The 72,089-nt window shown below is 35.1% G+C and overlaps 1 protein-coding gene, 1 long non-coding RNA gene and 2 pseudogenes across 2 annotated transcripts; 1 reads left to right on the forward strand and 3 right to left on the reverse strand.

Annotated features, from left to right (window-relative positions):
- Positions 1 to 20,689: 20,689 nt before the first annotated feature.
- Positions 20,690 to 28,985, reverse strand: LOC128193877 (cytochrome P450 76T24-like; annotated as a pseudogene).
- Positions 28,986 to 31,979: 2,994 nt separating this feature from the next.
- On the forward strand, positions 31,980 to 36,668 carry LOC128193992 (uncharacterized). The gene is made up of 5 exons (XR_008245202.1): positions 31,980 to 32,740; positions 32,843 to 32,934; positions 35,312 to 35,392; positions 35,625 to 35,736; positions 36,321 to 36,668. It is a non-coding gene; the product is annotated as an uncharacterized LOC128193992 (long non-coding RNA).
- Positions 36,669 to 39,897: 3,229 nt separating this feature from the next.
- Positions 39,898 to 42,236, reverse strand: LOC108318810 (cytochrome P450 76T24). The gene is made up of 2 exons (XM_052868288.1): positions 41,267 to 42,236; positions 39,898 to 40,654 (listed from the first exon to the last, which is right to left on the reverse strand). The coding sequence occupies exons 1-2, from the start codon at positions 42,158 to 42,160 to the stop codon at positions 40,052 to 40,054; spliced, it is 1,497 nt and encodes a 498-aa protein (XP_052724248.1). The 5' UTR covers positions 42,161 to 42,236; the 3' UTR covers positions 39,898 to 40,051.
- A 29,347-nt stretch (positions 42,237 to 71,583) lies between these two features.
- LOC108336789 (cytochrome P450 76T24-like) overlaps positions 71,584 to 72,089 on the reverse strand; it is a 1,337-nt pseudogene continuing 831 nt past the window's right edge.

Below are 72,089 nucleotides of genomic sequence, written 5' to 3' on the forward strand. Positions count from 1 at the left end.
TTTTTTAAAGGTTTCAATGGATTTTGAACTTCATTGAATTATTTTTTCAATGTATTTCAAAATCTGTTGAACGATTTTTTGAATACTTCAATAAATTTTGAAATTGGTTGAAAACTTAAATACATTTTAAAATTCATCTAAGTCTTAAACATATTTCGAAAGTGACTCTCTACCCTGACTTTAAAGGAGAATTGTATCGCTCTTAACAGAAATTAAATTCTCATTCTCAAAAGTGAAAAATAAAATGGTGGAGATGAGTATTTATAGTAACCATGTTCCAAGAAAGCTAAAATGCGTGTATAATAAAATGTAAAATATACGAAAAGAGGACATAGAGAAAAGTACTTTAGGCAGTATTCTATCAATTATCCTTTGTAATTTTTTTAAACTTAAAATAACTTTTTTAATTTTTTTTTCTATACAATTCAAAAAATTCTACGCCCTTATCTTTTGTGCTTCAACGAATTTAAAAATCAGTTAAATGATTTTTAGAAGACTTCAATAGATTTCAAAATTCATTGAAAGATTTTTTAAAGGTTTCAATGGATTTTGAACTTCATTGAATTATTTTTTCAATGTATTTCAAAATCTGTTGAACGATTTTTTGAATACTTCAATAAATTTTGAAATTGGTTGAAAACTTAAATACATTTTAAAATTCATCTAAGTCTTAAACATATTTCGAAATCCATCGAAGTTTTCAATAGATTTTGAAATTTATAGAAGCCTGTGTTATAGGTTTCATGCACATTTTTTCATAAAGATAAATGTAACCTCACTTATAGTTATTTTCGGAAATTAGAGGCGCAGAAAAATTTAGAGCCCAAGTAAATCTGATAGGTATAGAAAACAAATTTACAGTCCAACCCAACAACAAAGCAAACTAACAAGGGTACGGGGAATGAATATGATAGTGCAGAATTTAAAATAAAAGTACGCCAGATAATAGGAAAAAGAGAACCAGGTGAGTGCAGGAATGAAAATAGAAGGGTGTCGAGAGTAAGGGTAGCTAGCCCATAATGGCCCGTGTTCTTCTTCTTCTCCAAAAATATGAAACCACGAAGGCTTCTTCATCACTTCCTTTCTCCCACACGAGGCACTTTAGGACTAGCCCGTGGTCACACATATTCACGTCGGCGCCACCGCTTCCAAAAGTCGCCTATTCCATCTTCTTTCTTAAGGACACAGCGGGAAGGTCTCCATTATTCATCTATGCTCCAAATCGCGACAACCATGGGATTCTGGAGAAGCTCCATCGTCACCACCGTGTCGCCGCAACTAGGTACCCCCAGCGTCGGCTGCCATCAGTTTCCATTCTGCTTGACTGTGTGGAGGCTTCCTCCAGCGTCTTCAACGCATGTCCCTCCATGGTCAACATCGTCAGCCACTGCCTTGTCATGCCACTACCACCGCGATAAGGATATCGCCAACGCTGCTTCTCTCAATTACCACTGCCCGCCTCCGTTCATGCGAGAAAAACCACTTTGTTCAACACTTCCCCAACATCTTCAACCCCAAATCAGCCTCCCACTACCACCATCACAAAGCAGGCTTTCGTATTAAGAAAAGAATGGCCAGATATAAGGGGCATACACTTAAAATATAAATATGAAAACAATGTTAACCTGCAAACATGGCCAACACCTTCAACATTTACACTGAAATCAGGAATGAAAAACAAGATATCATCAACTCGCTGCAAAAGGAAAACAACAAATACTTAATCCAATTGGTATACCCACGCATATTTATATCAACATTTAATTCATTCACATTCCACATTAACAATGATCAATTACCCCATCCACAAAATATTAAAGAAATTCAACTAAAATAAAATAAAATGTGTTAGTGACTCACATTAGTCAAGTGTCGTGTCCACAAAGTGCAAACATATGATGGAATCACCACAATCACCATTCCAGGGTTCTGGGCTACAAACAACTGTGAACAGAGAGACCCTCTCTTTATTACGTAGTGTACCTCCATCACCTCCACTGATTTGGGTGTCGTCGTGGTTGGATTCAGATCCCATGTTGCTCAACCACCACACAACTTGTGATGCTCACTGCGGTTGTCCAATTTGTAGTAGAAATAATGTTCTTTATTCATGAAATTTCCACTTCTACCATTCCTATTTTGAAATTAGGGTTTTTCTTTCACCTCTTCAACAAAATTTTAAGAACTACAGAGCAATTCGCACCATTGGTTTATCGAGTTCTAGTCAACTCCCGATATTAAATCATTCAAGGAATGGAAAATCAAAGTTGTAAGCCTTTCTCACCAAGTTTAACACAATGCCTTAACGACTATGACAACCGCTAGGGTTGCGAGGAGCGACGATTGTGGAACATAGGACATTGCATTAAGCTGTGTACTCGAAACCACCGCGAATGGCGACTAGGGCAAAGGAGAGAGAAGGAAGGAGGAAGAAGGAAGGAGGGAGAACAAAGGAGCGAGAACAAAGGAGCGAGAACAAAAAAGAAACTGCGCAGTAGAAGAAGAGAAAGTACTGGAAGAAGGAAAAAAAATTGAATATGTAAAGAAATCCATGCCTATTATAATATTTAACTGGAGATCAATAATTTAGACTTGTTCTAAGGTTAACAGGTATAAAAAAAATTATTTTCTATACCTATTCTCATTGCAACCGGTATAAAACTATTTGAATTTTATTAAAATATTGCCACCGCATTACTCTTTATACCTAATTATTATGTCATTTATGAAGAATTTTGTGACCTAGGAAACATATTTAGTCAAGCTCATGGTGAAGAAACAAGAGTCGTAGCAAATAAAAAATAAGTTGGTACTTCAGGCCAAGATTTTGCAGAGGAAGGTAAACTACGAACATGACATTCATTTCGGAGTGTCTAATTTATTTCTCATTTTTTCAACTTAAAAGTCACGTGCAACTAATTATTATGCCATTTACGAAGAATTTCGTGACCTAGGCACCATATTTAGTAAAACTCATGGTGTAGAAATTAAAGTGGTAGCAAAGGCAACATAATGGGTACTTCAAGCCAAGGTTTTGTACAGGAATGTCAACTACGAACATGAAACTCATTTTGGAGTGCCTAATATATTTCTCATCCTTTTTTCAACTTAAAAGCCACGTGGAACCAATTACTATTCAATTTACAAAGAATTTCGTGACCTAGGAAGCATATTTAGTCAAACTCATGGTGCAGAAACAAGAGTGATAGAAAAGGCAAAATAAGTGGGTACTTCAGGCAAAATAAGTGATAGTAAAGGCAAAAAGAATTTTGTGACCCAGGAAGCATATTTAGTCAAACTCATGGTGCAGAAACAAGAGTGATAGCAAAAGCAAAATAAGTGGGTACTTTAGGCAAATGTTTTGCATAGGAAGGTCAACTACGAACATGACACTCATTTTGGAGCGCCTAATTTATTTCTTATCCTTTTAACACTTAAAACTCACGTGGAACCAAATATTAAGCGATTTACGAAGAATTTCGTGACCTAGGAACCATATTTGGTCAAACTTATGGTGCAGAAACAAGAGTGGTAGCAAAGGCCAAATAAGTGGGTACTTCATGCAAGACTTTCCACAACAAGGTCAACTACGAACATGACACTCATTCTGGATTGCTAATTTATTTCTCATCCTTTTTGAACTTAAAAGTCACGTGGAACCAATTACTATGCCATTTAAGAACAATTTCGTGACCCAGGAACCATATTTAGTCAAACTCATGGTGCAGAAACATGGTAGATAGCAAAGACGAAATGAGTGGGTACTTTAGGCCAAGGTTTTGCATAGGAAGGTCAACTACGAACATGACACTCATTTTGGAGTGCCTAATTTATTTCTCATCCTTTTTTAAACTTAAAAGTCACGTGGAACCAAATATTAAGCCATTTACGAAGAATTTCGTGACCTAGGAACCATATTTAGTCAAACTCAATTTGTAGAAACAAGAGTGGTAGCAAAAGCAAAATAAGTCGGTACTTCAGGCCAAGATTTTGCACAGGAAGTTTAACTACGAACATGACACTCATATTGGAGTGCGTAATTTATTTCTCATCCTTTTTCCAACTTAAAAGTCACGTGAAACCAATTATTATGCCTTTTATGAAGAATTTCTTGACCCAAGATTCATATTTATTCAATCTCATGGTGCAGAAACAAGAGTGGTAGAAAAAAAAGAAGTGGGTAGTTTAGGCCAAGGTTTTGCACAAGAAGGTCCACTACAAACATGACACTCATTTTGGAGTGCCTAATTTATTTCTAATCCTTTTTCCAGCTTAAAAGTCATGTGGAACCAATTATTATGTCATTTATGAAGAGTCTTGTGACCTAAGATCCATATTTAGTCAAAGGCATGGTGCAGAAAAAAGAGTGGTAGCAAAGACAAAGTAAGTGGGTACTTCAAGCCAAGGTTTTGTAGAGGAAGGTCAACTACGAACATGAAACTCATTTCGGAGTGCCTAACTTATTTCGCATCTTTTTATCAACTTAAAAGTCACGTGGAACCAATTATTATGCCATTTACGAAGAATTTCGCAACCCAGAAACCATATTTAGTCAAACTCATGGTGTAGAGAACAGAAGTGGTAGCAAAGGCAACATAATGGGTACTTCAAGCCAAGGTTTTGTAGAGGAAAGTCAAATACAAACATGACAATCATTTTGGAGTGCCCAATATATTTCTCATTTTTTTTCAACTTAAAAGTCACGTGGAACCAATTACTATACCATTTAAAAGGAATTTCGTGACCCAGGAACCATATTTTTTCAAACTCATGGTGCAGAAACATGAGTGATTACAAAGGGATAATAAGTGGGTAGTTTAGGCCAAAATTTTACATAGGAAGGTCAACTACGAACATGACACTCATTTTGTAGTGTCTAATTTATTTCTGTTCCTTTTTCAACTTAAAAGTCATGTGAAACCAATTACTATGCAATTTACAAAGAATTTCGTGACCCATGAACCATATTTTTTCAAACTCATGGTGCAGAAACAAAAGTTATAGCAAAGGCAAAATAAGTGAGTACTTTAGACAAGGTTTCGCATAGGAATGTCAACTACGAACATGACACTCATTTTGGAGTGCCTAATTTATTTCCCGTCCTTTTTTCAACTTAAAAGTCACGTGGAACCAAATTTTAAACCATTTACGAAGGATTTCGTGACCTAGGAACCATATTTAGTCCAACTCATGGTACAGAAACAGGAGTGGTAGCAAAGGCAAAATAAGTGGGTACTTCATGTCAAGATTTTGCACAGGAAGGTCATCTAAGAACATGACACTCATTTTGGAGTGCCTAATTTATTTCTCATCCTTTTTCTAACTTAAAAGTCACGTGAAACCAATTATTATGCCTTTTATGAAGACTTTCATGACCCATGAACCATATTTAGTCAAACTCATGGTGCATAAATAGGAATGGTAGAAAAAACAAAATAAGTGGGTACTTCAGGCCAAGGTTTTGCACAAGAAGGTCAACTACGAACATGACACTCATTTTGGAGTGTCTAATTTATTTCTCATCCTTTTCCCAACTTAAAAGTCACGTGGAACCAATGATTAAGCCATTTACAGAGAATTTCGTGACCTAGGAACTATATTTAGTCAAACTCATGGTGCAGAAACAAGAGTTTTAGCAAAAGCAAAATAAGTGGGTACTTCAGGCCAAAACATTGCAAAGGTAGGTCAACTACGAACATGACACTCATTTTGGAGTGCCTAATTTATTTATCATCCTTTTTCCAACTTAAAAGTCACGTGAAACCAATTATTATGCCTTTTATGAAAACTTTCTTGACCCAAGAACCATATTTAGTCAAACTCATGGTGCAGAAATAAGAATGGTAGAAAAAACAAAATAAGTGGGTACTTCAGGCTAAGTTTTTGCACAAGAAGCTCAACTACGAACATGACACTCATTTTGGAGTGCCTAATTTATTTCTCATCCTGTTTTCAACTTAAAAGTCAAGTGGAACAAATTATTAAGCCATTTACGAAGAATTTCGTGCCCTAGGAACAATAGTTAGTCAAACTCATGTTGTTAAAACAAAAGTGGTAGCAAAGGAATAATAAGTGGGTATTTCAGCCCAAGATTCTGCACAGGAAGGTCAACTACGAACTTGAAACTCATTTTGAAGTGCCGAATTTATTTCTCTTCCTTTTTCCGACTTAAAAGTGATATGAAACCAATTTTTATGCCTTTTATGTATAATTTCTTGACCCAAGAACAATATTTAGTCAAACACATGGTGAAGAAAAATGAGTTGTTGAAAAAACAAAATAAGTGGGTACTTTAGGCCAATGTTTTGCATAAGAAGGTCAACTACGAACATGACACTCATTTTGGAGCGCCTAAGTAATTTCTCATCCTTTTTTCAACTTGAAAGTCACGTAGAACCAAATTTTAAGCCATTTACAAAGAATTTAGTGACCTAGGAACCATATTTAGTCAAACTCATGGTGCGGAAACAAGAATAGTAGCAAAGGAAAATAAGTGGGTACTTCATGCAAAGATTTTGTACAGGAAGGTCAACTACGAACATGACACTCATTTTGGAGTAGCTAATGTATTTCTCATCCTTTTTGCAACTTAAAAGTCACGTGAAACAAATTATTATGCGTTTTATGAAGAATTTCTTGACCCGAGGACTATATTTAGTCAAACTCATGGTGCAGAAACAGGACTGATAACAAAGACAAAATAAGTGGGCACTTCAAGCCAAGGTTTTGCATTGGACGGTCAACTACGAACATGACACTCATTTTGGAGTACCTAATTTATTTCTCATTCTTTTTCAACTTAAAAGTCACGTGGAACCATATACTATGTTATTTACAAAGAATATTTTGACCCAGGAACCATATTTAATCAAACTCATAGTGCAGAAACAAGAGTGATAGCAAAGGCAAAATAAGTGGATACTTCAAGCCAAAGTTTTGCACAGGAAGGTCAACTACGAACATGACACTCATTTTGAAGTGCCTAATTTATTTCTCATCCTTTTCCCACTTAAAAGTCACATGAAACTAATTGTTACGCCTTTTATGAAGAATATCTTGACCCAAGAACTATATTTAGTCGAATTCATGGTGGAGAAACTGGAGTGGTAGAAAAACAAAATAAGTGGGTACTTCAGGCCAAGGTTTTGCACAGGATGGTCAACTACGAACATGACACTAATTTTGTAGTGCCTAATTTATTTCTCATCCTTTTCAACTTAAAAGTCACGTGGAACCAGTTACTATGCCTTTTACGAAGAATCTTGTGACCTAGGAACCACATTTACTCAAACTCATGGTGCAGAAACAAGAGTGATAGCAAAGGCAAAATAAGTGGATACTTTAGGTGATGTAATCCTGCCCGACGTAGTCCTTATTTTGTATTTTTACCTTTCATATGTTAGCTTGTAAGGAGCATGGGTTATTATAAATACCCAGCTTCTATAATGTAATGGGACTTCTGAGCTTAATGAGAATTTGATTTTCTGACCTTCAGAAATAATTCTCTCTTGAAAGTCACATGCTAGAGTGTCCAAAGAATCCCTCTAGCCACCTTCCAAGCACCTTCCTCATTCTCTCATTTCTCCACGTTAACCATTGTGCTTCTCACTCGTTTCCACGCTGACGCATCACCGGCCATTGTGCGCGCACATCAGTGCCACATCCTCCTTCAACACGCGTCAGCAGCCACATCTTCATTTCTCCTTCACATCACAACCGCGCCTCTCATTTCTTCCCTCGTGCATCCATTACGTATCCCTCCACATTTCAGAGCGTCTCCTTCTCGTTCTCGAGAGCTCATTGTCGCCAACCATAGATCCGCACTCCATACGCGTTTTCGAAGGTATTTTATCTTCGTTCATCACACTACCACATCTTCTTCTAGGGTTTCCACTTCCTTCCACCATTTTCAACCGTTCAAACACCTTAATCCCTTCGATCTTCACTTTTCACCGATCATTCGAGCCTTTGAAACGATTAATCGGTTCATATTGAGTTTCCTCTCATTTCTAGGGATCCTTCTAACAGTTTAGGGTTTTTGGTTCGATTAGAGCTTGAGTTTAGTTTTTCCTTCGATTCAGTCTTCGATCTCGTGTTCTCGCCATCATTTTCAACATTCCGCTGCGTATTACTCGTCAGAGGAAGCCTCGAGAAGTCCGAATCGTGCTCGCACAGCTTCTATCGTCATCTCCTCGGGTGCTCGTCCATCAGTTGGCACCAGAGCTCAGGTTTCGTTCACGTGTCTAAGGTAAGTATCTCGGTTCGTCTCTATTCTGAGTTTTCTTCAATTTCTGAGTTGTTCGGTTTTGTTCTGTTCTTGCGTTGTTTCGCGTCTCTGTTCATTCATCTTGTTTTGTCTCAGTTTGATTTTGATTCTGAGTCGCGTTTCTATTTTGCGTTTATTGTTGTTCATTTGATTCTGAGTTGTTCATCATTTTCCTGTACTATCTTGTTTTTAAATTTTGTTCGTCATTGAATTAATTCCATATGTTTGTTCTGGTTTGATGTTGAACTATTGTGCATCTTATTCAATGATATTTGTTTTCATGTGTTTAGGTTTCCAATTTCTGATTCTGTGCTTAAGTCTGTGCCTTGAGTCAATGTTTTTATCATTTTATTCGGTGAATGCAATTTGTTTGAGTCTTTCATTTTCTGAATCTTATCCTGTCATGTTTAGTCTTGTTATTTGCTTATTTTGTCATTTTAAATCTTTGTTTAACTGGTTTAGTATTCAATTTCGTGAGTACTTGAAGTTAACCTTGGTGTAATTTCTGTCAAGCCTCAAAAGCTATGACTCATTCGAATGAATAAGCTGGCTGACAGATTTCCATTGGCAATTTTGAATGATTTCATTGTCATATCTGATTTGAGTCTGGTTGTTACTCACAAATGCACACCATATGAGCTATGAAAAGTTTAACTAAGGGCTCGGGTGTTTGTACTTGGCAGTAGTTAAAATTGACTTTTGATTTGCAAGTTTCCTTTGAATTCAGTGTTATCTGTGAACTAAGTTTGGTTCTATAAGTTGAACTACTAGCCAGTAACAAGTACACATCTCATAAGCAATGAAATACATGGCATAGCTTGGTGGTACTTTGTGAAAACACAACATTTTCTTGTTTCAATTACACCGAGATTGAATCTGTCTTAGTGTCTTGTGTGTGTGGTTGTATTCTATACTTAGTATTAGATCATTACTAAGTTCTAACATCAGTACATCCTAGAGTCATTGTGTCTGAGTGCTTTAATTTCTTTTCTGCAGAATTAAATTTGATTTGACTTGTGTTACTGCACCTTTGTGTCAAAGTTGTTCTGGCTTAAGATTTGTAAGTGGTTGATGATTAAGTCCACAAAAAAAAAAAATTTGCATCACATCAGCAGTACTTGTAATCTTGTACAAAACAACCACTAAATCTGTGATTTGAATTTGAACCAAGCAGTAACACTTGTAATTAGAGTTCATTATAAAACAGTGCATAAGGCTGAAATTAACAATGTTAGATGCTACACTACAATTCTGAAATAAAGTAAATCAGTTTGAACATTTGTTTACAAAAATTCTACAATTTGTTCTTGATCTTTTTACTGCTTTTGAAATCTACTCTAGAACTGATCTTAGGATCTTGTTTGAGTGCTCACTTTGATCAAAAGCTTTGTTTCTTGCTTGTCGTTGTTGAATGTTCTGGTTTTTGTCTCAGTGCACGTGTAAACTCTGATATGCTGTTCTTTAATTGAGCTTTTGTTTGCTTTTGTAATCTGGTCTAGAGTTGATCTTGAGTCAGTTGCTCTTCTGTGTTGTCTTTCCATTGCTTGTGGCTGTCCTGTTCTGCTCTGGTTTCTGAATTTGACCTTAGCCTAGCCATTCTTGATTGAGAAGCTTTTACACTTTGGTTTCTGGAATTTGAAAGAAGGTTTGTGTGCTTGGTAGCATCTTAGGTGGTGGTGGTCTGAAAGATTCTCCAGCTTTGAACAGCCAAGGGAGAATCTCCCTTCCAAACCTTTTCATTTATGTGCTTTAAATTTCAAAAGAGAAGCTTGAGTGTAGTGAGTTTAGTGAGGCTAATTTGGCCTAATTCCTTGGCACTTTGAAATAGAGAATTCATTGTTAATCTAACTGTTTGTGATTGTTCATTGTGCAGGAAAAAGGAGTTTGAGTGATCAACCTAAAGCAATTGTGATTGTTTTCATTTTAATCTACTCTTGCATTCATTTTAGATTATAAGTTGTTTACTAGAATCATTGGTATATTAATTGTTTGAATGTGAATGCTGATTTTGATTTGATAAGACCTATGGGAACTTGGTAGATGCATCAGGAATTGGAAATGCTGCTCTGAATTAGTTTTGAGCTTCTTCATTTCTGCATCAACACTGTTTTAACTGCCAATTTCTGCATTGCATCATGTTAATCTTTCTCCATTGATTTGATTAGCTTGGGGTGAATGTTTAATCAGTTGGACTAAGGATTGAACTCCATATATTTGAATCTGGTTAATGTACATTCCTATTTGTATTTGCTGGATTTGGGTTTGATTTTGTGTGCAGAAATGAACCAGTGCAAGGTGTACAATAGAAGTTGAGATTAGTTTAGAAAGAGCATGAGTATAGCTTGAGAAAACAGTAGCAGCCATCTGAACTGAAGGGAGCTTCTTTTATCTCAAGTTGATTCTGATATGCTTAAATTGTTTTGTATGAGAGGATTAGAATTGTTTGATCTGCTAATTCAGTTGGAATTGTTTGTGCAGTATAAGTTGAGACCATTAATTGAGAGCAACAAGGATCTTTTGCTGCATCAACTGCACCAATCCGAGAGAAAGGGAGGAATCTTTTATCCTGTGTAATTTCCTGTTGCTATCTATGTAGATAAGGTGCATTGATTCCAATTGTGATTTGTGATTGTAGGATTATACTGGCCAGGAGATTCAAAAGCATTGATTCCAAAAGCTGTCAAGAAGCAACAAAGTTGAGCAAAAGTTTAGTTGGAGCAGGCTAGAAGCTGTCTTCTGATCTGAAGGGAAGACTTTAAATTGTTGTGTATCTCTTCTTGCAATTTGTTTGCATAAGGTTCCTTAATCCACATGTTGTTATATACTGTTTTGCAGGAGTGGTGAATCAGATCCAAAGAGAATGGAATCCAGAAGCTAGAAAAGGGTCAAAGCTGCCAGAAACAACATCAATGTATGTGTTTTTAGCACAAGGACTTGGCATTAAAAGTGGACTGTAGCTGAACCAGGACCAGACCGTGGAAACGTGCATGTTTTGTATTTTTTTTGTTTGTTCCATTTGATATGTAATAGGCTGATAGGCTAGCTTTCTTTTAGTTTCATTTTTGTTTGTAAAAGGCCTTTTATAAAGTCCAAGTTCTTTGCAAGAGTCCTTGGTGCTCTTTCAAACTCTTGGCAACTTTACTTGCTTTAATTTTTGCATAGCTAGATAGGTGAATGTGTCTTGATAGCCAAAGCTACAAGCCTCACCATAGGAGTAGACTTTAATATTGATTTGCTTTGTGTTTCACGTTTAGGGGTGATTTAGGCTAAAAGGGATTAAACTCTAAGCCTTATCACATTAGAGTCTGAGAGTCTAGTCTTTTAATTGTGCTTAAAATTTTGTGATTGTTTGGGAGTTGTGTTCTTTGATTTTAAAGGTGATTTTTGTTTAAAGGGTAACTAGTAGTAACCTAAGACATTTCTGGCAAGGTAAGACTTGGTACTTAATCAGTCTTCATGACTCACCTCTCTTACCTGGGACTCGTCTAAGTGTGAATCTTGTATACCTTTCACACAAAGAAAACTTTTAAAAACAAAGATGTGTGGTTATAGTTCATATAGGTCTTCTAGGTTAGATAATGTTGATGAAATGTTTAAACAAGCTAGGAATCTTCCATCCTTTGGTAAAGACATAGGTGCATTAACATACCTAGCTTGGGAAAAAGAAATTGATAAAATAAATCCTTGGTTTTATGGAGAGAGTGAATATTATGTCCTTAGCATATATCTCTCTAAGTTAGAAGAGCATGCAAGTGAGTGGTGGGATGAAAGACAATATCATGTTAGGAAAGATAGAAAGTCCTTCATACGTGATTGGCATGATTTAAAAGCTTGCATGTGAATAAAGTTTGTGCCTTCAAGCATTAAAAGAAACTTAGAACTAATTAGGGATTGCATTGATGATGGAAAATTATTTCTTGAGAGTTTAAATGATCATGGGTTTCTTCGTAGAGAATTAGAATTTGGGGCAAGACTTAAAGAGATCAAGGATAAGAAAAGAGAAAGAGAGATTTGTTAGCAAAATGATGAAGATGAAGTTTTGATGATGTCAAAATCAAGTCAAGAGAAATCAAGATTCAAGATGTTATGAAGACTTGTATTGCTATGGAAAGCTTTTGTAATAATTGTAGTTTAGTGTCTAGGACTTAGACTTTTAGTGGTTTTGATTCCATGTAATTCTATACTATATAATTAATGACCAGAGTCAAAATCGCACTGTTTTAATCGATTAAAATGGGTATTAATCGATTAAAACGAGGCTGACACTGAAAACCAAATTGCCTCTGTAATAATCAATTAAAGCTTGTAATAATCGATTAGGTAATCGATTATTCCTGAGAATAATCGATTAACAATAGCCGTTGGGGGTTCCAGAGTTGAAGACTAGCCGCTGCACTGTAATAATCGATTAAAGCCTATAATAATCGATTAGTTAATCGATTATGCCTGAGAATAATCGATTAACACTAGCCGTTGGGGGTTTCAGATTTGAAGAACTAGCCGTTGTACCCATTTTAATCGATTAATCTTTGTATTAATCGATTAAATACGTTAGATGGCCCATTTTCGAAGAATGGAAGACCCTTTGGATGAGTCTATAAATAGACTCTCATTTCCTCTCAAGAGTATAACTACAACTCTTCCCTCGTGCTCAAATACTCAGAAACTCTTGAGAATTTTTTGCTCTTGCTCAGCTAAGGAAACTCTGTCTATAGAGTTGGTGAAATACTGCTACGGTGATAGAGGAATAGCTGGTTCATCCTTGGTGTGTCTAAGGAAGTGTTCGGAAGAGGAAGTCATCCTTCGTGAAGTATTCGGAGGAAGTGTTTCATCCTTTGTGAAGATTCAAAGGAGGTGTTGTTTCATCTCTTGTGGCATCAAGAGAGGTGTTTTCTAAACTTTTACAAATTGTATCTTTGTGATTGTAGTTTGTAATTGTTTTGTGATTAGTGAATTGTTTATCTTGTTTTGAGATAAGCGACTGGACGTAGGATTGGTAAGATCCGAACCAGGATAAAATCATTTGTGCAAATTTCTCTCAACCTTACTCTATTTTACTGTTATTATTATTTGCTAAGTAAGTTTAATTGAGTAGAAATTTTTAAGGCACACGTTTTTAGTAAGAACCAATTCACCCCCCCTCTTGGTTTGTTATTCCACGCTAACCATTCCGCTGCAGCTGCTCTGACAAGATTGAGAGAAAAGAAGAGGAAGAAAGGAAAGAAGAAGAGAAGAGAGAGAGAAGAAAACGAGAAAAGAGAAGAGAGACGAAGAGAGGAATTAAGAAGAGAAGAAGAGAAAAGAAAAGGAGAAGAAAGAAAAGAAGAAGAGAGAAAAGAAGAAAAGAGAAAAAGGCAAGAAAGAGAGAAGAAAGAAAAGGAGAAATTGTTTCTGATGACAAATTCTATTCTTTCCAAGACTATGGAACCTAAAAGGGAAGGTTTCCAAATCTTTACTTCTTTTCCAATCATGGTTTATTCTTCAAATATGGACTTTTCTTTCAAACCAATTGTCATTATATATTCTATGGAAACATTCTTAAAATATGACAATTCAAATCTTGAGTTATTGTTATCTTTAAGAAAACAATTAACTCAAGACAAAATTGAATTTAGGCTTCTAAAATTTTCAAAGATTACAAACCAAAGTATTAGAAGTTCTTATTCTCTTATTTTTAAAGAAAAAATCTTTCTTGGATTGATATTAACTGAAGATATATTTGATGTGTATTACAGATTTGTGTTTGATCCAGGAGGAAGAAAAGTATATCTAAAGGAATAAGGCCACTTCATGGCTCTACTCCCAAGATTGTGTGGAGTTTCTTCATAAGGCGATGCCAGATTTGAGGACAAATCTTTTTTTAAGAGGGAGGGTATGATGTAATCCTGCCCGACGTAGTCCTTATTTTGTATTTTTACCTTTCATAGGTTAGCTTGTAAGGAGCATGGGTTACTATAAATACCCAGCTTCGATAATGTAATGGGACTTTTGAGCTTAATGAGAATTTGATTTTCTGACCTTCAGAAATAATTCTCTCTTGAAAGTCACATGCTAGAGAGTCCAAAGACTCCCTCTAACCACCTTCCAAGCACCTTCCTCATTCTCTCATTTCTCCACGTTAACCATTGTGCTTCTCACTCGTTTCCACGCTGACGTAGGAACCACATTTACTCAAACCCATGGTGCAGAAACAAGAGTGATAGCAAAGGCAAAATAAGTGGATACTTTAGGCCAAGGTTTTGTATAGGAAAGTCAACTACGAAGATGACACTCATTTTGGAGTGCCTATATTATTTCTCATCAGTTTTTCAACTTAAAAGTCAGGTGGAACCAATTATTAAGCCATTTATGATGAACTTCGTGACCTAGGAACCATAATTAGTTAAACTCATGGTGCAGAAAAAAGAGTGGTAGCAAAGGCAAAATAAGTAGGAACTTCAGGCCAAGAGTTTGCACAGGAAGGTCAACTACGAACATGACCCTCGTTTTGGAGTGCCTAATTTATTTCTCATCCTTTTTCCAACTTAAAAGTCACGTAAAACCAATTATTATCCCTTTTATGAAGAATTTCTTGACCCAAGAACTATATTTAGTCAAACTCATGGTGCAGAAACATGAGTGGTAGAAAAAACAAAATAAGTGGGTACTTCAGGCCAAGATTTTGCACAAGAAGGTGAACTACGAACATGTCACTCATTATGGAGTGCTTAATTTATTTCTAATCCTTTTTCTAACTTAAAAGTCATGTGGAACCAATTATTATGTCATTTATGAAGAGTTTTGTGACGCATGAACCATAGTTAGTCAAACTCATGGTGCAGAAACAGGAGTGGTAGGAAAGGCAAAGTAAGTGGGTACTTCAGGACAAGGTTTTGCAGAGGAAGGTCAACTACGAACATGACACTCATTTCAGAGTGCCTAATTTATTTCACATATTTTTTTATCTTAAAAGTCACGTGGAACAAATTATTATGTTATTTACGAAGAATTTCGTGACCCAAATTCATGATGTAGAAACAAAAGTGGTAGCAAAGGCAATATAAGTAGGTACTTTAGGCTAAGGTTTTGCACAACAAAGGTCAACTACAAACATGACAATCATTTTAGAGTGCCTAATTTATTTCTCATCTTTTTTTCAACATAAAAGACACGTGGAACCAATTACTATGCCATTTATGAAGAATTGCGTGACCTAGGAATAATATTTTGTCAAACTCATGGTGTAGAAATAGGAGTGGTGCAAAGGAAAAATAAGTTGGTACTTAAGACCAAGATTTTGCATAGGAAGGCAACTATGAACATGACACTCATTTTGGAGTGCCTAATTTATTTCACATCCTTTTTCCAACTTAAAAGTCATGTGAAACAAATTATTATGCCATTTATGAAGAATTTCGTGACCCAGGACTATATTTAGTCAAACTCATGGTGCAAAAACAGAAGTGGTAGACAAAACAAAATAAGTGGGTTCTTCAGGCCAAGGTTTTGCATAAGAAGGTCAACTATGAACATGACACTCATTTTGGAGTGCCTAATTTATTTCTCATCCTTTTCCCAACTGAAAGGTCATGTGAAGCCAATTATTATGTCATTTATGAAGAATTTTGTGACCTAGAACCACATTTAGTCAAACTCATGGTGCAGAAATAGAAGTGGTAGGAAAAACAAAATAAGTGGGTCCGTTAGGCCAAGGTTTTGCTGAAGAAGGTCAACTACGAACATGACACTAAATTTGGAGTGCCTAATTTAGTTCTCATTCTTTTTTCAGCTTAAAAGTCACGTGGAACCAATTACTATGCCATTTATGAAGAATTTTGTGACCCATGTACCATCTTTAGTCAAATTCATGGTGTAGAAACAATAGTGATAGCAAAGGCAAAATAAGTGGGTACCTTAGGCCAAGGTTTTGCAGGGGAAGGTCAACTACGAACATGACACTCATTTTGGAGTGCGTAATTTATTTCTCATCATTTTTTCAACTTAAAAAGCACGTGGAAACAATTATTATGTCATTTACGAAGAATTTTGTGACCTAGGAACCATATTTAGCCAAACTCATGGTACATAAAGAGGAGTGGTAGCAAAGGTAAAATAAGTGGGTACTTCAGGCTAAGATTTTGGATAGGAAGGTCAACTACGAACATGACACTCTATTTGGAGCGCTTAATTTATTTCTCATCCTTTTTCCAACTTAAAAGTCACGTGGAACCAATTATTATACCATTTATGAATAATTTCGTGACCCAGAAACCATATGTAGTCAAACTCATGGTGTAAAAACAATAGTGGTAGAAAAAAAAATAAGTGAGTACTTCAGGCCAAGGTTTTGCACAAGAAAGTCAACTACGAACACGACTAGGGATGGCAACGGGTCGGATTGGGCACGGATAGTGCCTACCCGCAACCCGACCCGACAAAAAAAAATCCACCCGCTACCCGACCCGCTACCCGCACGGATATCTGCTTAAAAAATATCCGCGGGTATTTTAAAACCCACGGATACCCGTGGATATCCGCGAATACCCGCAAATATTAAAAAAAAATATATTTTAATAAATTATTAAAATAAAATTTAAATAGAATTAACAAAAATATATAAAATATAATATAAATTTAAATTCAATTTTAATTAAATTTAATCTTGTAAAATATAAATTAATGTTAATTTTAATTAAATTTAACTTAATAAAATATAAATTAAATTTTTATTTTTATTTTTTGCGGGTAGAGGGTATCCGCGGGTACGGATAGTATAATACCCGCACCCGACCCGTTTATAAGCGGGTATTAAAATATCCGCTACCCGCGGGTTGCGGGTAGTAAATATCCGCGGGTATCAACTATCTGTCATGGATTTTATCCGCGGATATCTGCGGGTGTGGATTTTTTTGCCATCCCTAAACACGACACTCATTTTGGAGTGCCTGATTTACTTATGATTCTTTTTCCAACTTAAAAGTCACCTGGAACCAATTATTATGCCATTTATGAAGAATTTCGTGACATAGGAGCCATATTTAGTCAAACTCGTGGTGCAAAAACAGGAGTGGTAGCAAAGGGAATATAAGTGAGTACTTCAGGCCAAAGTTTTGCACAGGAAGGTCAACTACGAACATGACACTCATTTTAGAGTGCCTAATTTATTTCTCATCCTTTTTTTAACTTAAAAGTCATGTTCACGCATTCGTTGCCACCTAACCCAATTTATTTTCATCATTTTTTCTACATTGAACCCTGTATTTACAAGGTTTTCGAAATAATCACTTCCAAATTTAGTAGGGACTGCAATGCAAACATTTAAAACATTGTTCATTCTAATCTTCAAAGTTCATTAACAATAAATGTAACCATCACTTTTCTTATAACATTTTTAACAACAAATATGTACATTCAGTCATAATCAATACATATTGAAAAAGTTCTAAACAAACCATCAATAACATTACGAATATCCTTTTCACCAACATCTACACAGTGCCTAAATCTTGAAACACTTCATCCCTCCACATATTGTCCACATCCAAAATCCAATCACAAACATACTTCTCCCTAACCTCTTGCAGTTCATTCTGGAAAGACAAAAATGCACAACATATGAATAAAATGCACCATTTCTATCAAAGCTCCACAACATGAATTTTTTTACAACTTACAGTTGTGTAACTAGGCAATGTTTTGCCTTCGTATTTCTCAATGTCATTCCACAACTCCATAATTTTCAAAACAATTACTCCACAATCAAATCTACCACAAACCAAATAAATTCATACTTTCCTCCCAAAAACCACATCAACCACTATATGTTCTACACAACTTCATGCTCACTAAACCATACCACGAAAAACACCCAAATAACACAACAACCCATAAATGCCCAAACAAATTTAAATAAACTAAACCAATTCAACACAAAAAATGCATTACCAAAAACAAAGGAGGAAACCTTCAAAAAACACTTCCAATGGCGGTATCCAAGTACGTTGGTTCCAAAATGCCTAAAGTCTGCCGCCTACAACGTTGCAACGGCGATAGTCCGCCAACACCAACGCTTCTCGGTGGCTGGGAGGGAGGAATATTGGTGGGTGGGTATACGTCCACGGTGGCACACCGTCAGACAACAGACCGCGATGCTCCAAGGAAGACACCCAAAAACTGGTTAGTGGGTGGGTAGACGTAAATGGAGGCACTTCAACGGTGGTACTCCGGTGACAATGGGTGGGGTGGGAGGAAAGTCCTTCTCTTAGCTTAGGTGGCAGGTGGGAGGAAGCGTCCCTCTCTCTAGGGTTCGGGTTCTTTCTCTAAGCTTGCCGCATATTCAAATCCTGAAAAGTGATAAATGAAACCCACGACTTTGAAACCCTGCCCCAATTCTCTTTCCACGTCATTTTTCATTTTGAAATTTCATTTCCATGTGGACCAGTCATATTTTGACACATGGCCCGTGTCAAAATGTTGTCAAACAATGTTGTCAAAGTATCATTATCCTATAATTTAAGGTTATTGAAAGTGTGAAAAGGATTGGATGATGGGACTGAAGCATATATACGACAAGAGATAGAGACACGGGTAAGCTATAATAATATATTATATAAGACAATAAGAGAATAAACATGATATTTATATTAAAATTTTCAGATGATCTTTCTACATTAATCTCAATTTGATCTTTTTATTTTTTATGTTATTTTTATTTTTTTATGTTATTTTTATTTTTTAAGTTATTTTTATTGAATTTTCAATTAGACAATAAGACAATAAACACAATATGTATATTAAAATTTTCAGATGATCTTTCTACATTAATCTCAATTTGATCTTTTTATTTTTTATGTTATTTTTATTTTTTAAGTTATTTTTATTGAATTTTCAATTTTGAAAATGTGTGACAAACAAATTATTTTCATTAAATGGAAATAAATAATGTAAAAAAGTGTTGATGTGGTATACAATAGACATGTTAATGTAAGTGATTTTATTATATGGAATTGAGATTTAAATTATGACATGGAATTGATGTTTAATTTATGACATGACATTGTTTAATTATAGATTGTGGTTAGGAAAAAAAGTTAAGGATTTGGTGCAGTGCAAATTAGGGATTTTAAAACTACATATTTTGGATTTCGAAAGAGAGATATTAAAGAGGGATTTAGGGATTTCAAAAGAGGAATTTTCAATAAAAGATGCACATACTACGAAAAGGATTTGAAGATCAACATAAAAAAAGACCAACATATTTGTATAGAAATTGAATCTACAAATTTGGAATTTTGAAAGGGATATCAAAAAGGGATTTAGGGATTTTGAAAGAGGGATTTGGAACAAAAGACCAATACACTGTGGAAGGGGTTTAAACATCAATAGGACAAAGACTAATGCAAAAAAAAAAACTCGCATTCCCCATTTTCTGCTCCTTAGTTGTATGAAACCACCTTCTTCTCCGTCTCACAAAGCTTCTAGCTTTTGCAATTTAGTAACCCAGTTTTCTGAAGCATATTTCATTTTTCTCTTACTCATTTCACGAGAAATGAATACAAAAACACGCATCACTTTTCACCCATTGAAACCTCCTTTAAATGATTCTAAAGTAACTTCTTCTTCCTCTTCTTCTTCTACATTCTTCTTTTTTTTTCGATTTTGAAAAAAAAAACTTCATTTTAAATGTTAGGACAAACACTGTAAGAGAATGAAAAACACATTAGCCATTAAAATTAATCAACAATGACACGTCATTAACTAAATATTACATATTAGTACGTCTTGACGTCGTTTCTTTTCACTTAACAGAAAAGATTTATTTGTTACACGTTTTTAAAATTCAAGACACAATTGAGATAGCTTAACACGAAATGATCGAATTGAGATTTATGTACAAATATGAGTACCATCCAAGAGTTTTAACTTTTTAAACTGTATAAATTAATACATTTAAAATAACATAAAAATAAAATGAATGTAGTCTATATATTTAATATTTAAAAGGTGAAAAATAATGATCATATAATATAATTATAATAAAAATTCGTGTAATAAGTAAATTATTAGATTTATATTTATTATTATTATTTTAGAGCAATGTCAAAGATAAAACATGTTTTTCAAATTAGGCACTTTTTACTATTCATAAGTGTTTCGTATCGTATGAGTGTCGCTGTTTGATACATATCGGACTCAGAACATGCAATTTATGAGGTGTGTCCAAGCTTCATAAAGTGTGACAGTTGTCAAATTTTCTTAGCCGTGGAGAGGAAAATAAATGGTGGAGCTCATGATAACAACTTAAATTACCATATATAAAAGAGAGTATAAACGAAAGAAATAAAAGATAATGAAGTAAAACTAAAGGATAACCGACTGGAATAGATTGGAACATATTCGATTTATATTGCAACTTATTAAATATATAATATTCTTTAATTGATCTTATGCTTGGATAGGAATGATCGAGAGGTTGAGCCTTGTGCGAGGTCAACCCATATTTCTCTAACATATCCATTTCCTCATGCTTTTCACCATCCGTGAGCTTCCAATCATAATTGCATAAAAGAGAGGCCAACACAATGTGAACAGTTCTAGAAGCCAATGGTAACCCAGGACAAATCCTTCTTCCAACTCCAAAGGGTATATCAACTCAAAATCTTTCCCTTTAAAGTCAATGTCACTTTCAAAGAATCTTTCGGGTCTAAATTCATTCGGATTTGTCCAAATACTTGAATCCCTTCTCATTGCCGCACATTGATAAGAATTTGTGCATTTCTAGACACCATGAAGCTGTTAAGAAATCTTACCACTACAAGAAATGTGGGTTTTTCCGGCGGCATTTTCCCGACGGCCTACGACCCCTCGGTAATGCTGTGGTGAAATAAAATACCGAAGGCTTGTGGCCCTCGGTAATGTCTTCGAAGTATTTTGGTTAAAATCAAGCTATTCCCTCTCTGCAATTCATTTTCCAATAGCTCAAGTTTCGTCGTCCAAAACCCTTCCTCTGAAACCCTTCCGCTTTGCTCCTCCAAAACGTCATCTTCCTCTCCTCTCCAACGAGAACACCAAACCCCAAGACCCAAGCATTTTCGATTTTCTAATTTTTTTCTTAATCAATGTCTGGATTATACATTTTCAGGTAGCATTTGCCACGGTATTTTCTCTCCAAAATCATTGTAGTTACACAGTTTGGCAGGGGACGCTTTCCGGCAACGGCGCCGGCATTCTCGGTTCTGGCGGTTTTGCCCTGCAGCCCGGTTCGTCGGTCCACCTCACAGCTCCGTCTGGTTGGTCAGGCCGCTTCTGGGCTCGGACTGGATGCACCTTTGACGACTCCGGCGCCGGAAAATGCGCCACCGAAGACTGTGTAGGGGGACTTAAATGCATCGGCGGAGGAGTCCTGCCGGGGACGCTGGTGGAGTTCAAGATCGGAAGCTCCGGCAACGGTAACAAGGACTTCTACGATGTGAGTCTCGTGGACGGTTACAACGTGGGAATGGGAGTAAGGGCTCTCTCCCCAAATTACCAAAATCTGGAATCCCTCTCTCCTCTGCGCAAATTTGGAATCCCTCTCTCTGCCCAAATTTGAAATCCCGCTCTCTGCCAAAATTTGAAATCCCGCTCTCTGCCCAAATCTGAAATTCCGCTCTCTGCCCAAATCTGAAATCCCGCTCTCCGCCCTTCGTAAATTACCGAAGGCTTTTGGCCCTCGGTAATTACCTTACCGAGGGCTCTTTGGCCGTCGATAAGCCTTCGGTAATTACCTTTTACCGACGGTTTTGGGTTGTTTCCGAGGGCTTCTGGCCTTCGGTAATACCCTTCTTTTTTGTAGTGTACGATAAACACAGTTAGATATTTTTCGAAAATTTAGTCTTGCTGTTCATTGATAATTGAAGATTTTAAATAGTCGTGATACTTACAATATTACAAAAATAAAAATAAAATCTGAAAATAAAATATCAATTATCTTAAAAATAAAATCTCCTTAATCTCATAAAATATGCTTATCCATATTTTATCTCTATCAAATCAAACTAAATATTACTAGACCCAAAAGTAACAAATTAAGATTTAAACAAAATTATTAATAACACCCTAAAATTTAAGTTTATCCCAACAAACTCCCCCATAAACTTAAATTCTTCCTTCCTTCATTCGGCTTTTCATGTGCATCATCCCATACCAGGTTTGCTGCTTTCAATCAGATTTGACTTCTTCTTTTTCCTTATGACCCTCCTATCTTTTACCTTGGTTGTGTTGGGTCTATTGAGGAGGAGGTTCCATGTGGGTTACACAAACACCAATAACATCTGCGCCAACTATATAAGGGATCGACACCACTCTTTACCCAAAAACTTAAGGCAATGGGTTAATGGGTCTTTCACCTTTCTATACTGTTCTACTTTCTCATTTCTATCCAATGTGGGACTTGGACCACACTTGGATTCCCAACAGGTTGACCTCTTTAATGCTTTAACTAACTCTATTATGCCTGACTTCTCAATAACCTTGACCAACTCGTTTTTGACCTTAGGCGATTTCTCAACAATCTTGGTCGACATCTTCATCGAGTTCTTCTCAACATCTTCATCTTCCTCTTCGTCTGGTTCAAGAACACTAGATGTTTTCTCTTCTTTTTCAAGAGCTACCTTCTTCAGCTCCTCAAGCCCAACCCTTTGTTTATTCATAATTTCATTAGCTTCATCTAGAAGCCTTCCTATTCGCTGAATCGCTTCATCTTTTTGTTTTAGTTCTTTCAACAGGTTTTCCTTCTCCACAATTGTTGCATCCTTTACCGAGATCACTTCTTCCATTGTTGGGATTGGGCTCTCCATGTCCACTGCATCCAAGCTCTTTGCCATCAACAGAATTCCACATTCTTCTTCCGCATCTTAAATAAGGAGATTTGTGATAACGGTTGAAAAACCATTATTTTTATACTTAATTTTGATATTAAAGACACCCATTTTGACTTAGAAGCTTGCTTGAACTTATGTTTTTGCTTTAGTTTTGTGAAGAAGAGAGTTGAAGGTGAATTTAATGGTTTTGTGTTAGATTCCCTTGATTTTGTAGGCTATTGGAATGATTTGAAAGAAAAGTTAAAGTATCGAATGGTTGGAATGTAGAAAAGTCAACTAGAATGCAGAAAAGTCAACTAGAGTGCAGAAAAGTCAACCAGAATGCAGAAAAGTCGACCAGTCAATCAGAGTGCAGAAAAAGTTGCGCTGAGCGCCAGTGTCGCACTTATCCCCGAGCGCCAAAAGTGCCGCTGAGCGCCGACGACAGGGCTTGGACCTGGTCTCTGTTATTTTTATGGGCTTGGACTTGTTTGCTATTATTTTTATGTTCTATTTAAGGACTTGCATGTCCTAGGGATTGTATCTTTTGATGGCTTGAGCACAGAAACACACTTTTCACCCCTTGGGGGCAAATTTGGGGATGCGGGAGTCTCCTCTTCTCTTTCTAGGGTTTTTTTTATCTCTTTCATTCTTTCATTCCATTGTTCATCTATTTTCTCCATGATCATAGGGAACTAAACCTTATTTGTTGTTGGGAAAGATGTAACCTCTTAAACTCTCATGTATTGAATTGATTCTTGATTATATATGCTTTACTTCATTAATTGTTAGGGTTTTTCCTCTTTACTCTATGCATGCTTTGTTTAACTCATTTCATTGCATCTTTGGTTTTGTCGATATGGACACATACGGGAAAATCTAGAACTGAGGAAATTCTCCCGGAAGCAATATTACCTAGACATAGGAATAGGAGGATCGATTACCTTTAAGCTTCTATGCGAATGGAATGCATGAATAATTGCTAGGGAGACAAGACATTGTAAACTAGTGATTAGGATTAGGCTTTCTTCACCAAGACATCGGGTTTAAGGAAAATTAGAAAGTGACATTAACATTAATGAAGAAGATGAATTCATATATGCATTAGAGTAAATTAGGTGAAATCTAAATCCAACAACAATATTATCAACTTCATCCATTCATTCTTGTGTTTAGCCTCAATTGATCAAATTGCATTCATGTTTATTTTATCGCATTTGCATTCAAAAACCCCAAAATTTGTTTTTTAGAGTCTTAAATTAGTTGAGTAATCACATAATTGTTTACTGTCGTGAGTCTCTTGGGAAACAATACTTGGTCTTACCATTTATTATTATTTGATACGATTCGGTACACTTGCCGAGGTCTTAACAAGTTTTTGACTTCGTTTTCGGGGATTAAAAATTTGTTTATCAATTTGTCTCCCCCTTTGTCTCGGTCTTGCAATACTTTGCAATATGACCAACCTTGCCACAGTTGTAGCACTTGCTTGATCTACACTCGTTTGCATAGTGACCGTACATGCCACACTTAAAACACTCCATTCTTGACCGATCTCCTCGGCCTTTTCCTTGTCCTCGGTCATGCCAATTCTGCTGACTGGTTTGCTCTTCATCATTCTCAAAATTACCTCGGCCACGTCCACCTCGGCCTCGGCCTCCTCGGCCTCCTCGGCCTCTGCCACCAAGACCTCGGCTCTGAGTAATCCGAGTTTTATTCGAGTCAATTTGTACCTGTAGTGCTTGGTCATCAGGTTCAACCTAATCATCCCAACTCCTTCTCCTTTGTTCGTGGGTTTCTAATGACCCAACAAGTTCATCCACTATGAGAACCGACAAGTCCTTCCATTCTTCGATGGCGCACACAATACTTTCGAAATCTTTTGTAAGAGATCTCAAAACTTTTCACACAACCCGGCTAGATGGCATTTGTTCTCCATTCCTACCGAGTTGGTTGGCCACCTTCTCCACCCGAGTTATGTACTCGGTTATATGCTCTTTAGGTTCCATCTTCAACTGTTCAAACTTTCCTCTAAGTGCTTGTATTCAGACTTGTCTAACACGTTTGTCACCTTTATACGCAACCTCCAATATCTCTCAGGCTTCCTTTTTTGATTTGGCATTCGCTATTTTTTTGAATCCCGACTCATCTACTGTATTGTAGATAAAATACAATGTTGACCCATCTCTTGCACGCGTTTTCTTCAACGTTGTCATCTGTGCCACTATTTGATGTTCATTCTCATTAGGTTCAACGTACCCGTCTTCCACCATATCCCAAACTTCTCGGGATCTCAATAACGCCTTCACCTTAGGCACCAATTATCATAATTGGTTTTTCTCGTCAATTGTGGCAAACTCATACCATTGACAACCTTTGCCATCTCTCTCAAAAAATCAAGCACTCACTTTTTCTCTCAAATGTTTGACTCTTCCCTCTCTCCTTTTGTTTTCTTTCTCTCTCAGTACTCAGAGCATAAAGCTCTGATACCACTGTTAAGAAATCTCACGATACACACACTCAGATATTTTCCTAAAATTGAATCTTATTATTCATTGATAATAAAATCTGAAAATAAATATCAACTATCTTAAAAATAAAATCGGCTTAATCTATCATAAAATAATATTGTACCTAGATAAACCGAAAATCATAATTACCTATCCCTATTTTATCTCTGTCAAATCAAACTAAATATTACTAGACCCAAAACTAACAAAATAAGATTTAAAAAAAATTATTAATAAAATCCTAAAATTTAATTTTATCCCAACAGAAGCTACATTTCAACATCAATTTCTGGCTTGTGTGGCAATAACATTGAGGGGGTGGATGTAGACGAAAAGTTTCTTTTACCATTGCTTGCAGGTAAGGAAGCTTTAGGACATCTGATTCTTTTTGTTGTTCACCTTTTCGGATTTGAACCTTTTTGCTAACTTTTTCTAGTTTTTTTCGGATTATGAAGCAACTCAGCCATCGCCCACTCTATTGAGCTTGACGTTGTGTCTATCCCAGCCACAAATAAGTCCTGACATCAATAAGTCAAGTCATAGGATAAGAGATCTGTTTACAAGATTTAAGACATTTTTTATTAACATGTAGAGACTTTATGATATAACTTATAAAGGGTTGAAGTTCTCATGTTGGATTAAAAATAAGACAAGTTTATGGTATATAAAAAAATACAAATTACATTTTACAAGCTAATTTTATAAAATTGAGTTAGGTAAAAGTTTACTTCTTTAGATGATATCAAATTCATGAGTAATCCAAAACCTATTTTACCGATATTTTTTATTATTTAGGTCTATTGTGTCATCCATATCATATCATCATAAATAGACCTATTAATTTGACTCACATCACATGGTTTGACTCTGATCCACATGGGGTCAGAAAAATTTATAGGATCAAAATGTCTCCCATTGAAAAAGTCCCTAGGGGTAAAATATCCACATAAGCCTTATGGGTTAGGGTCAGCCATGGACTTTCTTTTCATAAAAAATATTTATTTTGAATAGGTGAAAAATGTAATTAATTCATTGTTTGTCACAAATCTAGGCACTTTTAATTTGTTAAAGAATTATATAGGAACATTTTAATCGGATTAACATAGACTTTGTAAGAAGTTTCAATAAACTTGGTTGCTTGCTTATATAGGAAAATTACGCATGTTGAAATCCTTGACTGACTAAACACATTTAATTTTTCTTGTATGACTAAACATATTTAATTTTTCTTGACTGACTAAACATATATTTAAAGTATATAAAATAGTCATTTAGTTTTGTTGTGTGAAAAATTCACTTAAATTTGACTTAAACTAAATATGAAATCTCAATTTGAAAGTTTAAAATAATGAATTTATAAATAATAAGTTTATGAATTTTTTTTATTATATGTTGTTTATTTTTTTAATGTATGACTTAAACTTATATACATAAATTCTACCAATTATTTACCTCTTTAATATATATATATATATATATATATATATATATATTAATTATAAAAAAGCTTTAATGTGAACTTTATTAAAATTAATTAAATATTCTCACATTTTGGCAAGACTTCATGTTTCTTAGGTCATGTTTAAGACTTTATCATAATGTACTATTAAATGTTATAAGTTTTCTTCTTTAAGAAGTTGATAAAATTAATAAATAAATTATAGTCAATAACTGTATTAAATGATATTGTTTCGAGTTGAAGTCCCTTATTACTCAAAGCAATACAAGTTGTCTTGAAGACCGGACGGGCTCCCTACTTGTCCTCCATCTTTCAAGTGACGTTGTTCGTTCTCCCTCCTCCTTGTCTAAGCCATGTGGATGGGTATCGGTCAAAGGACTCTGACGCTCAAGTTAGTAGTATAACCGAATGGTTGGCACAACAAGTAATGCATATATTGTGCATCGTGATCCTAAAGTCATACTTGGGACCTTTATTTATAGTAGTTGGTGATGGGCCTTTAATTATAGTAGTTGGTGATGAACCTTTAACTTTCACTGGCCTAATGACGGTCCAATCACACCTTAATCTGCATCAGGGGCTTAGTGAGTCATTACCAGTTAGCACCGCTTAGGTAAATGGCCATGGGAGGACGACTTGAGAGGTCGGTCTGGGAGGACGACCATGGGAAGACTGTACGGGAGGATGACCATGTGGGAGAATCATGTGACCATGTGGAAGGACCGTACGGTACATATATATTATATATTTATTTAATAACGTAATAATAGTTATGATATAAAAGTATTTATTTAAATATAATAAAATTAAAACATATTATACTAATCTAATAAAATATATAATTTTATATGTGTACATAAATTATATTGTTTATAAGAATTAATTAAAGTCTTGTAATAGGACCAAACTCACCTTAATCCTGACTCTACTCTACTCTAATGGAGAGGGGCTTTGATAGTTGAGTCTTTTAACTCCTACTTGAGGGAGACTCTTAAAAGGAAACTTTTTCAAAGATGGGTTAGAATTTATTCATGAACAATAAATCAAGTTGATACTAGTAGCCATTAATATCTAGTCTTACATTTATGATGTAGGGATGAAAGGAATATTAGAGATCTCATATCGATTAAAATTAAAAATAAGATGAATTTATAAATTGATTTTGTAACTAAGAGTTAAAATTCAATGAAATAAATTTTTTGATTTAAGAGATATTTTTTCAAACCTGATAGGTTGAGTTGATTGAAAATGAAGAAGATAGCTTACAAAATGTAGTCTAATAAATGTTCTAACTTTTTTTTTTTGACTCATTGTTGTAAAAGAAATTTAGAGTGATTTTTCTATAATTTGATAGACATCAATTTGATAACTATCTTTTCATTGTTCTCAATTCAACTTTAATTACCCTTTCATGCTTTATCTACACCAAATGGCATATGTATGTTTTCCTTATCTTTTCATCAAACATTAAATTTCTTGCTTAATTAAATGTATAACATTTTCACGTAAAGAAACGAGTTTAACTTCTAGCCTATACATAAATATGACCTTTGACAGCCATTATGTTTTTTTATATCCACGCCACAACTCTAACCATTATTATTTTAATAATCTTTTATGGCATTTAACTTTCTTCTACGAGTCCATCAAAAAACGCAATTAACTTTTCAAAGTAACCATTCATTCTTCTCCTAACACCCTGTGGATCAAGCATGCGAAAGATTGGAAAAAAGTCAACAACATTAGGCCTTCCAGCTTCTTCCATGATGCCCCAAATGATGTCCTTGAACTCTTGAGACTTGTCAGAAGCGTAATGAGTTAAATCCATTGAGAAGAAAGTGTTTGATATGGAATTAAGCACAGTTGTGAAGGAAGGCCTCACCAATATCCAAGGCTTCACCTTTCTCACGTCTTTCCTTGACATAATCCATCAAGGTTTATATTTTTGTTTTGTATATGTAAATCTTTAGCTTTTATCATGTCATCGTTGTCAATAGCAAATTCTCAACGAGCCGTACAAACACTTTCCCGTTATAACATCCTAACAATGAATAAAAGTTTACCAACACTAAGTTAATTTAATAACAAATTAAAACACTTACCTTCATCCATTTATATGCACTAAAATTGCCTTGACCAAATGTAACATTTCATCTAGATCTCACTAATATCTGATCAGATTACTTAATAATCATTAAAACTTAACTCTGATATCATTTATATAAGCATAAATTAAAAAAAAATCTTTAACTTAAATAAATCTCAAGTCCCTTAATATTATATGAACCAAAAAGAAATTAAATATCCTTAATATATTACTATGTAAAGCTGTTAAAATAAAACTTTATCTACTAAATCTTTACATCTCTATTTAATCTTGACTGAGGGGGAAGGTACCTGCAAAGGCACTCTAACACTCAAGTTAGGCGTATGTTAAAGGAACTTTTGTTCACAAATGAATGTTTTGTATTTATTGTAATTAAGTATTGCGAACTCAGTAGAACGTAGTGAAGTATGAGTTGAGCGTACCTGACGTTTGGCCTTGTGAGTGTTTCATAGATCAAATAAAAACAACCTTACCTGGAGATCCAATTAGTTACTCATAAACGGCTTTATATCTTTAATCAGATATCTTTGATTATTTTATCCTTTATTGGCCCAATAATACCTTAAGTGTTGACCCAATTATGGCCCAACACCATTTAACGTGGTTGACCTTAGTTGATTCAGTGAATGATGGTTTGGTTGACCATTATTGTGGTAGTGACCGAAGGGTTAACAATTAGTAACCGTTCGGTATACACTATATCCTAGAGAGGAAAGATAGCCATCCCACGTTAAACCATGTGACTTTCTGTCACTTTAAATTCTTTTGTTTACCACTTGTTATATTGGCCACTGAAAATGGAACTCAGTTTCCTTGTATGCTTATCTCTTTTTTGTGTATTATTGTTTAATTATTTTTACTTGAAATTCTTTTACTTGGGATCACACTATTATAGAAAAACAATTCAGTGCATGTGATCTGTAAAACCGTGAGCATTTTCTCTTTTCAAAGTTGCAGAATGTTTTTGTTTGTTGGTCTTTTATCTTTATTCTTAGTTTTTTTATTTATTTAGTTTTATACTCATCATCTTCGTTTTATCTTTTACTGTCACAAATTCAAATCATCCATACTATATATCTATTTATTATTATTATATCTAAAGGCTGCAGATTTTATTTATAATATAGGACATCTAGCATGGATGAATTATTACTCTTATTCATAAATTGGAGTAGCGTACTTTGTCTTCTTTCATTTGGTTTGTCATAGATGGAACAACTTTATTTTTATCACTCACTTGTCCAAACGTGAAATGGTCTGTGATGTTGAATAAAGAACCATTTTCTTTATTCCATTTACATCAATGTGCTGTAACCTTTTCAAAGCCATTTAATTTAAATTTCATACTTATAATATTAAAGAAAATAAAGAATCTTGCTAGGCTTATTTCATTTTTATCTTCTTATATCTAAGACATCATCATTTTATTTTTATAATATGACATGGTATCTTTTGCTAAAAATAGAGAGAAGTCTAATGTTCGGTGTCCTCTGTAGGATTCATTTTATTAAAAGCTTAAATCTCTATCACATTATGTTGTAAGAAAGTATTTTGATATGAATGAATACTGCAACCTTGACACAATTACTTCTTAAGAGACTCATGCTTTACCTCCCTAATTTCTTTTAACCATGCAATAATGAAAAGTATGACACATCTTCACTATTGAAACTTGAGCAAAAGAGATTGAAATAAAACCATCTAGGAAGAATAAAATAAACATTGATTAAAATAAAAATAAAAATAAAAATAAAAATTAACTATAATTAGCTCACTACTTCAAAATTTACGAATTTATGGTCATTAGAGAGAACTCTGAGTCTACTGTCCAACCCAAAAAGAATCATCTCATTTGGAGTTTGGTCGAGAGAGTAATGAGCAAAATAGTCAACAAAGGTCATAGCTTAAAATACAGAAAAAAACGTGATTAAAAAGATAATTTTAAATTTTTTACTACAGCTAACCCTGTGATCTAAAAATTACGAGTTTAGTGTCCAAGAAAAGATATTTGAGTCTAGAATCCAACAAAATTGGAATCAACTCATTTGGAGTTCTGTAGAGAGAGTTACGAGCAAAACATTGAGCAAAGGTCAGAATTGACAACAAACGATCTTGAATTGGATTTTTGGATTTAACGTGAATTGTCTTATGGATGGTTTCTTGAGATTAATAGAATAGCCTTGGATGATTATCTAGTTTTATCAAGGGAAGATTTATGCTTTATCTCGGTAGTTAAAAGGAAAATTTCCTTTTGCCTGTGTAAGGCGATAGGTGGATTCGAGTCTTGTCATTTTCCTCTTTCAAGGGAATACAAATGTCTTGCCGTAGGTTTCTTACTCGTGCCGAGTATTGTGCATGGTGAATGGATGATACTGACCAATGTTTTTACTCGTAAGACCTTGAAGAACAGGGGAGAGATGTCCGAAGTTGCGTGTAGAGGACGACTCTTATCCGTGGTCTATATGAGGGACCAGTTTTGTTATAAGTTTATTAGATGAGTGTGAACACTACAAGAAAAATGGTGATTATCCACCGATAATTACATACGGATTTTGATTCGTATGTAACATGAAGATTACATACGGATATTATATACGGATCCCGAAAAAAGAGTTATATACGGATTTTTCATATATAAAATTCGTACGTAATTTGAGTACTTGGTGGCGGGAGAGTTTTCTGGGGCGGGAGAGTTTTCTGGGGATAACATCCGTATGTAAGTGTTATAATACGTACGTAAGTAAAAGCAAGTGTTGTTTTACTGGAAATTAATTATTTTAAAAAAAATAGAAATTATATTTCATTATTTTGAAGCTGGTTTGGTAGAACAGAGGTGTGTTTACTCAAATCTCTCTCAAGCCCTAACTCTACACTATTAGATCTCTCTGCAACCCTAACTTTAACTCTCCACTCTCCTTCTCTATTTTCACTTTCATATACAGAACCACTTCCGAATCTTATGGTTTCATCATCCTCTTCACTTTCCCTTCATTTTTAACCGATTAAAACCATTTTTCTACTGATTAAAACCCTTTCTGCCATTTGTTCTTCGATTTCCACCGATTAAACCTCCATTTGCGCCGGTTAAACACTTTTGTACCGATCAATGTTGTGTTTGAACCGATTAATCGGTTCATTTTATGTTTCTCCCCATTTTTAGGGTTCCTTCGGTCCAGATTAGGGTTCTTTCTCCATTTTGGAGCTTTCCCGCAATCGTTCTGGCTTCTATTCATTCGTTTAGGGTTTTTTAACATTTTCTTCCAATCATTCTCCGTTTCGCTCTCGATCTCGAGTTCGTCTCATTATTTCGCTGCGTTTTCTCATCAAGGAAGCTTCGAAGGAGTTCAAGTCGAGTCCGCATCGGTCTTTTGGTCATCTCCTTGGAGGCTCTTTCGTCAAGTGGCCGCAAAATCAATCACACCCGACGACGTTTCAGCGCTCCTTCGAGCCTGCTACTCTTTTGAAACCCAAAGAAGAGGTTGGATTGAAGACTGAAGGTGCTGTAGGGATTGTTTTGAACCAAAAGCAGGAAGTGGTGACAAAATCTGCTGTGGAGATTCTAAACGATCAACATAGAAAGTGAGCAGTATTCTTGTGTTCTTGTTTCATTTCAAACCGTTGCGAGATTTAATGGATTTTCATTTTGATTTCTTTTAAAAAAATTTCCCTCTTTTATTTTAGTTCGGCTCCTGTTGCACTCTTGGCAATGACGCGTAGGGTGCGTCCTCTCGTTTCATGAAAGTGGGGTTGATCAATTAGTAGAGATAATCAAGGTACATTTTCTTTTGCTCTTTAATATCTGGTCCTCATGTTTCGCCTCATGAGCTTACTTTTCAAAGTTGCAGTCTGTTTGTTTCTTTCTTCAATCTCAGCTTTTATTTTATACCTCAATGTTTCCTAGAAAGTATCAAATTTTTGTGGTTCACTCTGTGTATCATAGTCTAAATCTGAAGCCATTTGCATTGTGATTCACTCTGTTTTACTATTCGATATAGGAGTAGATTAATCCATTATACTTTAAAATAGTTGTTCATTATGGTGTTCACTTTAAATATTCATTAAAGTATTACTAAGATTTGATATTAAAGAGCATGTTTTCGAATACATGTCTAATCAAAGAAAAGTATTATTTGGATTGATGTATTCCGTGATTTGGTTTATACATTCTTTTGCCATAGGAGTTTATAGCTTCCATATATTAAGGCCATGGCTTAGCTAATGCTGTGTTTGACCCTTACAATCTATTATAATGTCAGGCTCCATAGTTTAACCACATTCTTAGATAGAATTGAATTCTATCTTATTTATAAGAATTTTATGCCAAACCGTGCCTATTATTTTTACGATGACCATCTTTAGAGTTCAGTTGCACATAATATATATTAAAGCTTAATAGAGTATATATATATATATATATATATATATATATATATATATATATATATATATTTATTGGGAATTAATAGATCCATGTCCAACCCACCATTGGGATAAGGTTTGCTAGTAATTTGGCATTGCTAATGATTATTAACATGTTCTAAAATTTCACTTGCCAACAAAGTTGAAGAAGTAAACTGTATTCTTTTCGCTTCAAAATAATCAATGTATAATTACAGTTTAAAATAATTACAGTTTTAATTATAAAAAATTATGAATCTTAGGAAAGTATGAAACATGAGTTTTAAAGGTGGTGTATCTGATGAGAATTTAGATAAATAGAATAATAAAAGTCGAAGCATGTATTATTGAGAAATGAAAGGCCTATCTTTGCATTGATGAAGTGAAGGTGTTTGTACTTTTATTTTATTCTTTTCCTGTATGTAGTTTTTTAGATCAAGAAAGTTGCTTTCATTAAGAGGCAACAATTATCAGTGGAGCATTAGATCTCACGGAGGATTTGACAGTTTTCATTTCTAAGATATAAAGTAAAGGTTTCTAAGATATATACGTTAATAAAAAATGTTTTTATATTTTAGAGGATATTATCTTTTACAACAGTATGTGTATGGCTCCTTTCTTCTAATCACTAATGCTAATGTTGTGTTGGATTGTATCTTTAAAACTGCTATTGAATCACCATTTCAATCGTCATGTTTCTATTTTTCTTTTCATTTTAGCTGCATGTTCTTTTATTTTATAGCTTTTCTTTCTTGATCTGTTTTCTTTTTCTTGTATTGAATGGCCCCATCATCTTGTGTTTTGGTTGTGTCAATTAAAATCGATATTGTGTAGTTCATTTTTCATTCTATTGGAGTATTTTTGGTCACTTGATATTTGAAGCAAAACTATTGTCCCAAAAAAGATGTAATCCTTAAATTTCAACAATTGTTTCCACGTTTCAAACCAAGCTACACAGAAGGCACAAAGTTTTTTTTCTGTGTAACATATTCTATAGTTTTCAATGGAATTGGTTAGCTTCAAAATTCTTATTTCATAGTCATTACTCATTAGTCTACAAATATAGTGCCAAACTTGTCTCATGAGTTAAATACAAAACTACTGAGTGCTTGTCTATTTACATTAGATTCATTGTCTTGGCATGTAGTGCGCACTATGCTCATTTCATCACATTATCAATGGTGATAATTTACATGTATAAATAATTTGGTTGTTGCCTGATGGTGATAATTTACATGTATAAAAAGACTATCCCTAGATGGCATGTATACTCTATAAAAGGGAAAGCCATTGGTTTGTTCATGGCATTTTTATTGACTCTGGGATTAGTGTGGAACCTGTGGAAAATAGCTACTACTTTTTTTTTCCATATATATATATATATATATATATATAACTAGATGTAATAAAGCCTCTACTTGATCTGACAGAAACAACTCTGCTTCACTACTGTATGTAGTCTCTTAAGTTGATGAGGTGCAACTGTATGTAGTCTCTTAATTCTCTTAAGTCTTTTATCATCAACCTGGTAAAATATAATTTATTTGACCTATCGTAGAAGTTTTTGTATTTCTAGTAATTATTATTTTGACAATGTCTGATATAGAATTTCTTACCCTGTCCTGTATTGGGGGATTGAATGATTAATGATTTGAAATTGAGGCAAGAATACTGAATTTATATTTGGAAGCGTATTATGTTGTTCATTTTAGCATTCAACCACATCTAAGTCTGAACTATGACAATGTTTAGGTGTGGAGGCTATAGTAAAAAGGAACCTGGTGAAGTACTGACACTTCAGAAGCGAGTGTTAGCAGTGCTAAATGAGGCAAGGTATAATGTTTGGATCTTAACTTTTAAAATATAAGAGTTGTTTTCAGTGGATTTGATTTTCCATTCAATAAGATGTGTTGGCCAGGCCCACTGAATATGTCTAAAATTATTTTTTTCTTTTTTATCTCTAACAGTAATAGATGCAAGAATTCAGAACGTTCTTTCTTTTTTAGGCCATCTAACTATTTGGACCATTTTTTATTCTTTGTCAACTGTTTGACTACTGTCCCAGGAATAATTTGGATGGTAAGATTGTTAAGAGAGGGGATTATGCGATAGCAGCAACGAGGGCGGTTTATTATGTTACCCTTGTCAATCACAGTAGTGCCTCAAAGTGAAACAAGGTTAGTATGATTGTATATCTGTTATAAATGGACATGGTATTTCTTATTGTATTTATTTTTGGTCTAATAGAAGGATACACGAATGGGGTTTTGGTGTTAATAAAATCTTGCAATTTTTATTTTAATGAATATTAAAATGGCAATTTGCTCCTCCGATTAATACTAATTTGATTCTGATGTTAATAATTTTAACTACTTTATAAATTTTTGCTATTTTTGTTATTATATCACGCATTACTATATTATAAAATTGTGACTTATAAATACTTAATTTGAAAATTTATTTTCTCTTATGATGTGACAAGATATAATTCTTTACTAGCAAACAAGTTTAGTAAAATTTTGCTGGAAAATACTACTTGTAAATATTCAATTGTCTCTATTATAATTGAAATGACTTAGACATGATCTTCGTTATTCTCTTCAATAATTGAAATGTCTCTATTCACTTTCTAGCATTATTAGTAAGAAGAAATAATTGTTTGATAACTTATTACTCTTTATATTGATAATCAGTGGAATATATAGCTTTGTTTTTTTTTTCACTTACATTGTCTAGAACATGAGTTTTTGTTCAATGTTAGGTGCTTGCATTAAAGGATTTGCATTCCCTGCATGGGTTGAAATAGACACGTGGAAAGCTTGGTCTTGGTGCAAAGATGGTATTGATTGAGGAGAAATAGGTCCAGGGACTAGGAAGTTGAAGTACGGGCTTGCTATGTATACATCCTCAAGAGTTCTGCATAAACTGTTGTTGTTTCAGAATAAAATCTGCTGAAAAACTGTTTTGATTCAAATGCTGTAGAAAATTATTTGCTGTTTTGATAAAAATGTTACAGGAAATTATTTGATGTTTGGATATAAAAATGCTACAGAAAATTGTTTGTTGTGTTGATTCAAATGCTACATAAATATTTTATTGTATTCGTTGGTTAAAATCTTGTTTAATATATATTTGTATAGTGTGGATGCAGGGCATATATATTTATTGTATGGGATGTTAGTCATGATTGATATATTGTTATATATATTACATTTATTACGTTATATATTATATAGCAAGCTAAGATAAGTTTTCGAAACCTATGTCTTATTTTTGATAAATGTTGAAAGTTTTCAATGAATTATATCTTTTATTAAATAGTTGTAAATGTTTATCTATATTAGATGATTTTTGGCAATTTGTTAGTTATGTTGACTTTTATCAGCTATTGAAACTCAACTATTAAATGCAGATGCAGAATCATCTATTTTTTTTTATAAAATCATAAATTATATACAGATTTTTCCGTATATAATTATATACAAATTTTATATACAGATTTTCCGTATATAATTATATACAGATTTTATATACGGATTTTCCGTATATAATTATATACAGATTTTATATACGGATTTTCCGTATATAATTATACATGAATTTTATATACGGATTTTCTATATATAATTATATACGGATTTTATATACGGATTTTCCGTATGTAAATTATATACGGATTTTTCCGTATGTAAATTATATATGGATATATCCGTATATAATTTAGCTACGCTTCTTTTATATACGGATTTTTGTCCGTATATAATCCGTATGTAATATCATTTTATATACGGATTTTGGAGGTTATATACGGATTTTGACCGTATGTAACTGTGATTTTTCTTGTAGTGGAAGGATACAAACCGAGATATATTTACGTGTGTGAGATTAGGAACGAGTCATATCCGAAGCTACACGTGGAGGAGGACTCGTGTTTAATTATTTCGATTATCTGATTTTACGCGATAATTAACAAGAAGATAAAACAATCTTTAATACATTAATGATATTATTATATATTAAAAAGATGTAAGTTTATCTATAATCTATATTTTTATATTTTTAGTTAGCTCACCCTACTTGTGTTCCTACGATGATCTTATAACTCGTGTCCTTATACAGGAGTAGACGATGTTTCAGGTGAAGCCGAAGACGTTTAGAGCAAGGATGCGTTGGGAAAAATAATTGGGACTTTTAAATATGTATTTTAAATTATGAAACGTTGTGGTTTGTAATTTTAAACAGCTTTTAAGGTTCGGTTGGTAATCTAATAATTACTCTTTAAAATTCTGACCTTATTATTTTTCGATATAAAATATTGTGTGTTTAAATGTAATTAAACATCTTGAAAAAAATTTTGTGACACTCCGAGAAGGGTTGTTACAGTTTGGACTTGGCATAGGAAGTATTATATAAGTCAACAACGTTAAGAGGTTTATATTATGTCGACGAATGGATGAATGATCATTTAAAGGAAATGGTGCGTGACGTTGGCAAAGAAAATGGCTCAGCCTTTGAATCATGAAGATCATGAGGAAGCAGAAGATGATGATGATCCTCTAGCCATATTGATAAAGAAATTACATAAGTTGAGTAAAGGACCGGTAGAGCTGTAGTGGGAGTTAAGAACATTTGACCTCGAGTGTCATGTGCCATTGTATATTGCTTTAAATGATGCACTGGAGGTAGTTGGTGGAGAAAGAATGGTGAACATTTCATGCATACAACTGTGATGCATGTAAGTTTTTTTAATTGTTATTTCACTTTTTGAATATTAGTATTATTAATTTTTAATAAATATACTTAACTTTATTGTTATAGGTACATGGACACCATCATAGTGGAACAAGGTTGGGCAACAATGTTTGACTTTCTTGAATCTCAGACCATTCAACCATCTAGAAATACATTAGATTCAAGACAATCACATATGCAAACATGGATGACTGAGTCTAAAAGAGAGTTGTATATCGCACCATCATTGATGGGGGTATGTGTTATTCAATATTGTCAAGTTTTATCAAAATTTAATTAGTAGACTCACTAGTTGTTGGTACATGTTAGGGGCCATTGGCAAATGATGGTGATCATTCCAAAAAAAGCACAAGTTGTATAGTTTTGTTTTCTTCAAATGAAGATGAAATTGAATTTGAAGTTCTTGTTATAAACGTAAGTATTACATTCATTCATATCAATTTATTATGATATTAATATATTAATTTATCATTCTAATGTTTCAAATGTTTCAAATTTGTTTAGATTTGTGGGTAGGCCTAGAGCACAACAGATTGAAATTATATATCCTAAAGTTGGAATTCGTTGATCTTTAACTTATTAATTTTCATAGTCAAATTTAAACCATTACATTTGATTATATTCTTTCACATGTTTAATGTAACAAGTAAATAGATTCCTGGGCATGTGGCTACTATATCATATCATGGATGAAGACAATCATTCGACCAAGAATCAAAGCAGATTGGACTGAGGTAAAAAGTGACATTTGAAATCTTACAAATCTCAATAAACTTTTCAACATTTAGAATGAATATAATAATAAAGGTTTTCCTTGATTTTGCAGCAGTTCAATAATTTCTCTTCTTTGACAGATGTCGTAATAGGGAGGGTTAGACAGAAATATTTCTTAATACTAACTGTCTTGCTGTTTGAGCTTGAAACCACTGGCACTTTCATTCCCGTTGGTTTCCAATACCCATTGTCAGTGACTCTATTCTATGTCCTTCTGCTGTAGTAATAGTACCATTGGTTTCCCTCCGCCAAAGCTCTCCCATCTTTTCACATTTTGTAGTTTGGATTGGCTTGTCAGGGAAATCATCTCTTAAGATTGTGAACTAGTACAGGCGCCAACTTTGCAAGCATTAAGTCATCAACATATATCTTCTACTTTGTAATTAGTCGACATCCCTTTGTATTACATCCAATCATCAGAAATAGGTGGGGAAAAGTTGTTTCTGCTGACCTTTTGCATGTGTAACAGTCCTAGAAATCTGCAGAGCTACTACTTGATTGAAAGTGAGTTCCATAATTAACAGTCCTAATAAACCCTCTATTTAATATTTAAAAAGTGAAAAGTAGTGTTTATATAATATAATTATAATTATAATTGAAATTTATGTAATAAATTTACAAATTTATGACATTATTATTATGTTGGAGTCAGGTCAAAGAAAAAAAAAGTTTTTCAAATTAGACACTTTATCTATATGTATTGAGTGTCGGTATTTGATATATCAGACATAAAACACATCATTTATGAGGTGTGTCCAAGCTTTATAGAGTGCGACAATGGTGGATTTTGAGTTGTGGAGAAGAAAAGAATGGTGAAGGCAATCATAACAACTTAGATTATCATATAAGAGAAGAGAGAATAGACGAAAGAAAGAAAAGATAGGGAAGTAACACTCAAAGATAACTGAAGAATAGATTGGAACAAATTCAGTTTATAATAATACTTATTATATAATGTTCTTGATCTTATGCTTGGATGGGAATGATCAAGAGAGGTTGAGCCTTGTGCGAGATCAACCCAGATTTCTCTTGCATATCCATTTTCTCATATTTTTCTCCATCCTTGAGCTTCCAATCATAATTGCATAGAAGAGAGGCCAACACAATGTGAATAGTTCTAAAAGCCAATGGTAACCCAGGACAGATCCTTCTTCCAGCTCCAAAAGGTATCAGCTCAAAATCCTTCCCTTTAAAATCAATGTTACTTTCAAAGAATCTTTCGGGTCTAAATTCATTTGGGTTTGTCCAAATCCTTGAATCCCTTCCCATGGCCCATGCATTGATAAGAATTTGTGCACTTCTAGGCACCATGAAGCTACCTATTTCAACATCAACTTCTGGCTTGTGTGGCACTAACATTGGGGCGGTTGGATGTAGACGAAAGGTTTCCTTAACCATTGCTTGCAAGTAAGGAAGCTTTAAGATATCTGATTCTTTTAGTTGTTCACCTTTGCCAAGAGTTTGAATCTCTTTTCTAACTTTCTCTAGTTTTTCTGGATTATGGAGCAACTCAGCCATCGCCCATTCTATTGAGCTTGACGTTGTGTCTATCCCAGCCGCAAATAAATCCTGACATCAATAAGTCAAGTCATATAGGATAAGAGATATGTAATTTACAAGATTTAAGACATTTTTTATTAACCCGCACAGACTCTATTATATAACTTACGAATGGTTGAACTTCTCACGTTGCATAAAAATAAAAATAAGAAAAATTTATGTATATAAGTAAATTGAAATTAAATCTTGCAAGTTGAATTGAATTTAAATTTTATTTTTTAGATGGTATCAAAAAGAATCCAAAACCTATTTTACTAAATTTATTATTAGTCTGGTCTATTGTATCTTTATATCGAACCATGATTAATGTGAAATATATATATATATATATATATATATATATATGTCTTAACGTGAAATTTATATATTAAAATTCTCATATTGAATAAAATTAAAAATAAGGTGAATTTATAAATTGAATTTCTAGAGTTGATTAAGGGTTAAAATTCACTTTAGTAAGATTTAAGAAATATTTTCAAAATGTTATTAATTAGGTTGAGTTGATTGAAAATATAGCTTAATAATCTTTTATGACATTTAACTTCAAACGTACATCATGAATTTTATTAAAGCCTAAGAGTGTCAAAATAGCATTTATTGTAAAAATATACATATACTTACTACAAACAGGTGCAGAACATGGGAACGAGTCAGTTTTGAGTTGTCTTCAAGCATGAGTTCCAACACAGAATCCAACACGTCCTTGCATGCCTTGTCTTCATTTTCTAATGCCCTTAAACGCAATCTTTCTTCTATGAGTCCATCAAAAAACGCAATTAACTTTTCAAGGTAACCATTCATTCTTCTCCGAGCACCCTGTGGATCAAGCATGCGAAAGATTGGAAAAAAGTCAACAACATTAGGCCTTCCAGCTTCTTCCATGATGCCCCAAATGATGTCCTTGAACTCTTGAGACTTGTCAGAATCGTAATGAGCAAAATCCATTGAGAAGAAAGTGTTAGATATGGAATTAAGCACAGTTGTGAAGGAAACCTCACCAATATCCAAGGCTTCACCTTTCTCACATTTTTCCTTGACATAATTCATCAACTCTTTCACCTTACTTTGGCGAATAGCTTCTGTAGAATCAAGCTGCTTAGAAGAGAACACTTTGGCAACACAAGCCCTCCTCAGGATCCTCCATTTTTCTGAAGGTGGAAGCCATGCAATTGAAATTGAGTGATGATCAAGAGCTCGAGCAGCATCTGGGATTGTCCTGTTGGAAAAGATTTGATCTTTTGTTTGCAGTACTTCTCTGGCAAGATGTGGAGAGGAAATGACTATGGTGGTAATGCTACCAAGCTTGAGACTCATTATAGGACCATAAATTTGGGAAAGCTTGGCAAGTTTTTGGTGTGGCAGGTTTCGAAGCTCCAAGATGTTTCCTATGATGGGAAAAGGGTAAGGCCCTGGAGGGTACTTTGAGGTTTTCATCGGTTTGAAGGTTGAGATGAGTACATGAATGGTTACACACAGTATGGTGATTAGAAGAAGAAGTGGAAGAAGGTACTCCATTGTTTTGCTTCTCTTGTGTGCACTGGAAAATGAGAGACTGATTCTTGACAAACTGGGAGGTATTCAAAGCTTAAATTCACCTAACAAAGTATATACTGAAATACATGTGAGAAACGTGTCCTGCTATTTGACAAAAAATGATTACTGTTCAGAATTCGCTTTACTTTATCAGATTCATTTTATGCAACAATTCCGTAATAAAATTAGGAGCCCTTCAGGGAAAAAGGAGTGGAAGTTTGAGAAGGATTTACTTTCAATTTAGTTTATATAAAAAGTTACTATCATTATAAGGTTTACATAAAAATCTTATTTATTTACAAAAACTTTATTCACATACGTTCATTTAACCATCAATTTCCTTTCAGACATAGAAAATCAAAATCTTAAAATTTGTATTACCTCAACGTGCTACACAGATTCAAAATCAAAATCTTAAAATTTGTATTACCTCTAGAGTATGTAAACGTAAAACTCAAAATTTGGTGACATTTCGATGAAGTTAATCCCGAAAATTAATGTTTAAAATCTGATGTTCTGATAAGTTCTTTGTCAATATTTGTCTTTGCCATTCCCTTTATTTTCACGTACTTATTATCTTACAATGATGCCACATTAAGACTGAGAATGATATCCCTTTAAAACTGACTAGTTGGGATCTTATAGCAATTGACACCTTATTTCCCATTTAGCAATGTGACAAGAAATTAAAAGAGGCTATACAGAGTAACAAAAAGAAGTTGCATAAGAAACTTGATCTGTCTATTGTTTAAATGTTTTCCCTTTCCTGTTTCGCTTGCCCTCTTTTGAGTAGAGGAAGTAATCTTTTGTTGTTTCTATTTGTGATATACGACTTTTGTTAAAAAAGACGACTCAGTTTGAGCACTAGTGATTGAAGTTTGTCTAGTAACTTTTTTAGATTGAACCGTTATCTGCTTTTAACTTGTTACCGTGTTCAACCTTTAGGTTATTCCTTCTTACTAATTTTGTTAACAAAAAGAAAATAGCTATTTTGTAATAGATATATGAAGTATCTAACAATAAATATGTCATTTGACATAACTACCAGGAATATTTGAGATTAAAAGCAAGGGTAAAAGTCTTGCAACGTTCACAAAGGTAATTAACATGAAAACAGATTTCATGACATTAATGCACCTTGTTAGTCTTAAATCTCATATTGGATAATTTTTTTTTTCTTTAAGCTCTTTTTGTTGTCATTACTATTTTTTTTTACCTTAAGATTTCTTGGATATTGTAACATATATTTCACAATTTTTTCAGACTCACTTCATGCTTGACTAGCTTGTTGATCTTTAGGTATGCTTGCGTTTTTTAATCCTTAATAGTTTCTGACACTGTCTTATTCTTTGGTGTAACCTTGGCTTTTCACAAACTGAATGCGAGGAACATCCCTTATAGTTAACTTTAACCTTGGTTTTCATAAACTGAATGCAGGAAATATTTGACGTCATTAAGTTAAAAAAACATATCTTTAATCTGATAAAATTTAGACCAAGTTGTTTCACTTTCCAACGTGTCTCTTCAAATCGTCAGTAAAATTCAATCTTTCATTTTCCGCACTCCAACTCAGGTGAGAAGACAAGTTTTTCTCATCCTACATGGAAAATAGGTTTTATAACTAAGCATATAAACAAACTCTCATTTGCCATCACTCGATTTGTTCATACCTCCAGTTTCTTAATTTTGTTGGCAACTCTTACGAAGTTGGTGAGTAAGATTTTGAAATGATCTGGCAATAAAAGAAGTGAAAAATTGTACATAGAATTTCAATGAAAGGGATACTAAAGGTAAACTGGTGAGATTTGATAGCAATGGAGTGAGTAATTAAAATCAGAAAAATGAAGAAAGGAAGCAGATGGTAAGTAGTTAGTACTAAGTGGTCCACCTTGCTTTTCACATGTGGTGCACAAATTCAGGGGGATTTTAGCCTTAGAAAGTGATATCTCACGGACCAAAAATGCACTCCCTTCAAATAATGAGATATTTAATTTCTATATTTCTATGTATGATGAGATATTATTATTCGAAATACATTACTTTTGATGAAAAGAAAGAATAATAACACAAAATAATGAGACAAATACTATTTTGTTTGGCTTGCAGAGTCTCTTCTCTCTCTCTGACATACTGGTCTGATCAGAGCTGGCAGCCCTTCTCATTATAGCCTTTGTTCCCTTCCTACCGTTCATTATCTTTATCATGGCCACGCAAATCAACCACTTTTTTCTCTTTTAGATTGCAACACAAATTCTTATAGATTTATTCCTATTAATCACTCATTGGGGCACATGTTTTAGGAGGATATTGGAATCATGAAATACATGAATTTGGACGCTTATAGATTTTCCAGTTTTTAGTCTACGATTTTATCCAGTAAGTTAACTTTTATTTATATTCCACACAGATAATTTATTTCTCTAATTCATGTATCATGTTATTAACTTCTTATAATTAATTATCTGCAGAAAGAAGCCATAAGTAAAGTTACTAGTTATTCTTTTATTAGAACAAGAAGTAAAGTTTTTGGTTAACAGGTATTTTTGTAGGTCCTGAACGTGCAATATTTTTTTTCTTGGGAGTGAATCTTGTTTTTTTTTGGTGGTGCTAAGTGTTTAAGCAAGCTGCTGGAAGTCATCTTTGCTACCAATTTTCTTGTTCCGATTTGGATTCAAGTACAAATAGTGCTGTAAAAACGGGTAACCCCGTCTGACCCGGTCTGATCCATCATTGGTTAGTCATTTAGTGAATCAACCCAACTCGGTTAACTTATTAGCGAGCTGGAAAAATTTCAACCTGGCCCGACCCACCACAGGTTGGTGAGTTAAACGTGTTGGCTTACTGACTCACACTACAAAAAAGAAGGGAATTACCAAAGGCCACAAGCCCTCACAAAATGCCAGAAGCCGTCGAAAAAGCATATTTACAGACGGCTTATCGACGGTCATTGAGCCCTCGGTAAATCCCTTGTCGCTAACATTTACCGAGGGCTTTTGCCCTTCGGTAATTACCGAGGGCCAGAAGCCTTCGGTAATTTCCGAAGGGCACAGACCTTCGGTTATTACCGAGGGCTATAAGCCTTCGGTAATTTCCGAAGGGCAAAAGCCCTCAGTTATTTCCGAAGGGCAGAAGCCCTTGGTAACTACCTCACGTGGGTATTTACCAAAGGGCAAAAGCCTTCGGTAAGTTGGAGGGAAATGTAATGGACAAATTTATTTCTTATCAAACCAACAACAGAAACAGACTTGCATAACAGTTTTCAAGCACAAACAGACCTGCATAACAGTTTTCAAGCACATACAGACCTTTAAAATGTGCATCTCAAAGATGCAATCATTGATCAATATCCATAGAACGTCCATTAATCCATAGAACATATATTTATAGTTAAAACATAAAACAATGTAATAACAGTCAAGAGTTCTAACATCCAAAGTCATCCAATTGATATAACATCGAAATGATCTAAACTCCAAATGTTCTAATATCCAAATGTTTCTATAACAAGTAATAACAAAATGAAACTAATAATGTACATAGTTATCATCAGAATGATCTTCATCATCCTGCTCCTCTATTGATGGCTGGACTGGTGTGGGTTGGACTGATGAGTGTTGGACTGATGTGGGCTGCTGAGGAGCAGCGGGTGACGAGGAGGGTCGTGGTTGGGTCGGAGGGATATTCAATTCATCCTGTGAAGTTTCAGGCAACACTCTCATGACCAGGGCCTTAAAGTTTGTAAACTCTGTTCTCAGATCAGTGATCTCCTGGTCACCTTGTTCCAGTGCCTGCATGAGGCGGAGAACGACCTCGTCAGGAGCAGTGGTGGAAGAAGAAGGTTGGTGCTTTAGAGTACCTCCTCTTGATGTTGTATAGTTTGTAGCTAGTTGTCCTGCACCGTAGAGTCGACCGTTTTTCTTCCCACCAACGATCTCGACCCAGCACTGTGGCCTACGTATGTCGTCTTCTGCATTGCTGCCATCATCCGGTGTAGGAGCTGACTCATGTTCAGATCTAACCTGTGAAAGTTTCGTAGAAAATTCTTCCTGTTGAAACATTAAAAGCAATGTTAGGAATGATAGAATAACATAAATGAAAAATTAGTAATAGTAATAGTGTTATTTGCTTACATGAGTCTTTCGAGATCTTTCATCAACGAATTGATTAGTGCCCTTCCTTACATGAGTCTGTGCAAAGACCTCATCAACATGGATCGCCCGTCCCAGAGCTTGTGCCTGTAACATAATTTACAATTAGAACTGTACATATGAAATACAAAATACATAACTTATATATGAAAGAAAAAGCTATGTAATGAAATTTTACCATACGAATGGCATGCTCATGAATGGTTATCGACCCACCAGTATGCAAGGTGCCACCCTTTTCAGATGCTCTGTTTCTCTGCGCCTTGGCACACTTATTACGAAACTCTACTGTATTCCAATGAGCCAGTAAAGAGTTCCAAATTTGTTCGCCGAGCTAGTAAGGGCGCTCTCCTGCATTGCGGGCATCCCTAAACATCTCTGACAGCCGATGAGATGCTTTCATGTAGAAATTTCTGTGTATCTGTGTTTCATGTTCAGGTTTCCACTGCACCTTCATCTGTAACATTAAACAGAACGAACATTGATTAATGAACATACTAAAATAAGAGGGACAATTACTTTAATGGATTGTTCACCTGAAAGCGCTCCCATAATGGCTTTTTGTCGTCATCAGGTATTGCTCCCCAAGTAGGCCATGGACTTAAAAACTGTTGCTTAATTGAATGTGTGATGGCCTGGGAAGCAACCCTAGATGGAATAAACCTGCATAATAAAAGTCATTTCAATTACAGTTGGGTTGAAACATCAAATTATATGAAGAAATTAAAATCTTACCCTTTACCATACGGCTCAATCCAGGGTCGATCATGGAGAGGCGGGTAAGACCTTCACCATCACTACTTGAATCTGGATTAGCAGATGGTGTGAGAGTCTCAGAAGGCGGTATACAAGATGAGGAAGGTATAGAAGTAGGGTCAGGGAGAGGAGTGGGGGTAATACCACAGGGGGAGAAGTGGGGGTTACCATCACAAGAGGAGGAAGAGGGTCTGCTGCAGGGGTAATAGAAGGGTGTGCTGTAGGAGTAGGAGAAGGGTGTACTGCAGGGGTAGGATAACGGTGTATTGAAGAGGGTCTTGTTGTTGTTCTTCATCACCTGGTATTGTTGCTTCTAATTCATCTCCATCACCATCAGGGTCGACCAATGCGGTTATACGTTCAACTTCAATAATTTCTTGTGGTTGTGACATGTGGTCAAGTTGGTAGGCAACATCTTCCTCAACCTCATTTGAGTCAATGTGACCTCTAGGCTTGGTTTGTATTGCTACGGCCCAACTACGCTTGTCAATATTGCGGAATGGTGGATATGGCACATAATAAACCTGTCTGACATTAGTTGGTAGAATGAAAGGATCAAACGGTCCATATCTTAATCTCTGGTTGAGTTCCACAATATTAAAGCGTGGATCCACTCGGGTACCAGCTCTAGAAGGATCAAACCATTCACAATAAAAAAGTACTACTCTGTTTCGAGAAGTAGTGCTGTTGTACTCTAGTTCATATATTTTATGAATGATGCCGTAGAAATCATCATAACAACCTTCTGTTAGGCCCTTCACATACACACCACAATTTGATGTTTTCTTTCCTTTAGACCATTCATGTGTATGGAATTTATAACCATTGGTGAAGTAAGTGTGCCATTCTGTGACACATCTCATTGGCCAATTCGAGAGATGTCTTAACTCTTGAACTGTGGGACTTAATGCCTGATTAAAAACCTACAAAGACACTAAAAAAATTATAAAAGCAAGAGTGAAATTATCCGATCTCTAAACGTAGGAAAAACTACAGACCTGATTTCTAAACCAATGGGGAAACTCAGAGTGTATTCTAGCAGAAGTATTTCCTTCTGCGACTTGCTCAGCCACAAGAAATGAGCTGGTACAAATGAAATTCATTAGTGTATAACAATTGTGTCGTTGGAAAGATAAGAGATGGATGATGACATACTCAAGGTACGGCTTAACTTCAGTGCAATTGATTAAGACATGGACATGAGCAGAATTGAATTCAGCATCAGTTAACCAATGTGTGAATTCTTTCCCTGCGTGACGGCCTGATTGTCGGAAGACTGATAATGCACCTTCACGTGGTTCAACTTTCCATTGCATTTCATTTCTCACATGAGTGGGGGACAACATGAAGTTTTTGAAATAATGTGAACAATAATACGTTGTCTCTCTGTGCAAGTAAGCTGCACAAATTGAGCCTTCTACTCTAGCTTTATTTTTAACTGAACGTGTGGATTCTCCCATAAACCTTTCAAATGGGTACATCCACCTGTATTGCACCGGTCCCCCAAGCCAAGCTTCATATGCAAGATGAATTGGAATATGTTCCATTGAATCAAAGAATGTAGGAGGGAATATTCTTTCCAATTTGCAGAGAATAATTGGGATATTTTCATCCATCTTTTTAAGGGAATTCTCCTTTAGTGTCGTGCAACACAAATCTTTAAAGAAGTTACTTATTTCTATCAGTGGATTTAACACGTGCATTGGCAAACAACTGAACGCAAGAGGGATCAAAGTCTCCATGAATACATGACAATCATGATTCTTCAACCCTTGAATAGTATTGTTCTGAACATTGGCACATCTGGACAAGTTAGAAGCATATCCATCTGGCATTCTAAGCTCCTTGATCCATCCACACACTATTTTTGTCTCATCTTTTGACATTGTGTAATTTGCTTTTGGTTTAAATAATCGGCCGTTACCTTGCACCTTCAACTCTAAGTCTTTTCGTCCACAATACAAAGGTAAATCTTTTCTTGCTTTCTCATTATCTTTTGTCTTACCTATAACATTCATAACTGTGTTGAAGACATTGTCAAAGAAATTTTTTTCTCTATGCATGACATCGAGGTTGTGTCTTAGCAAGTTGTCTTTCCAATAGGGAAGTTCCCAGAATATGCTTCTTTTAGTCCAATTATGCCATTCTCCAAACCCTTCTATCCTATTCTGACCAGATTTAGTGACTTTTGGATAGTCTTTCACTCTTCTCCAAACGTGTGATCCAGTCAACTTCGGCGGGGGCAAATCCGTTTCAACTTGCCCTTTGCGAAATGCCTTTTTGTTTCTTCTAAAGGGGTGATCAATAGGCAAGAACCGTCGATGGCAGTCAAACCAACTACTTTTCCGACCATAACTCAATTGGAATGACTTTGTATGTTCCATGCAATGTGGACAAGCTAATCGACCATGTGTGGTCCAACCAGATAACATGTCGTACGTTGGGAAGTCATTAATAGTCCACATCAAGGCTGCCCTCATAAGGAAATTTTGCTTCCTGTAAACGTCATACGTTCAAACACCATTCCATAACTTCTTCAAATCATCAATCAAAGGCTCCAAATAAACATCAATCAATGACTTAGGATTAGATGGACCTGGTATTATACACGATAAAAACATGTAAGGCTTTGTCATACACATCTCAGGTGGTAGATTGTATGGGGTAACTATCACGGGCCAGCATGAATATGGTGATGCAGAGGCCTGAATGTACGGGGTAAACCCATCAGAGCATAGACCAAGTCTGGCGTTACGCGGTTCACTAGCAAAGGATGGATGTTTACGATTGAAGTGCTTCCAAGCTTCACCATCAGAAGGATGACACATAAATCCTTTAGTTTTGTTACCATCATGCCATGTCACGTGTTCTGATGTTTGCATTGAAGTAAACATTCTTTGTAATCTTGGAATTATAGGCAAGTAGAACATGGACTTTAAGGGAATGGGTTTTTTTTTGCCTCCGGCCCGCATGTATCGTATGATATCGAGGTGAGCCACAAAACTTGCATTCAACCAACAATGCATCATTTTTGCCACTGTCATTGTCGTAGAATAACATACATCCATTAACACAACAATCAATCTTCTTGACTTCCAATCCCAACTTTGAAACACATTTTTTGGCTTGGTAATAATTCTTCGGCATAAAATTGGTTGGTGGTGTCAAATCTAACATCAATTTTGTATAAAAGTCCACTACTTGAATTGGCACGTTCCAATTAGATTTGCCAGTCATGAGTCTAATGCACACTGATAATTTTGACTCAGTTGAACCTTCAAATACAGGTAGATTTGCCTCTGTCAGTAAATTGTAAAACCTCTAAGTCGTTTCATTTGGGGGCTCTTCATAATGACTATCGTTTACTTGTAGTTCAGAATGGCGACGAAGAGCATGGTCGACCATCTCTTGCATATCGGCAAATTGATCTATCTCAGATGTATGTACAATAGTATTCGAACCTGATGCAAGTCGCTTTTCAGCTGCAGTAGATGTCGAAGGAATTTGTTCACCATGAAAAATCCAAACCGTGTAATTAGGCATGAACCCTTTTTGGTATAGGTGAAGTTTGACGACTTCATCTTTCAAAATCCTTGTACATTCGCACTTGATGCATGGACATCGAATCCCTCCATCAACAGGGTAATATTGATATCGTCGGGCCATTTGCACAAACTCTTCAACTCCGATGACAAAAGATTCCTTCAAACCTCTCCTTCCACTATAACAACAGTCGTACATCCATCCACGATGGTTGGGAAAATGGGCCATGTTTTGTGACAAGCCAAACAAATAAAAACTTAGCCAAAACAACAACACTCCATGTGACATAAGTAATAAACCTATTACTACTCAAGTCAAACATGGAAGGAAATTTCAACACTATTGTCATAGGCATTCAATAAGGGCATCCAAAGAGAAGTCCTCAGTATTGAAATGCCTTCCACATCCTAAGTGGTTGTGTATACAATTTGGGGGAGTCAATAATCTGACATTACTAAAGTTCTCTTTTATAGAGTACTTTCACATATTTTGTACATTGTAAGTGTTTAAGGTACTATTACCCTTCTCATTCTATTGAGAATGTTTTTAGTACCATAGGACTTTAAATGACTACTTAACTTAATGAAGTTGTAGCCTAATAAATGAACATACAATATACAGGAGCATATAATATATACATCAACATACAACATATAGATGAACATTCACTGGTGGTCTAAATGCAGGTTTGATAACAAATTTGTCCAAGGAAATAAATTTCTCACCTACTTTAGTCTATTTATAGGTGTTCAATAGTCAAATTATGCTTTTCTTTTTATTTTTCAATTGACACTTCAATTTTATCTTTCTTTTATTTTTTAAAAGTGGTGTACATAGTTAGTGTAGTGCAGTTTGCAAAATTAGTACAATATTTTTCAGTTTTGAGTAGTGATTTTTAGCTATTTCATCTAATTTCTGTTTATTCTCACCTTGTTGCTGTTTTCCAGGTTGGTCTTGTGTAGTTACACATTCTACAGTCACTTTTAACATTGCCTAGTTAATTGAATGTTATAAACTCACTTTTGGTGGTGTTATGGAGTGATTATTCTGCACATTGGGCCATAACAAAGTCTGATTTCGTGGTAATAGAAATCTCATGTTGTGTCACAGTTTGAGCAAGTCTAAATTGATCTTTAAAAGTTGGTAGCAGAGTTCAATTACTGATATAATGGTCTAAGTGCATATAAGTATACTAAACCATCAAAATTCAGTCAAAACTAGGAAGTGGCTAGGTGTTTTTCAGTAACAGTTTGGATCTCAGCCAATTCAAAGTATGAGTGATTAATACAGGTTGGTACTACTTGGAACATGTTTAATATCATTAAACAAACTTTAGCTATGACCTTCCAAGGTAATGTCATGATTAACTTAACTCTACCTTTTTCTTATATCCAATTGTTTCACTTTTGCTACTAGCTTTGAGTTCACATTCATCTTGAAATTTTACTTTAATTTGTAGTTTTGAGTCTATAATTTATCATAACAGTCAAGAACCTCTAAGAAATGTAATACCAATTAATAACAGTTCTTAAAACTCGTATTACCCACTCTCAAATGTAGTACTACCCTTTCTGCTCATGAACTGATCAAAGTCCATTTTGCAAAACAAAACTATTTAGTTTAGGTTTGGTTTGGTCTCTTTAAAACTGGGATGACTGGCCTATGGTGTCAGTCAATGGAATTTAACTGGTTTTGCCTTATACTAATTCACTGCCCTGTTGCCATTCTGTGTCTCACCTCTCACCTAACACCAAATATGGATCATTTCACATTATTTCTTCTAACAAAACAGACAGTATAATATATGCAACCCCACAAAGATCACATGACTTAGATCAATGACGTACAATACCAGATTACCCAATCCCCTGTACCCAACTGGGTACCCTTTTTACTAACCTGTCACTGTTTTTCGTTCCTCCTTTTATTTCAAATTTTTGGTACTGTTTCAGCCATTACATACATATATATTATGGAGCTGTGTTTTAATTTTTTTCCCAACTTGTTTATCTGGTTCGCCCCTGGGAAGGACTTTGATCTTACTTGTTAAACAAAAACAAGTAAGATATTGTGGAAAAATTCTGTACTAAATTCTGTTATTTAATGCTGATAAGTAATACAAACTTATAGCCTAGAGAAAACAAGAAAACAATAGTCAAACCCACTACTTTCATGAAGGACATGGGATTGGAAAAACTACCTAGAAAAGAGCTAAATTTTAGCTCCACTCCCCTAAAGACTCGGACAACAACTGCACACTTATTAACCACAAAACTGCATAGAAACAGAAATACAAATAAATAAATATCTGCTAACACCTATCATGGTATCAAAATTATATAAGCTTTTATGCGCTTGTTAGTCAATACTTTCGCATGACATATAATTTAAGCCAATACCACTAGGCTAGAATTGTGATGAAAATAGTGCTTTGTTCATCCATTGAATTTAGTAGTTAGGGAATCTCCACTAAGAAAGATGGATGAAATGAAGGAAATTTTTCACAATGCATGTTCAAAACTCCTATCCCTCAACTAATTTCCCAATATGTTCCATGAATAACATTGATTTTAACACGTTGTCTGTATGATGTGTTCTATAGAAATGATGCTCAACTGCTAAAACCAATAGTGGATCTTGTGCTAAGGAGGTTGATGAAATCCCTGACTAACTCAAAAGGGCTTGTTGGAATTGACAAAAGAATTGCAGATGTACAATCACTGATACACAAAGAGTCAGAAAAAGCCCGTCTAATTGGACTTTGGGGTATGGGTGGTATTGGCAAGACAACCCTTGCATAAGAAGTCAATATGGGCAGTAATATTGACTACTGCTGACATGACCCTGAGAATGAGCACCCAAACAAGGAGAACAAGGTGAAGAGACCAAGACATGACACCAATACTAATAATTTGATAAGGGCAACAGACAAGGGTACCCCACTTCATCACCAAAACAATCACCACCACCTCCACCACCTTATTATTATTATTATTAACCCTTTCACTTAGACTTACACAATCACTAGTATCTTCTATCCTCCTTTTAATTATGTAGGATCCAAGTGTTTATAGTGCTTTTTGTCCCTACACTCATCAACCTTTTCATAATATAATAACTAAAGTTCAGCAACATCAATTATTTTTTAGTAGAACACAAAGAGAGAGAGACACAACTTCATGTGTATTCGTTCCTGGTGCTTGTTTTTTTCTGTTTACACAAGAAAGTTTGGAGGCTTTGTACTTGTTTGATTGACTTATAATTTGGTACAACTTTTGGGACATTATAGGATTACATAGCTTCAATCATGTGCTTGAAGAATGGGTACTTAGTGGATTTCACTATTGCTAAAGAAAAAGGCAGGACTCATCCAATCGATAGGAATAGCTTTGGGGATCACATTGTCTTTATATAATTAACTTTTGATGATTTTCATTGTCTTTAAACTCTAAAATGAGTTCAAAACAGCCTACCAACATATCCATCAATACCTTTTTAACACACTGAACACATTCACATTTGAATTTATAAGATATAAAAAAATGCTAATAAAAACATAAATATGAACTTAGATGAGATATTGCAAAATAATTAATAAAGTACAGTACAGAAGTGTGGGAGTGGATGAAAGAGTAATTTGAGAAAGATGGAGGCCTGAATTAGATAACATAGATTGATGCAAACAAAGTCCAAAAAAAAATATAATGGGGGAAGTTGAAGGGGGCCACACCCATCAACTGTTTCACAAATTCACTCACAGAAGAAAAATAGACACATCCAAAATACCACCCTCTGTCAACCATGATGCTTCACGTTTGTACCACTCATAACCCACGAGGCCCAAACTGTCATCAAACTCATTATTTTTCCCCTAACAATTATTATTATCTGAAGCACATCTCCTTCTTTTAGGAAGAAAACCATGTGCTTTAGTATACACACTACCATACACATTTCCTCATAATTATTATGATTATTATCAATATATATAATAACGTAAAACAAAACACCATCAATGCTTCTAATTAGCTAACACTTGATTCTCAATCAGAGGCTGTGGCACTAAAACAACCCTGCTATAGTATAATGACAATTCTGAACACCCCTCCATCCTTTTCTTTTTTTGCCCTTTTCTGGAACCTTTTTATTGACTTCACATTTAGTGCATACAACTCCATAAACAAGTGGCAGTTTCTTCCTTTTTAATGATTTCACATTGTAGCATTTGATTTAGTAAATATTTACAGTAAAAAACTGATAATGACAGTTACATCAGGTCCTTTTAAGAGGATTCTGAAGGGAAAGCTTATGGAATAATGGTCATGAGGAAGTTTAGTAACAAATATTATGATGCTGCCCAAATTGTATATTCTTTGTTGTTTTATAATTTTTATCTTGAGGAATCCGGTTCCTTTTATTAAAGATTCATTCTACCTTCATTCTACCTTTTATTAAAGAAATATCTCTGCCATTGGTCTTCTACTGTTTTATATGTTAAAAGTGACAACCATATATTGATTTCTTGGATGAATTTTTCATGTATCAAAATAGCGACATCTTGTACTTTATTTCCAGCCATCATAGTCACCCTCTTCCAACCATATTTTGCTTTCTTTCCTCTCTCTTCACCCTTCATAACTGTTTTGACATACACACCACAACCTACCCCACTATCTCCCCTACAAACAACAGCTTTTGCCACTACTTGGGCAGTAGTAAGAACAACATTTTTTGCTATTTTCTCAGCAGGAACAAAAACAACAGCTTTTGCTACTTTCTCAGCAACACTAAAAACAACAAAGAATACAAAGAATAGGAGAGCACTCTCTCCTCCAATGGTTTCCCCTTCACAAAGAGCCAAAGCTCAATCTACAAGATTATCAAAAAGTGACTTCACACAAGAGCTCCCTGCCTTCTTATACAGGCCCCCCAACCAAATAACCAAAACTCCAAATACGATCATTGGGTTCTTCCAAGTATTTTTTCTTGATCTTCTTCTTTTTCTCTTAAACTTTCTAGAAAAGTGTCTAAAAATATCATGGAAGGCTTTTTTTCTATATGTATGATATAATTATAAGCTTTGAGGCTTACCTAGTAGATTCTTATATTATAAACTTGAACGAAATTTAATATTTAACATAGTTTTGTAAGAATAATATAAAGTGAATAATACCCATGAATTTCAGAACCAACAACATACACCATGATAGAATGAATTGGACTAATACTAATCAGAACAAGCTTTTGTGTGTAAGCAGAGAGCAATGGGAGTGCAGGACATGGTACTTTTTCTGCAGAAGAGGGAGGAAGTATAGGAATAACATAAGCCTTAAAAGAGTGACTGGGTCTGAGTTCTGGAAAGCAACCGGCATAGACAAACCACTGTACTCACAAGGTGGAGAAGGCAATGACTACATTCGACTCAAAAAAACATTAGTCTATTACCGCGGCAGTGCAGGCAAAGGCACTAAAAACTATTAGGTGATGCATGAGTTGACTTGTTGCTAGGAGTTCTAGTTTGGACCCCTACCTACTACTATAGTATCAACCATTTACAATATATAACATTATGTGTATTGATTGGGATCAAATCAAGGGGATGTTAGAGGTTGAAAGGTTAATACTTCAAGTTTTGCGTACTTAGAGCACACACTTGCAGGCATTAGAAGCAAACGCAACAGTTACAACAATTCGCACTGTTGCTCAATCTTCACCACCTCCTATTCTTTTATTTTCCCTAAACTACGGTTAAGGTTATTTAAATCTTCTCACTGGCATGCCAATGCCTTGCCCCTCATTCCAATTAAAAACCAATATTTCTCAATCAAACAACATCATACATGATGCTACAACAACATGAAACAGATTCAAGAACATTGTAACTCATAATGAATTTTTAAATGCACAACTTACCTCAACCGAGATAGCCCTTGACGATGAAAACCTTTGTACACCACGACAGCGACGCCCCACAACGACCACTCCAACGAGGTCCCTCAACCAAGTTCCTTCAATCATATACTAACAAGTGAATGAAAAGTGGATGAAGGAAGCAACATTGTCTAGGCTTCAGCAGTATGAACATCACAATGTGAATGAAGTTCTATACAAAACTTACCTCTACGAAGATATCGCTTCACGAGAAAGACAGTGACAAAAGACCACAACGGCCCCTCCGACAAAGTCCCTCAACCTCCACACCACCACCCCTTCACGAAGAAACCAATTCACGATGAACCCTACCGCAAGACTCCCCAAACCACCACCCACCATGAACGAAGAGCGATCAACGCACCCCTCACCGCCGTGACGGACCACCACCGGTGACTAACCCAGAAACTGACAGAGCGTGAAGCAACAGAGGGAACTGTTTGAAGAAAGGGATTAGATGGGCTTATATGACGAAGCTGAAGAAAATCAATATGGGGGACGAAGAACCCAATTTCGGACTTATATTAGACACGACGATACCGACGGCTAGAAAGCCTTCGGTAATCATCTCAATACCGAGGGCTTCAAAGCCTTCGGTAAAATGTCGTGTGTAATTCGCGCTTTTCCAGTAGTGTCACTTAATTACAAGATTTTCTTTTAAATCCAAACAAAATTATAAATTTTTTGTAATTCAAATCTAAATAAATTCAAAATAAAAAAGTACCATATAATCCAAATATAATCCAAAACCAAGCACAAAAGGCGAACAAATAAGTTTCTAATATTGATTTATTTTTGTTTTAGTTATCCATTTATAAAATTAGAGTATTGAACAAATAAGTTTCTTGTATTGTGATATCCTGAAAAAATTCATCCATTGTTAATGGAGAAGTAATTACATTTCTAGCTTTAACATCATATTGTGCTCTACGGTGGTCTATTTGTGGATGCACCTTCATCAAAGGTTTGAGAATTGAAATCCATTTTCTAGGATCAATCGCTTAAACGAAAATAGTAATCGATTAGTTTTTCAAATATTTTATGAAAACTAGCTCTGGTGCCAATTGTTAAAATAGAATGGCTCAATTTCTCACACCAAGAGGGGGGTAAATTGGTGAAATGTAAAAATAAAATTTTTTTCACAAAAAGGATGCCTTGATACTTTTCTTGAATCCCAAGGTAAAAGATTTTCAATGTAGCGGAAATTTAATGGAATGAATGCAGAACCTAATCGATTGAATAAATAGTGTAGGGATGAGAAAATTCCAACATTGTGTTTTTATACTGGTTCGGCCAAGCCTACATCTAGTGTCCTTCCAACCACAAGAAGCCAATGCACTATAATGATCAAGGTTTTTACACCAAGGCTTTTATAGCGACCACACATCAAAAATATAAAACACCTCTCTAACCCTCTAATCAAAATATAGGCATTACACAACAAGACCATCAGCAAGAATCCCTTCTTCTGTTGTCTAAACCCTTTGAGACACTCTCAAAGTCAAGAACGCCGCATGCTCTTCTTCTAGTAATCACAACAGGGAACCTTAAACCAATCTTCAAAAGATTATAGAATTTGATCTCTCAATGACACCCGAATGTGCAAGTTGACTAGCCTTTGAAAAACACAGCAATCTTGCTCTTCAAGAAATCACAAGTAGTTGATCACCATAGTCACTTGTTTCTTGGAGCTTTTCTTTACTTTTTGTAAGGTCACAACTTTCTGCAAAAGATATGAAAATGTTAGAATCACAAAAGTTCTTACAGAAATCAAATCTGCGTCAATTTATAGAATAACTCATCTCAGACGCATTTTAATCGACTTAGCTACTAATGCATTCAAATACAACAATTTTGTTATAACAGTTGGCAGCAATTATGACAATTAATTGAATGCACAATTAATGCAGTCGACTAACATTTAATGCTTGGCCAACACAATAAAAAATATGACCGTTAGACAGTTATGTCAAGCATTAACAGTATTTCAAACCAATAACTAACTTAATCGAATACAGCACGCATGCAATCGATTATGCAACAGTGTTAAGCATAGTTTTTCTCTTTGAAAACTCTCACAGCGCATTTGAAAATAGTTTGGGCAAAGACACGAGTTTTGATGATGACAACATAATTAATAACACATGTACTGTTTATGTGTTACATGTTATATGTTATAATCAATGTGTAAATTTGTTTTAAAGCATTGAGAACATGATTGTGTTGATACATTGCATTTCACTGTGCTATATAATTAATTTTATTGGTGAATGCATGTCTGATGTCTTTGATAACAGTTGAAAAACTGTTATTTTCATGCTTAAAATTGATACTAAAAGCAACCTTTATACTTAGAAACTAGCTTGAAATCATGCTTTTATTCATATTTTCAGAAATAAGAGAGCTGGACAGGTTTATGCTTGATTTCAGTGTTTTTGTGCAGTTTTTAAGGTGAATTTGGTGAAAGAAGTGAAGAAGGAGAGAGATGAAATCAGAAAAGACATCAAAAAGTGCAAAAGGAGAAGTCGCAACTGCCGCTCAGCGGCAGTTTACCGCTGAGCGGCACTCAGGAAGTCACGTTGGATCCGCTGGGGGGCAAAATGGCCGCTGAGGGGAGAAAATAACTCACGCACTCACCGCTGAGCGGTACTTTACCGCTGAGCGGTACTTTACCACTGAGCGGCACACTTATGGGCTTGGGCCTAAATTTTCTGTAATTTTGGAATAGTATATAAGCTTTAGGACTTCCTAGGGTTTGTATCTTTGGCAGAAACGAAGCAAACACTCTCTCTTCCACCCCTTTGAAGGAGGATCTTGGATGCTCAGGCTACCTCTTCACCTTTTTAGGGTTTTATCTTTCATTCTTTCATTATTATTCATCTAGTTTCACCATGAATATGGTGAACTAAACCTTGTATTCTTGTTGGGGAATCAATGTAATCTTGTGAAACTCTCATATATGGAATTTGTTTTTACATCTTATATTTAAGACCTATGCTTTCTTTCATCATTAGTTAGGGTTTTTCCTCTTTGCTCAAGGCTTGCTTTGTTTAACTCATTCAATGCATGATTATTGATTTTGTCGATACGGGAACGTACGGGGAAGTCTATATCCGGGGAATTTCTCCCAATAGTATATTGGTTGCCGTTAAGCTCTTGCACTAAAAGAACTAATTATTAGGAATGCTAGGAATCGTATGAATTCGTAATTAGGGATAGGCCTTCTTGCAAGGTAATTTAGAGAGTGGCATTAACAATGATGAAAAGAATGTTGAATTCCTAAAGTATATGAGAGTGGATAAGATGAAATTGATAACCCCAACAACATACTCATCCATATATTCCATTGAAGTGTTTGTATTTTGTTTTAGCCATTGATCAAATTCATGCATACATGTTTATTTTCTGTTTTGCATATTAAACTCCACTTATTTCGTTCTTAAGTCTTAAATCATCAACGAATCACATAACTAAACTAGGCCGTGAGTCCTTTGGGAGAACGATACTTGGTCTTACCGATTTTATTACTTGAAACGATTCGGTCACACTTGCCGATTGTTCAACAAGTTTGTGGCGCCGTTTTTCGGTGTTCATAAATTTGTCATCAGTCTTATAGAAAGAAAACCACAAGCACTTATGTTGAACTTTTAATTGTGTGGCCAAAAAACATTTTTAAGTCGACTTCATTATGGGGTGAGTCGATTAAAACTCGTGGCTTTGCACAAACTTTTTCAAAGTGTGCTGTGAGTATTTTCAAAGAGAAAGTATTTCAAAACTTTGTTTAATTATGTTGAATAGTCGATTACATGCAACCTGCATTCGACTAAGTCTGTTATAGTTTTGAAATTCTGTTAATGTTTGTGTTAAATGTTAGAACGATTATATCTTTAAATATGTTGACCAAGTATTTATTGTGATTCGACTGGATTAATTGGACATTCAATTAACTGCATTGATTGCTGCTAACTCCTTTAAGTGAATTGTTACATTCGACTACATTAGTAGCTTAGTCGATTAAAATGCATCAGAATTGTGTTTATCTATAAATTGACGCGAACTTGATTTCTGTAAGAACTTTTGTGAATCTAACAGTTTGTGATATATTTTGCAGAAAGAGCTCCAAGAAACAAGAAGTGACCATGGTGATCATCTACTTGTGGATTCTTGAAGAGCAAGTTAATTGCACTTACAAAGGCTGATCATATCTGCACATAGGGTGTAATTGAAAGATCAGAGGCTACAATCTTGTAAAGATTGGATTGAGGTTTCCCTGTTGTGATTATAGGAAGAAGAGCATGTTGCGTTCTTGACTTTGAGGGTGGTTCAAAGGGTTGGACTACAGGAGAGGGGATTCTTGCTGTTAGTCTGTTTTGTATATGCCTATATTTTGATTACAGGGTTAGAGAGGTGTTTTATATTTTTGACGTGAGGTCGCTATAAAAACCTTGTTGTAAAAACCTTGACCATTATAATGCATTGGCTTCCTGTGGTTGGAAGGACATTGGATGTAGGCTTGGCCGAACCAGTATAAAACCTCATCATTTGATCTTTCTATCCCTGCACTTTTTTATTCAGTCGACATCGTATTTGATAGGAGTTCAACTTCCAACATAGTAAAGTAAAATTGTGGGGAAGCAAATCACTCTTGAGTATTTATTTATTTTGGATTGGACGTCTGTTGTTTCCTAAAGCTGACATTATATGATTACTAAGGTCATTGTTTAACATCGTACTAGTGTATGGTTGGACGTCAATTCTTTTTAGATCGTGGTCTGTATTTTCAAACGACGTCGAGCGATTGAATTTATTTACAATAATGCCATTATTAACGTTGGTTGTTCTGTTATTGGATGTTGAACGTGTGATGTTATACGCAGTTTTTGTACTAGTGCTTACTTTCTTTGAAAAACTTGTATTACTCTACAAGTTCAATCAAACCCATACTCAACCTCTAACTTATACAAATCATCTTTAATGTCAACACCCACGAAAGTATAATCTGGAAGATGAAGAAAATATAGTGCAAAGGGTTTAATCACTCTTAATGTTCAAACACTACCATCAAAAGCTCACACCCATCACTCAAACACCATTCAGAGAAGATAAAAAACATAAAGAAATTAGGGAAAAGGAAAAGAGGTAGTTGGAAGAAACTAAAGTATCGTTCTTGATTGGAAAAGTGCGTATCTGACATTCAACAATGATGATGGCATTGACGATGATTACTTATTCGTAAATCCCTTTGGTTTAGAAATCTCTCTGGATTATAAATCCTTAATACTAACACAACATAATGCACAAAATAGTAAAGAGGCAAAAAAAAGAACTTTAGTAACTTAAACCTAAAGATAAAAATATAATTTCATTTTCTTAACAGGTGGCGGGTAATCATGGGTATGGGTAGTATGATACTCAAATTCGACCCGTTAATGAGTAGGTACTAAATTATCTGTTATCCGCTACTCATAGGTACCTATGATCCACGGGTACCAAATACGCACAACTGATTTTACCTCTGGATACCCATGGGTACAAGTATTTTATTTATCTCTACTCTCAAATGCTCTGAAATCTAAGAAAAGCAAACTTCAAAGGAAATAAAAAACATGGATCCTAATATGTTCAATAGAGAAATAGAAGGTAAGATGTTACGTTGAATGCATGTTATTTATAGAAGAGTAATGGACGTCGAATTTCACAAGTGTTTGACGTCCAATAAGTAGTTCATCATGAATAACAGTAGTAATTATGGCTGCTAGCTACAACCTATCCATTATCCAACATTTATGTCGAAGGCCAGCCAAATTCGATGTATAAACTTCATTATCGGAAAGAGGAATAGATTTCTTATGACTTTTCAATATCCTTGTTAATAACAATTGGACGTCGAAGCCCCATAGAAGTCGACGTGCATAACTTCATTGGTAAGAACAAATAATTAATGCTTCCAACCATACCATTTCCCTGGGCAATAGTAACATCGAATCCCCTTAGAGATCGACATCAATATAATGTTGTAACTTGCATTTTAATAAAACTGGAATAAAATTGTATAAACAATCATAACGTTCAAGTGGACATCACATCGAAGCCTCAGGGAATTCGATGTCCAAACCTGTTTTGGTAACTACACTGTAATAAAACAATCATGACTCTTTGCACTGTAATAAAACGTCGAAGCCCCCATAGAATTCGACGTGAAGGTGGTTTAAAAGAAAAAAAAATAAAAGAGAGAATGACTCTTTGGCTTCTGGCTGATCAATAAAACTTCAAAACCCCTTAGAATTCGACGTGAAGGTGGTTTAAAAGAAAAAAAAAAGAGAGAATGACTCTTTGGCTTATGGATGATCAATAAAACGTCGAAGTACCTTGTAATTAGACGTCTTATGGGTGGTTTAAAAGAAAAACAATAAAAGAGTGGCGCGCTGGTTTAAATATTTACCACCATAGATTGTCGAACTACCCTAAATTCGATGTTATATTTATCCTAGGGCCGACGTTGAATCTATTTTAATGAATGTAAAAAACCTAACACAATTTTACTATTTCTTTGCACTTTCATTTCTGCTTGAATTTTCTTCTTCGAGGACAAGTGTGAACAACAAACAAGGTTAGTTTTTAGTGGTTTAATGCTTACGAAAATGTTTCGATACTCATTTGCTTTGTTTTTTATTTGTTTTAATAAATTTATTTTCGTTTTTCTTTAGGCTTTTTGCGTACATGGTCAGGGAGTTCATCATCTTCATTATTATCCACTACTTTCTACTTTCGCGACAACATTTGGAGGTTAGTTTTTTGTTTTTTTTCTTCAATGTATTACGATATATGTGTTCGTGTTTATAATTTTGGTTGTGTTTGTTGGTTATGGATTCGTAAGTTAGCTTTATTCTTTGACGTATTTTGTTGATTTTTGTCGTTTATAAAATTCTTTAGAGTAGTATGGATCAAAGTTGGATTAATCAGAGTCGTATTAGTAAAGAATATGAAAGAGGAGTTTCTGAGTTCTTAGAATATTCTAAGGAACACATAAAACCAATGAACGAAACATATTTTTTCCCTTGTGTTTGTTGTCTCAATCTAGTATTTCAAGACTTGGACAATATCCGTGATCATCTGTTTATCTATGAAATAATGAGATGTTATACAGTTTGTATAAGACCCAAAATAAGTATGATGAGTTGTTTTATTATTTTCTCGCGAGTAAGTTCTTTCCAAATACAGTTGAATCCTATGAAATTTAGAAATTTTATGTTTCTACTGTCTATGATGAAATTATGAATAAAATGTTGCATCTTATTCATTAATTATGGCCCAACACCATTTAACGTGGTTGACTTAGTTGATTCAGTGGATGATGGCCTGGTTGACCATTATTGTGGTAGTGATCGAACGGTTAACAATTAGTAACCGTTCGGTATACACTATAACCGATACATGCCCCCCAAGTCCGAGTTAATCGTTCAGCTTTCAGCCATGATTAACTGTAGGACTTAAGAGATTGAGAGAGGCCGAACGGTTTGTGTGTAGGATGTTGTCACCTGTACTGAAGAGGAAAAACAATTTAAATCCGTATGTGATTAGGAAAATGTAGTCAATCAAATTAACATTAAATAATTTGGGTTATGAAGCCGGATGGTCGAATGTTTGAACACTTGACGCCATGGAAGGCCGAGCAGTTGAGGCCGAATGGCAAAATACCTAAGGCTGAATGGCCAAATACCTGAGGCTGAATGGCCAAATACCTGAGGCTGAATGGCCAAATACTTGAGAAGCCGAATGGCTGAATACCTGTGAGTGAGCCTTCATCTGGGGACTGCCTTTACCATTCAGATGATAGTCCATAGGGGCTGGCCTCTCCTGCTCGGTTTATAGTCCATGGGGGACTGTCTACACCGCTCGGTTTTTAGTCCATGGGGGACTGTCTTTACCACTCTATTTATAGTCCATGGAGGACTAGCTTTACCACTCGGTTTATAGTCCTTGGGGGACTGTCTTTATCGCTCGGTTTATAGTACATGGGGGACTGTCTTTACTGCTCATTTTATAGTGAATGGGGGACTGTCTTTACCACTCGGTTTATAGTCCATGGGGGATTGTCTTTACCGCTTCGGTTTATAGTCCATGGGGGACTGTCTCTACCACTCGGTTTATAGTCCATGGGGGACTGTCTCTACCGCTCGGTTTATAGTCCATGGGGGACTATCTCTACCGCTCGGTTTATAGTCCATGGGGGACTATCTCTATCGCTCGGTTTATAGTCCATGGGGACTGTCTCTACCGCTCGGTTTATAGTCCATGGGGGACTATCTTTACCCCTCGGTTTATAGTCCATAGGGACTGTCTCTACCGCTCGGTTTATAGTCCATGGGGGACTGTCTTTACCGCTCGGTTTATAGTCCATGGGGGACTATCTTTACTGTTCGGTTTATAGTCCTAGGGGGACTGTCTTTACCGTTCGGTTTAGAGTCCATGCGGGACTGTCTCTACCGCTTGGTTTATAGTCCATTGGGGACTATCTTTACCACTCGTTTTATAGTCCATGGGGGACTGTTTTTACCGTTCGATTTATAGTCCATTGGGGACTATCTTTATCGCTCAGTTTATCGTCCATGGGGGATTGTCTTCACCGCTCGGGTGATAGTCCATGGGGGACTGTTCTTCACCGTTCGGGTGATTGTCCATGGAGACTGTCTTTACCGCTCGGGTGATAGTCCATAGGGGACTGTCTTCACCGCTCGGTTTTGAACCTAGGATTTCATTTTGGAGCGTTCCCTGAGTTTCGTGGATGGCCCGAATGGTTAACTCCGGATTGACCAAATGCGATGTGTGCATGACCTATTCATATGCCCTGTAAGGCCGATTCGTTGAATACTTGTGAAGCCGAGTGGTCGAATACCTTTGAGGCCAAACGGCCGAATACTTATGAGGCCTAATGGTCGAATGTTTGAACACCTGAGGCCATGGAAGGCCGAACGGTTGAGGCTGGCCGAATACCTGTAAGGTCGAGTGGCCGAGCAGTTGAGAACATTCCTCGTCGAGCGGTAAACTCTCTTTTGATAAAGTGGCTTGTACGCCGTATCCTATCACCTTTACTTGAAGAAAAATAGTGGTTCGAGTTAGAATGCTCAGGAAAAGTGTACACAATCAAAAGTTGAGAAAGTTAATATCAAATTAGTTTAGGTTATAAGGCCTGACGACCAAGTAAGTAAGACCGTTCGGTCTTCGGTTGAATGTTTGAAGACCAAAACTTAAATCCATATTAGGATGTGTCATGGATAAGCTTTTAGGTGCTTTACCGCCCTCGAAACAAATGGCGCGGCGGGGGCTGGACTGAACGACGCGGTGGTAACGCAGATGTCGTGGAGGCTAGACCGAACGACGAGACAGATTACTACACTTGAAAATTTATTAGTAGGTAAAAGCAGATGTAAAAGCTGTAATGTCATTTGAACAAGAAAGGTAATATAGAAATTGTCAAGTTACTACTTTAAGAAAGCTAAAAGATCTGCCAATTAAATGGATTTGATAAAAATTTGAATCTTGAGAAACAGATGAAAATAAGGGTTGAAGCGAGTCAGCAGAAGAGAACCATGTATTTTAATACTTATCATGTTAATGAAATTTCATGTTGAAATGATCACCCATGTGGTGTAACTTTAGCTTTGCTGAAATTTCCCGGTGTTGATCCGTAGTAATATTGAGACCGACGTTCGTCTTGGTTCCTTGCAGTTTCAATGGGATGCCGCTCGGCCCCACGGTCAGTGCCAAAATGTTTTGGTAGGGATTTTGTGGGACCAAGACACTAACCTTTCTGACGTTGGAATCACGTGCTCCACTTGCTCTTTCAGTCTGGACAACTCGGTTGCCTCAATCAAACGCCCGATTGCCTTCAGAATTTGTCGTTCGGTGGACTTCAATCTTGACTGAGGGGGGGAGGTACCTGCAAAGACACTCCGACGCTCAAGTTAGGCGTCTGTTAAAAGATCTTTTGCTCACAAATGAATGTTTTGTATTTATTGTAATTGAGTATTGGGAACTCAGTAGAACGTAGTGAAGTCTGAGTTGAACGTACCTAGCCTTTGGCCTTGTGAGTGTATTTATAAGTGTTTCATAGATCAAATAAAAAAACCTTACCTGGAGATCCAGTTAGTTACTCATAAACGGCTTTATATCTTTAATCAGATATCTTTGATTATTTTATCCTTTGCTGGACTACTGGCCCAATAATACCTTAAGTGTTGGCCCAATTATGGCCCAACACCATTTAACGTGGTTGACCTTAGTTGATTCAGTGGATGATGGCCTGGTTGACTATTATTGTGGTAGTGACCGAAGGGTTAACCATTAGTAACCGTTCGGTATACAATATACCCTATACAAGTAGAAAGGAAAGATAGCCATCCCACGTTAAACCATGTGACTTTCTGTCACTTTAAATTCTTTTGTTTACCACTTGTTATATTGGCCACTGAAAATGGAACTTAGTTTCCTTGTGTATTATTGTTTAATTATTTTTACTTGAAATTCTTTTACTTGGGATCACACTATTATAGAAAAACAATTCAGTGCATGTGATCTGTAAAACCGTGAGCATTTTCTCTTTTCAAAGTTGCAGAATGTTTTTGTTTGTTGGTCTTTTATCTTTATTCTTAGTTTTTTTATTTATTTAGTTTTATACTCATCATCTTCCTTTTATCTTTTACTGTCACAAATTCAAATCATCCATACTATATATCTATCTATTATTATTATATCTAAAGGCTGCAGATTTTATTTATAATATAGGACATCAAGCATGGATGAATTATTACTCTTATTCATAAATTGGAGTAGCTTACTTTGTCTTCTTTCATTTGGTTTGTCATAGATGGAACAACTTTATTTTTATCACTGACTTGTCCAAACGTGAAATGGTGTATGATGTTGAATAAAGAACCATTTTCTTTATTCCATTTACATCAATGTGAACCTTTTCAAAGCCATTTAATTTAAATTTCATACTTATAATATTAAAGAAAATAAAGAATCTTGCTAGCCTTATTTCATTTTGACCGTGCATCTTCTTATATCTAAGACATCATCAATTTATTAAAAGCTTAAATCTTTATCATATTATGTTGTAAGAAAGTATTTTGATTTGAATGAATACTGCAACCTTGACACAATTACTTCTTAAGAGACTCATGCTTTACCTCCCTAATTTCTTTTAACCATGCAATAATGAAAAGTATGACACATCTTCACTATTGAAACTTGACCAATAGAGATTGAAATAAAACCATCTAGGAAGAATAAAAAAAAACATTGATTAAAATAAAAATAAAAATTAACTATAATTAGCTCACTACTTCTAAATTTACGAATTTATGGACATTAGAGAGAACTCTGAGTCTACTGTCCAACCCAAAAAGAATCATCTCATTTGGAGTTTGATAAAGAGAGTAATGAGCAAAATAGTCAACAAAGGTCATAGTTGAAAATACAGAAAAAAAAAACGTGATTAAAAAGATAATTTTAAAATTTTTACTACAGCTAACCTTGTGATCTAAAAATTACGAGTTTGGTGTCCAATGAAAGATATTTGAGTCTAGAATCCTACAAAACTAGAATCAACTTATTTGGAGTTCTGTAGAAAGAGTTACGACTAAAACATTAAGCAAAGGTCAGAATTGACAACAAACGATCTTGAATTGGCTTTTTGGATTTAACGTGAATTGTCATATATGGATGGTTTCTTGATATTAATAGAATAGCCTTGGATGATTATCTAGTTTTATCAAGGGAAGATTTATGCTTTATCTCGATAGTTAAAAGGAAAAATTCCTTTTGCCTGTGTAAGGCGATAGGTGGATTCGAGTCTTGTCATTTTCATCTTTCAAGGGACTACAAATGTCTTGTCGTAGGTTTATTACTCGTGCCGAGTATTGTGCTTGGTGAATGGATGCTACTGACCAATGTTATTACTCGTAAGATCTTGAAGAACATGGGAGAGATATCTGAAGCTGCGTGTAGAGGACGACTCTTATCCGTGGTCTATATGAGGGACCAGTTTTGTTATAAGTTTATTATATGAGTGTGAAGGATACAAACCGAGATATATTTACGTGTGAGAGATTAGGAACGAGTCATATCCGAAGCTACACGTGGAGGAGGACTCGTGTTTAATTATTTTGATTATCTGATTTTACGCGATAATTAACAAGAAGATAAAACAATCATTAATACATTAATGATATTATTAGATATTAAGATGTAAGTTTATCTATAATCTATATTTTTATATTTTTAGTTAGCCCATCCTACTTGTGTGCCTATGATGATAGTATAACTCGTGTCCTTATACGGGAGTAGACGATGTTTCAAGTGAAGCCGAAGACGTTTAGAGCGAGGATGCGTTGGAAAAAATAATTGGGACTTTTAAATATGTATTTTAAATTATGAAACATTGTGGTTTGTAATTTTAAACAGCTTTTAAGGTTCGGTTGGTAATCTAATAATTACTCTTTAAAATTCTGACCTTATTATCTTTTGAAGCCGAATACAGGTCCTTAGCTTCTCTAACTTGTGAACTGCAATGGACGCAATATCTTTTAAAAGATTTACATATAATGTGCTTGACTCCTTATTCAATAGATGACAACAATTTGCTATCCACATTTCAGAGAATCCCACCTTTAATAGACTGCCACATTACTAGACAAAAGCTTCAAGATGGTCTCATCAAGCTTCTTCATGTGTCTTCTGCCAATCAAGTTGCTGACGTTTTCACCAAGTCTCTTTATCCTTCTCCTTTTAACACTATTGTATCCAAGCTAAACATGCATAATATTCGTATTCATCTTGAGGGAGGGTGATAGAGATATAAACAAATCTCTTCTTTTGTTGTAATTGTTTTAGTTTTCCTTCCTTGCATATATGTCTCTGTTTTTTCTTCCGCTTTAACATACATTGCACTTGACTTCATTCTCAATATTACTTTTCTCTTGAGTCTTTTATCAAACATTTACATTTTGTGCTTCTGCTGGAGCATACATATGCAATAAGAGGAAATTGCTAATGTACTTGAGTAACTTTAATTGACTTTTCCATATGCAATAAGAGGAAATTGCTAATGTACTTGAGTAACTTTAATTGACTTTTGGAATGAGCTCCAAGAGAAAAATAATTTCAAAAGAGAGAGCTCATGTATATTATTATGCTTGGAACCAGAGCAACAAGTTCCAGCTGTGTTAACAAAGGAAAAAAAAGTGCTACTTTTAATGCCAAGATAGTTCATCTTTCTGTTATCAAATCTGATCTCATTCCTGTTGTTCCATTCCAAGTGAAAGATTGTCCAAACATTATGCAAGGAATGAATAAGAATTGGAATCCTTAGTAGATCAAGTAACCAAGACCAAATTCTACTCGCCACACAACATTCTAAAAAAGATGAATCATAAAAGCCCTTGCTTTCTCAAAAATATCATTAGTTGGTAGCTTGCTAAAGATCAACCTTCACAACATGGAAAGATCTAGAAAAGGGTATAGCATTATGGTAAATATATTTTTACCATCCAACACCTGCTGAGGCACCTTTAATGTGCTGATAGGCCCATCTACCAAGCAACATATTACTGCAAGAAACAGGAAAAGAACATATGAATAATATATTGGAAAAAAATTTATACAGGAAAAAAATAATTAGAAAGACAGATAACATAATCCAAAGGCAGACTAACTACACACTAGTTGCGTTGTGAGAGACAAAAAAAAGAACCAAACAAAGGAACATCTAAGTCATTTAGCCACAGAATAGTAAATGCAGATGCGTGAGATCTGAAAAGGATTATTTTAGTCTAACTTAAGCCAATAGCTCGTACAACCAACTTTCAATCATCAACACTAACATATTTATGCATCTAATGTTCAAACTTCAAATTAAGGACTAATCTTTTGGGTCAGTACTAAACTTCAAGCATTTACTCCTTATGTTTTCTGTTTGTAAGACAGAAGAGAAGTTTCATGAAAAAGAACTACGCAAAAATACATGCTTATTTATACAAGAATTTTTATGAAGTGCATGAAAGAGCTCAAGTTTTGAACACCAGGCAAGCAACAAAAGCTCAACTCATAATTCATAAGCAAAACACAACTCACTGCTGTTAGACCTGGATAGTCTAATCTTAGCCGTCTATTATTGACAGTTTAGTCTTAATTATCTTGTACAGTTTGAATAAGTTGACCCATATGTTTTTTTATCAGAAAAAGTACTACTAAGATTTGTACTGATATTTTGATCTAATTGTGTTAAACAAAACAAAAGATAACCCGATAGTCACCATATCATTAACACCAAAACTCCTATTCTTTACGAAGGCATGCTGAGAGGCTTTGGTAGATTTATTTTAACCTATACTTTTAACCTCTCTATTCTTTCAATATGAAACTTTGGTCCTGGAAAATCGATCCTTCTTTTGTTACTCTCATATGGATATCTTTTTATTCTGCTACTTTGAGTAACTTGTGAAAGATATTTCATGAAACATACATGCTACAAAATGTAAGAAAAAGTTGTGTTCCTAACATACCTCAAGTCACCACTCATAAGTTGATTTGCAGACTCAATTTGAAGATGCCCATAAGCTTGTGATGTTGTTTTAATTTATTTGTCACCAGGATGAAGTTAGGTACCATCAACTAACAAACATATAATGCTAATGAAAACCAACACCATGTAGGAATTTCCAAGTTCTTACAGCGAGCAGTTGTCATAGCTTATTTTTATATCAGTAGTACTCACAAGTGCTAAAAATGCTGTTATGAATCTTACTATCAACTTTCTCATCAAAGATTTGCGACTATCCTACGTTAACCTTGTGTTTTTTGTGACGATAGGACACATAACTACGAAGGGAAATAAGGTGAAAAAAGAGATCATCCTAGAATTTCAAAAATTTTATTTAGGCAAAAGTAACAAGGTTTTACTACTCATTCACTTATTTTAATTCATCTGCATGCTAAAGAGGGTTTCAAGAGTATTTTCACTACACAAATAATCTTCCTAGATATTATGCTTGGATTGGAATGACTAGGGCTTCCAATTTATAGTTGCATAGAAGAGAGGCCAATACAATATGCACAGTTCTGGAAGCCAATGGCAATCCAGGACAGATCCTTCTTGCTGCTCCAAAGGGTATTAGTTCAAAATCTTGACCCTTAAAATCAAGGTCACTTTCCAAGAATCTTTCAGGTCTGAATTCATCTGGGTTTGTCCAAATACTTGTATCTCTTCCCATGGCCCATACATTAACCAGAATTTGGGAACTTTTAGGTACCATGAAGTCACATAGTTCAACATCAACTTCTGGCTTGTGTGGCACTAACATTGGGACAGGTGGATGCAAGCGGAAACTTTCCTTCACCACTGCTTGTAGGTAAGGAAGCTTTGAGATATGTGATTCTTCTAGTTGCTCACCTTTGACAAGGACTTGGTGTAGCTCTTCCCTCACTTTTTCTAGCTTTTCTGGGTTACGTAGCAACTCAGCCATCGCCCA

The sequence above is a fragment of the Vigna angularis genome, chromosome 9 (assembly GCF_016808095.1).
Source record: "Vigna angularis cultivar LongXiaoDou No.4 chromosome 9, ASM1680809v1, whole genome shotgun sequence".
NCBI lineage: Eukaryota > Viridiplantae > Streptophyta > Magnoliopsida > Fabales > Fabaceae > Vigna > Vigna angularis.

What these genes read in the sequence shown, in the direction of transcription:
- LOC108318810 (XM_052868288.1), bottom strand. Translation starts at nt 42,160, where the DNA reads ATGGAGTACCTTCTTCCACTTCTTCTTCTAATCACCATACTGTGTGTA. An exon ending in ATGTTCTGCACCTGTTTGTA is followed by an intron (nt 40,655 to 41,266) that starts GTAAGTATATGT and finishes TATTGATGTCAG; the next exon opens with GATTTATTTGCGGCTGGGAT.